Raw genomic sequence first — 53,912 nt, forward strand, 5'->3', positions numbered from 1 at the left:
GTCAATGGGTTCAGTTTCACTAGACCCAATCCGTACCAAACCTTATAGGATCAGGGTTTGGTGATAAATGAGAAAGTTCAATTAAAATCTAGGTCAGACCCAAAGGTCCCATTAATATATGGATCCAAGTATGGTTTGCGAAATTTCATACCAGACCCGGTCTGACCAAGTTCTGATTAAGATCCATGATTTTTCAATGTAAACGAGATAAAAAAATCTTTTCAGGTATAGAATGGGTCTGGTTCATGTAATCATGATAAGACCTAGGTACCGTTTTCCTTATGATGGACCGGATCAGACTCATGTTCGGACCCAATATCCACACCTCAAAGTCAGATCTGGGTTCAAACTCACTTGGGCTCAAACCAAATCCGACCGGTTGAGGCCAACGGGCTGGGCTGGCATACACCTCTCTCTCTCCTTTGTTTGGTGCAGCGCACCAGAACATTTTAGTTAGGGAGAAAGAAAAGACGACGACAAGGTCGTCAATCTTACCGGCGGCGTACTGCAGTTGTGTGGAGGAGGGATGACCGACCACAACCAAGACTTGGTAGCGTCGACCCTCGGCCGAATCGCTCTAGCCGGCGACGGTGCCGTCCTCGGCTTGACTTTCGCCGTCATCGCTGTCCGTACGTGGATCAAGTTCCGATCACACTCCTCCGCCCTCAAGGCCATCCGTCAAGCCCCGGACGTTCCCATCTCGGACCTTCGCTCCCTCCTTTCCGAGGAAGACTCGCCGGACCCGACTGTCGGGAAACTGGTGGTCGTGAGGGGTCTCGTGCAGGCCAAGTCGTCGGTGGAGGGAGACTGGAAGGGTTTCAAGGAGAGCCTTCTCGTCTCTCCGGATTCCGGCGAAAAGGGAGTTATCGTTCAGAAAACCCAGACGGTAATAAAACCCTTGCCCCTTTGAATTTTGATTTATGCGTTTTTTTTTTGTTTTGTTGTTTGTTTCCGAACTTGGAAATATAATTAGGGCATCGAACGAAACGAATTTCATTTTGTGTTCGCTGGAAAACGGTGACGTAGTGCCGAAGGCCTCGTTTACTCTCTCATTTATTGTGTATCAGTAATTAAAGTATATTATTCATTGATCTTTTTATTCTTGCTGCCTATCATGAAACCACGCTCACCCCAATATGATTCAACGTCCTAAAGAACCAAAAGTATCACCATTGCTCATTAATGTTTCAAAAAATTCTATTAATCCAACCATCCAAACAAGAGTAAAATGAATTCATTATCAAGATACCATGAATTTGTTCAAAACCGATCATATCATGGACAAGTGAAGAGGTTGGGATTTTTTCTAGAGGCGCTGCATCTCTTTTTTATCAGAAACTACAACAGGCCCCAACTTTCCCTCCCATTTGTGACAGTTGGTAGTTGATATGTGTTTTGTGAACCTTTTATTGATCACATATCGACAAAAGAAGGGGGGAGGGCCCTTTTCTGAGCCATAAAAGTGCTCTCCTCCTTTGTAGTGGTAAGTCTAAAAACGAATATAAAAATGGAAAAAAGGATATGAAGATATTACTTTATCATTTAAAATTTTCACTTTCAATTTTGACAAATTTTCATTTTTTACAAGACCAGAATAAAACCTTGGTAAATTAGGTATGAGTGATTCGTGCTTTAGCCATACAAATTTCCGCTAATGAATTAATCATGAAATGACCACGATAAGTTCAAAATATTGCCGATATGTGTGTCTATGGTTTACACTGGAGCCCTTTACTTAGCATAAGTTGATTGCCTTTTTTTATTTTTTCATTCTAATGCATTTTTTACTCTCTCTCTCTCTCTTCCTATACGACTATAGCTGAGAAGCATTCTAATTTTAAATATCTCTAATTTTGTTATAAAGTGCTTATACAATGAGTGGAGGGGCTTATTTGGGTGGAGTTCTGATTGGCACGCTCTTTTTTGGCGACCCTTGAATAAGGAAGTTGTAACGTCATTTAAAACGGTAATATGTTATTTTATTTTACTTTCTAATTGATCATATATGCTCTTTTTTTTAATGTTTTGTTATCATCATGCCTTGCGCTATATGATATGCTTGTTACAATTCATATTGGTTTGTTGCTAATAGTAGAATGATTTCTTTGTGACTATGTTTCTTATTTGCTTTCCCTATCCCTTTTTTGTTTTTATCATTTTCCTTGGGGCCTTGCATATATTTGTTAGATCTTTTTTCCCTGCAGAAGAATCTCCCATTTTACCTTCTAAAAATTTATGGTTACATCCAGTCTTGAAATTCTTTGTCTGATGGATCTTCCATATATGCATGGTTCTCAATATCATGGGAAAAACTTCAATTTAAATTTCTGAATGAGTCTTTTCTCAGGTTCCTTTTGTTCTCATAGAAGATGGTCATTGGCCGCAGTCTGGTTATGTCAATGTTAACTTGGATGAATCGAGACACCCACTTCCTCTTACAACAGTTTATCATCAGTTGCGTCCTGTTTCTGCTTCTCCATACACAGTTCTCCAGGCTTTCTTTGGACATGGATATCCTGTAAGTTTTTGGACTTAAATTTTCAAGTCGTTGGGATCTAACTTTTACATGTTCCATAGCATTGCTTATTTGTTTAATTTGGACTAAAGAGATGCCTTTGTGAAAGGTTGGGCTATTAGATGAAGAAAAGATTCTTCCACCTGGAAAGGAGATTACTGCAGTTGGCTTGTGCAGCTTACATGATGGGGTTCCTGAAATCAGATCGTGCAAACAGCTCCCTTGTTTCCTGTATGCTGTTTCTTGAAACCTAGAATGTTTAAATTATGCTTTTCCTTTAGTCATTCAATTTTTGTGTATAACGTAACCATTATCATGAAAATATTTATCATTATAATTGGTCAGAATGGTACCTAATTTAGGTCATTGAATGTTAAATTCAAAGGGCCTTTCATTACATTTTATGATTATTTGATATATCATGCAGATCTGACCACACAAAGGATCAATTGGTAATAAAGCTTGCCACGGGCACTAAAATTCTATTCTGGGGTGGCATGTTTTTGAGCATCTTATCAGTTGGTATCTTAACTTATGCAGTTATCAGGTATGTGATATGCTGGTTTGATAAAAGTGGTTCATGCAAGCTGGACAAATTTAGTGTGATAAAAATGTGCACTCAGGCATGGATTAGATCTTTGTACATACTGTTATATGTACCCTATTCGCAAAGTTTTCTTGTCATATTGTCTTACAGCCTCTATACATTACATCTACAGTAATATTTTGCATACTAAGAAACAAGCATTTTGATATTGCTTTTACATTGAAAATCTTGATTGCGGGATTATATCACAAGTTTACAGTTAAGTCATGTTTTATGATTACTACTTTTGGAATTGGGTGCTTTATGCATGGTTTCTGTTAGTCAATTATGGATGCTTGATATACTAGTTTGATCACTTGCAAATGTTATGGATCTATGCTTTATAATTCATATTTTTAGATTTCTATATCAGTTAAATCATTAAATATTGCATGATTTTACTCCGATGTTATTTTTTGATATATTTTTCCCACATTTTTATTTTAAAGTTAAGAGAGCCCATCTAGGTCATTGGGTTGGTCAGGCCAACGCTTGGGTCAAGTATGAATTAATCATCACACGTCACTAGGCTTTCAAACAATGGTCATAACAAATGATCTGTAACTGTATGAAGGCTTTTGCTTTGAACATGTTTACAGTTGTTATCTGGTGCAGTTTTTTCTTTAAAGACAGAGAATGTGTTGTGTTTGCTTGATCATGTTGCAAGAAGGGGTTCTGCCGTTCTGGTGCAACGTGACAAATCTTGGAATCAAGATTTTCTTAGCAATGAAAAATCTCATGATAAACAAAACTTTTTGTTTTGGGGGGGAAATCTTAGAAAAGTATCAACAAATATAAAATATAGCTATATAGGTATATGAAATGAAAATATAAAATTTCAAAATTTTAAAAGGTTTAGTGGAAAAATCTGTCACACAAGCACTTCACTTAGCATGTGTATTCCGTGTCAATAAGACACAACAGTTGGACACTTCATGGGCACTCCAGGATGCTTCATGAACAGTTTCACACACAATCAACATTGTGTCATTAATTTTATTTACTTTCTTTTACGATCTTGTTTACTTATTTTGTATTCACTTAAGTTCTTTGTCTTTTAAAATTTGTCATTAATTACATTTCAATTTCAGCTTAGTTTCATTATTTGATGTTCTTAATTATAGTGATTTTTAATTGTTGTTTTATACACACACATACATACATATATCTATATGTTTTTATGGTTGTGTTCCTGTTTAAAAAAGTTTTTCAAATGGGGAAAGATGGGACTTACTTGGATTCACTAAAATCCTTTTTAGAAATGTGGGGATGCCGCATACGAGCCTCGATCGTCCTTTGCCTGATGGGAAGGTAGGATCTAGACAAGTTCTCCGATCTCCGTAGCCCGAATTGCACTATCGAGAGGCTCAAATATGCAATGAAGATCAAAGTGTATAAATATCCATTCTTTAAGATAATACAAATCAAAATGAAAGAATGAATGATCTGAAAATCACCTTTTTCATGCTCGAGGATCCGTTCGACTTTTAGGTTCTTCCTTGATCTTGACAACGCTCTTGCTTAGGGATGAAAATAATCACAACTTTGACAACAACTCAGCACGGGTTGGGAAGCTTGAGAGAGGAGGGTATGAGATGGCTAGGGTTCGATCAGGAAAATTCCAAATGATCAGGTCCCAGGAGCAAGCCCCTATTTATTAGAGTTTTTAGACGGGATATGGATCACTAGGTTCTCAGATCCAGGTCCGGCCCAAGTGGGTTCATGCCTATCCTTAAACGGGGATAAGGCCTATCAGGAATAGTCTCCCGTTTATGAGAAACACGCAAAAGAGGGTGGGACGGTTAGGGATGAGATATGGATAAGCCAAATGGCTTATCAGCACATTTAGTGCAGTGGACGACAAAGAAGTTGTGTCGTCCCATAGCGAAGGACACTCCCCCCTTGCCTTCCCCAATAGCGGACGACGATCCATTTTGCCGTCCCCTATAGCGGATGGCGATACAATGGGCCGTCGTCTGGATGGATGACAAAATCACCTTTGTCGTTTGAGTTTCGAAAATGTTTTAGGGGTACCTAATTCTCTCTTTACTCCTGAAAGCACTGTTTCAAAAATGTATTAACATTCAAGCATCATAAAATTTTGGTGTCTACAAATGCCCCTCTTTGTCATTAATCGAATGTGATTCGATTTATGACAAAGAAATAAACACCCTCAAAATTTGAAACATTGGGTTGCCGAGATTAAGCTTAGTCTTACTTAGCGAGGTTGGGCCAGTTTGAAAACCACTGGGTTATGGGGACCGTGCTTGGTCTCGACGAACGAGGTCGGGCCAGTTTGAAAACTACTGGGTTGTGGAGACCGTTTAAGTCCCGCCGAACGAGGTTGCGTGCCAGTTTGAAAATCATTGGATTGTGGGGACCGTTTAGGTCCCGCCAAACGAAGTCGGGCCATTGTTGAAAATCACTGGATTGTGGAAACCGTTTAGGTCCTGCCGGACGAGGTCGGGCCAATTTGAAAATCACTGGGTTGTGGAGACCGTTTAGGTCCCGCCAAATGAAGTTGGGCCAGTGTTGAAAATCACTGGGTTGTGTGAACTATTTAAGTACCGTCGAACGAGGTCGAGCCAATTTGAAAATCACTGGTTTGTGGGGATCATTTAGGTCTCGCCGAACGAAGTCGGGCCAGTATTGGAAATCACTTGGTTGTGGGGACCATTTAGGTCCCGCCGAACGAAGTCGGGCCAGTGTGAAAACTAGGAAAACAATGCACCTGGGATGACAAGGGATATGCTGCCTTCCAAACATCGGAGGGAAAGAATTGAGTGAAGGGCAACCTAGACATGCCGTCCATTAGCTGGTTGGGAGTTGAAAGTGCCACCCGCAGATAGACGACAGTTTGGGTTGTCGTCCCCAAATTGGACGGCAATCCTGGAATGCCCTCCCCAAACAGGGACGACGATCCTAGAATGCTTTCCCCAAATTGGACGACAGTCCTGGAATGTCATTCGATAGGAAACCGTTTTTTGCAGTGCAGGGCCCTCCGGGGCATTCGACTTTCAGTATAATTAAATCTCTTACCGTATATATTTGCTTTGTGCATCCGGTTTTTGTCAAGTAGTGCACCCAAATTTCTAACTTTTGCCATGGACTCGCCTACGGGCATTTCATCCTCAAGAAGAATGATGTTTTCCCAGTTAATACTCGCCAGGTCCATATGGGCTCACCATCACATCTGTCATGGGAGACTGGTAAAGAAAGATTTTTTCTTCTCTTTTTGAATTTTCTTTTATGTTGGTCTCTTGTTTGCTAGCCCTTTTATGCTTTATTTCTGCAGTTTGACCGCAGATACGATGGGGAGATCACAACTCCTTGCTGGTTTGATGAATGGTATACTGAATTATGAATAGCTCACCGACAGTTCTTGAAAGATTTCAAAATTTATCATATCTGCCAGTTGCGAAAGATGCCTATCAACGATGACCTTCTTTTTGCCCTTATGGAACAATGAAACACTCACACGAACACTTTTTGGCTCCTTTTTAGAGAGATGACCATCACTCTTGATGAGACGATTCATCTTCTGGGATTGGTTTATTCTCCCTTCGTGCATCCCCTGGATGGATTTATGATAAGTTGCGGTACTATGAATCCCACAAAGCTCGTGTCTTTCCTATTCGGTTATTTATACTGTGATCTGGTTCATCTTTCGTGGGATACACAAAATCGATATCCTCACATCATGCTTGAAGATCTCATTTTGGCCTTCAAACCTCGCACCCTTACATCTAATGGCGCATGTGCAAAGAAACATTTGTTGGGGGCCTTTTACTTTTGTGTCGTGGGGCTCCTGCTTTTTTTTTATGGTGATCATCTCATGGACCTCAAATACATGCATATGCTGAAGAGCTGGTATGTTAACAAGCAACACTTGTCTCTAGGCATGATCGTTCTAGCAGCAACTTACAAGGGGATGAGTAAGTTTTCTGTTTTTGGTACCCCAAAGTTTCTTGGCTGTAAAGTTCTTCTTCAAGTATGGTTTTTTGAGCACTTTTAGTTTGAGTGACCTTTAAATACCTTTCGCTTGGATTCGATAGAGACTCGATATCACCTAATTCGTGATCATGAAGGCTTCAACTCACTTTGCTTTTACCGAGGTCTTTTAGAGTGCTTGTCCCTTGATTCAGTGACATGGGACATACTGGGTCGCCATCGCTACTTCATTTCAAGGGTTATTCACCGTCCTTTAGTGCTTCTGGGTCCCTTCTTCAAAGAGATCTATTCTCCAACTTGCTCCGTCTGCCAATTCTCTTCCCGACAAGAAGTCCCATATAATGTTGTGATTGAGCAACCATTCATCGAATTTTCCTTTGGTAATCAATGAGATTTCCATTTGGGATTCATTCACGGCTTATGGGATGAGATGATGCCTCTTGTTCGTTGGACCTGTCATTTTACCACTGCGGCCTATGATGCGTGGTGGTCAGATATATGCCCTTTGTTCATGCCAAATGCACCATCGGAGGAACACTAGTTTTTTGCCTTTTCTCTGTTCTTTCTTCAAATTTGTCATTTTGTATAAACTCCACCTGAGTATTCAATGATATATTCTTGAATTTCTACGTATTCCTCATTCTTTTTTCTTTTTGTTTTTCTTTTCAGAGGGGAAGATCTTTATTCTTGGGCAGATTCGGTCAAAACTGTCTCATATAGGGGACACAAAATGGATGGCCGTTCGCCGCATTGGACGGCTAAACCCATAACGTCATCCCGTATGGGACAACATTACAACTTTTGTCGTCTGCTATAGGGACAATGGAAACCGAACACCGTTCGCATGATGCCCCATGTGTCTGTCCCATTGAAAAATGGGATAGAAGAAGAGGACAAGGAAGAGGAGAGGAGAAACAAAGGAGGAAGAAGAAAAGGGAAAGAGGGGAGGGGAGAAAAAGAGGAAAGAAGGAGGAAGAAAAGGAGGGATGAGGGGGATCTTGTATCGGATGACTCAGTTTATGAGCTCATGCCGCCGACCGGGCGATGAAGAGACATCCAATCAATAAGTACCCTACTCCTGTCTCGAGAAAATGAGAATACGTGATGCCGTTAATTTTCTCATGAGATGGCGTATTCGACACGCCATTCGTGGGTACATGGAAAGAAACATCGGGTGACATTGAAAAACGCGTCGTCTAGTGTTTCTGGTTATGGGATAGCTGTCAAACAACAGTTTAGGAGCATCGTCTGATAGTCATGGAAAAAGGAACGACAACGACAAACTACTCTACAACACCGTTTGCCGTTGTCAGGCACGACATGACCATCAGACAACAGTTCAGGAACGTCGTCTGGTAGCCGTGGAAGAAGGAATGGCAGCGACAGATGACGACTCTTCATTGCCGTCCACCATTGTTGGGCATGGCGTGGTTGTTGGACGACTGTTTAGGACCGTATGTGGTCAAGAAGGTTCTCCCCGGGAACTCCTATTGGCTACTCAGTGCTGACAGGGTTGAATTCTCAGATCTGATCAATGCATCACATCTAAAAAAGTATTATCCTTGATCAGGTCATCTTTCCCTCAGGACTATCTCTGCCCATGCGATCCTACCGCATAGGATGTCTAATTCTTAGGGGAAGAGAAAAAAGTAACACAGTGAAGCCAAGGTACTCTAATCCAACGATTCTGACTTATACATAGATAAAGACGAATAATAGGGGCATGAGATCGATGTCAATGTACAAGTGTCCAGCCGATGAGAACCAACCTAGGCGACCAACTCTCCAGGATATGAGTTAGGGGTAGAATACCTTCAATGTCCATTTGCCTTATAGGTCAATCCTCCTAAAGGTCTTTTATCTCGATAGGAGAAAAGAGTTGGAAAAAGCGAAAAAGAAAAAGAAAAGAAAAGAAAAGAAAAGAGAGCTAAAAGTGACCGACCCTCACCTCTGGATCTATAGCGTGGTGGCATGCTTCGGTCATACTATCGCCTCAGGGGCAAAGTTTAGAACAAGAGAATGAGAGCTAAGAGAAAGGAAATACTTATCCCTAGTCCTATGGTGTGGTAGCAGGCTCCGGTCATATGATCCTTAGGGGCAGAGGTTGGATAGATAATGGCATCCCTCTTGGACTCGTTGTTCATGAAACCCATGGTTGTCAGGTCCCAAGTCAAAGGATGGCAAAAGAAAGGAGCGAACCCTTTCGAGTTAAAACAAAACCTCAAAGAACCTACCTAAGGGCAGAAAATGCACCTTGAATTCACTCTCACCTAACTCTAGTCCTTTAGAATTCAAGCCTTGGTAAGGATCAAGGGACTAGACAGGAGTGCATTGCATGCCACTATTGTTAGTTGCTTGAACCCAAGGCAGAATTAAAGGAGAAAAGTCCCGATGAAGCCAAGTGTTGCTATCTTAAACCGACCTAAGAAAAGGAGAGTCTAACACGTAGAGGACTCAAAGGGCAGGCGTCTACTGGGAAAGAATAAAAATCCTCGACTTTTAAATGGTCAATCATTCGCTGCCAGCATAAGTCAATCATTTTAGGATAGCTATATTTCCCAAAGAAAAACGTAAGTTTCATTACATATCATAGAAGCATACATCATGCATCATATTAAAGTCTAGGACCCTAGGACTGAGGTGTGTGTGGAGAGCCCTGTTCCTCCTCATCTATGTCACAGGGATTCAGCCAGACAGGTGCCGCACACGCATCGACGCGATGCGACGCAGTTGCGGTTGCGGGTGCGGCACCCAGTGTAGTCAACCCAACCCTGGGTGCGGTCAACGCACTTAGGGTCATTTTGGTTCATTTTTTCCCATTTTTTGAAAAATGAGCAAAGAAATTCAAAACCCTAAATTGCGGAACCAAATCGCAGAAAAACCCTCAATCGCATAAACCCGAGTAAAGGAAAATCTCAAAAGGCGAAACGAAATAGGAATGGGGTTGGACGAAAACACGCCAAAGAAAAGGAGAAGGATCGAAAACAAAAAAATACCTCGAGTAAGCCTATCGATGCTCATAGACAGCTGATCCTGGCTCCGCTCCACCCTCTCCGACCGATCTTCGAAAACCCTATTTAGGGTTTCCAGCATCGACGAGATCCCTCTCCCCAACACCTTGGCACTTTCTCCGACCGCCTCCGTACCCGGGACGCTGCCGGGGATGACCGTATTTTCGGATTCTGTCGACGATTTTTCGGCATTGTCGGCGTGTAGGGTTTATGAGGAAGGATTTGCGTCCATGGTGGGCAGAGTTTTCCATGGCAGAATCCCTTGGAATATTTGAATTTGCAAGGAAATAAAAAAAAAAAGTGAAAACACCATTTTTTTCGGAAGCACATCAGGTCATGCTGAACATGAGCGTTTTTGCTCATGCTGGCCATCCGATTTGCATTTTAAAAAGCTCAAAAGTCAACAAAACCACATGCTAAAATGCAAACAGACGGCCACGATGTCAACATGAGCAAAAACGCTCATGTTCAGCATGACCTGATCTGCTTCCTATTTTTTCTACTATCAGGGTGAAAATGGGTCGGGTCAGACAAGACAAAAAACCCAAATGATAAAAACGGCTTCAGTTTTCGGTTCTGGATATGAAAATAATTTCAGACTCGTATTGTGTGTCAGGTTGGGGTGGGTTGGGTCTTTACCGGTTCCTGTATGAATTGAGTTAGGAAATAAATGCTCAGGTCCGTATCGGTTGGGTAGAAATTGGTTAAGATCTACACTAGTTTCGAATTTAGGTTGGGGTTCATATCTTGGCCTCCACCAACCCATGGGTCTATAACAATCAGGTAAGATCTAACCAGTTCAATCCGTCGCTTCAGATTGGATATACTTGAGTTTTGAGTCCAAACTTCAAAGTGATGTCTGGACCATAAGATTGGGTCTCAGTTCTTGAATTCGAATTTGGCTTGAGGATATCTGGTTGTCTCCAAGGCTTTGGGGATATAAGTGGATCGGAATCAGTTATGCGTGGTGATTACCAAACATAAATTGGATACAATATAACCAAAAATTCAGAACCAGTTAGGGAGAGACTCAAATCCAGATCCAGTTAACTTTTTAGAGGGGACGTGAACATGTCAGATCAGATTAGGGGCGCAAACAGATTGGCTTTGATTGGAACTCCAATCCGAATCACACTTTATTTCCAGAGACGGGTTTTTAAAATAAGATCCGAAGGGGTGTCCCGGGACCCGCACCGGGGGGAACCCCCGGACCCCCCTTATATATATATATATATATATATATATATATATATATATATATATATATATATTTTTTTTTTTTTGCCGCACCCCTGCACCCATGTGACATAGACGGGGACCCACGTGACCCTCTTGTTCACCCACGCAGGGGGAACCCCCGGACCCCCCCCCCCCCCTCTCTCTCTCTATATATATATATATATTTACATTTTTGCCCCTGCCGCACCCGGGTTTTTTGGAAGTGCCGCATCCCCACACCCACACCCACACCCATGTGACATAGCTCCTCATCCTGGTCCACCTGGTGTAAGTGCCCCTGACTTCCTTCGCTAGGATGGGACGCTTTGCGGTGGACTGGTCCTCCTGAGTAAGAGCGCCTGCGGCTGGTATCACCTTCATGTGATGCGCCTCACTCCATTAGCCCAGTCATGGGCTCGCGGGGAGGGCGAGAGCCCTTGATTGTGCCAAAAACACCAGAGATGACTCTTTCATGACTAGGTAGCAATTGGTTGGTCAATACGGCTACTGTCCACTCTATTGTCTGTGACTGTTCATGGGAAGATACATAATAATCCTTGTATTTGTCCCCACGAGTTCTCTGCAAAATTTCAATTATAATAAAGGCATCAAAAATTAAAATGAGCTTAAAGGGCATAAAAGGAGTTACATACCTCTTGTTCTACCCTTGCCTTAAGCCCAACAACTTCACCCTGAAGTCTAACAACTGCATTTTGAAGTCCAACAATTTCTCCCTGGAGCCCAACATTTTCCATCTCCTATACAAAGAAAGTGGTCAACAAAGACAAAAAGAGAGAAAAGGAAAGTACAAAGTGTATACCATGGTAGCCATGCGAGTGGAGGATGCTTCCCTCTCCATCTCCTGAGAGAAGTCAAGATCAAATCCTAGCAAAACAGAAAAAGAGTCAAAGGGAAACAACGAGATATGAGCAAACTTACCAAAGTTGCATTATGCTCCTTAAGGCCTTGCAGCCGTGTTCTTAGCATGGCCATCTAATTATCTTGGTATAAGCAAGAGAGTAAGGAAACAATGACAACTCAAGGGAAAGGCAAATGGAAAATGCAATCACTCGGAATCGGGGGATCAAGAAAGTACCTTAGAGGGTCGCTCAAAACCTAGAGTCTCCAAGAGAGAATAATCCTCTGCAGTAACAAGAAGTCCCTCCAGGTCAAACAAAAGATCTTGTAAAGGAGTGTTGGGTGGATCCTGGGCGATCAGGGACAGGCTGAGAATGATCACCCCCTGTACCTGACCTCTGAGGAGTGGCCTGTCTTCTTTCGGGAACTCGAGGTACTAGAGCGCCCAAGTATACCCTCAGGAATCAATCCAAATAAGTCGGAGTAGCACTCATACCATGGGGTCTTCTAATAAGAGTCTGCTCCAACAACTGCATCATTTGGGCAGAAAAATTCTCAACACCTATCAACCTGTAGTCCATCAGCAAAGGCCCATGTTCAATAGGGGCAGGCACATCCTGGATCCTTCTCAGCTGCCAACTAAAGCAAGTCGGATGGTATCAGTCCAACCATCAATCACATAAAAGAGAAGACAGCGTGCCAACGCATGTTGGTCTCCAGCCTTGGCATCATCATCTTGTGTATATGGACACCAATGCACCTGCAAAGGCGGAAAGAGGGTATTGACATTGTTCAAACAAAAGGATGAGGAAAGCAAAGGTGTTTCATTACATACCGCGTAAGGGTCCATGGAATCAATCTGACCCCTGTATGCCTCACGAGATGCCATCGATGGAAGCATTGGCTATTATCGGATGTACAAATACAAGTGACAGGAACACAACTATGGAATGCCACTCAAGGGAAGATATAAAGGACTCCAGATCTTCCCAGAAAAAATCAAAATAAAGAAGAAGAAAAATAACGTGGAAAAGGAGCGTCAAAAACAAAGAAAAAGCATACCTCCAAAATCAAAGCACAACCCGCAAGTCTGGTGTAAGTCTCCCTGATCTCATATTGTGTCAAGGAACGGTTGAGATGCGCTGCGACAACGGAGCACAAGTTGTAATCCCTGATACACACAATTGTCCATCCACTCGGGTCACGTAAGCAATGGGAAAAAGAACCCTGCCCAGCAAGAAAAGAACGTAAGCTAAAGCCCTGTGATGAGGGTCTCGAGGTGTCCCATCAGGATTTGTAGGATCCGCATGTTAAAATATTATGTCTCTTTTAACTGTAAACTGAAATACCCATCAGGGGTATTTCAGTCCTTTTACTCAATAGGTGTCAGCCACCCTAATGGGCTAACATTTTTACCTTTTCTTTTTTTATTTACTTTTGCTTTTTACACTTTTTTTTCTTTTTGACTGTTGTGAAAGGGACAGCTCCATATAGCTGTTGGAGCTGCCCCAACAGTCACAAATATGACCGTTGGGTGCAGCTCCAACAGTCATATTGAGCTGCACCTGTGGCTTCTTTTTGCATTATAAATAGGCCTTAGTGGCCCTTGTAAACATATTCTTTTTTGTGAGTGCATATGCAATATTGTAAAGCCCCTCTTGGGAACTTATGAATTGAAGTTCATTTTGTTTCATGCTGTTGTGCATGTGTATCCGTGCCTTCGTGCACTTGTGAGTGTTCTCCTTTGTGCCTTTGTGCACTCTTTGTATTTCTTGTATTGTGGTGTTACACACAATCTCTTTTTGTAGAGATTTTCACATGGTATCAGAGCAAGGTTGTTTGGAGAAAGAAATTGGTTTGATTCTTCTCAATATCAAGTGCCTCGAAAAATGTGCCTTCAACTTTTTGGTGATTGGAGTGGAGGCTCTTCTTCATTCATTAGAAGATTACTACAACAAGAAATATTTAAAATCTTATTGTGGTACGTATTCTTTTCTTTCTTGTTTCTTCTTTCCTCTCTAATGGGTGAGAAAGACTCCCATTTTTCTCTTGGTTTCAAGCTAAATGGCTCAAATTATCATGTGTGGGCCGGAAATATGGAAGCTCACATCAAAGGGAAAGGGCTTTGGGGTTACATTCAAGGCTCGATTCTGGAACCCGAGCCTAAAATTACTTTGGTTAAAGAAGGAGAAATCAAAATCCTTGAGGGAGATGAAAGAACTAATGCTCTTGAGGAATATAATAGGAAACATGAGCAATGGGAAATGAAGAATTTTAAGATCTTGTCTTGGATTTTCTCTTCCGTTGAGACAAGGATTAATGCCAACATTATAAAGTTTAAAAAGGCTTCTCAAGCGTGGGAGTATCTTGAGAAGATGTATACTTCTAGGGACTTGTCCCATAAGTATTATCTTCAAAAGAGAGCGTTAACTCTTGTTCAAGGTGATATGTCTATAAGAGAGTATTTTGCGGAACTCTCTTCAATTTGGGATGAGCTTGCCATGCTTGAACCCAAGTGGAGTGGAGAAGCCATAGAGCTTCGTCATAAGCAATTAGAAGAAGACCGATTCTTCAAATTTTTGAATGGGCTAAGGCCCGAGTTTGAGCAAATAAGATCTTCTCTCCTATCCTCTTTTACCTCTCCTTCTCTTGAAGATGTCTTAACTAAATTAAGTGGAGAGGAAACCCGTATGGGCATTAGCAAGCAAAATCCTAGTGTGCTTGCAATGTCCACAAATCAAGAAGAATGTGATGGTGTTAATGCCGTTTCTAGACCCGGTAACAATTTAAGAACATATAGACCTCCTCATTTTAAGAATCAAAATCAAGGAGGAAGAAGAGATTATAGCAAAATCTCGTGTCACTTTTGCAAAGAACCGGGTCATATCAAACCGGTTTGCCCAAAATGGAAGAAACTTCTAGCAATGGCAACTACATCTCAACCATCCAAAGAGGAATCTTCAAAAGAAACTCTATCTCTCAATCAAATTGTGGAGGCTCTTCAACCTCTTCTAAAGGGAGCTATTTCCGGTGCCGCCGTATCCACCTCTTCTCCTCCAGGTAAAAATGTTAGCCCATTAGGGTGGCTGACACCTAATGGGCTAACATTTTTACCTTTTCTTTTTTTATTTACTTTTGCTTTTTACACTTTTTTTTCTTTTTGACTGTTGTGAAAGGGACAACTCCATATAACTGTTGGAGCTGCCCCAACAGTCACAAATATGACCGTTGGGTGCAGCTCCAACAGTCATATTGAGCTGCACCTGTGGCTTCTTTTTGCATTATAAATAGGCCTTAGTGTCCCTTGTAAACATATTCTTTTTTGTGAGTGCATATGCAATATTGTAAAGCCCCTCTTGGGAACTTATGAATTGAAGTTCATTTTGTTTCATGCTGTTGTGCATGTGTATCCGTGCCTTCGTGCACTTGTGAGTGTTCTCCTTTGTGCCTTTGTGCACTCTTTGTATTTCTTGTATTGTGGTGTTACACACAATCTCTTTTTGTAGAGATTTTCACACCGCATATGTGTTGCGAAGCCACCCAAGATAACTTTTTTCACCTGAGCCAACAGGGTGCCTCCCAAACAACCTTAGAAATATAGTGCGAGGATGTTCATTTGTCTTAGTCACCATAGGCTCACACTATAAGGCAAGCCAGTGATATCGAAAACATCTAGGGGCATAACAACCATCTCTCCTCATGAGAAGTGGAAAGTCCACATTTCCAGACGAAATCTCTCTGCCAATGCCGCTGCAAACTAGACATGAAGGTTATGTGACTCACAACAGGCTATGTGTCCAAAGCCCAGGTCATCCAAAATCGGCAGCAAGTCACCCACTACTGCTTCGCACCAAATGCACATGGAATCAATGCGTACAATACCTCACACATTTGCCATTGGCTGTACCAAAAAGACATGAATGTCATTTCTCAGATGGGTCCAAAGAAGCAAGAAGCATGGTTTGGAAATTTACCTGGTCTGTCAGTATCATCCCGGATATGTGACGATCTTGATGGGTCAAAAACTCACTAATTGAGCTGTAAGTGACCCTTTTTAGCGGCCCATAGGGGTCGAAACCATTGTAGTCCTCCTGCCTCCTTGAGAATGATGAATCATAGCTTCATGGCGACGACACCCACCAAAGTGAGCAGGCTCCTTCTCAATGGCATCAGAAATATCTCCCTCATTGAGGTTAGCATCAAGATCTAATGAATTGTCATCTTTAGAACTCTCCTCATCAGCATAGGCCATGTCAGGATCACCTGGGGTTCATTTGCCTGACGAAGCCTCAGCTCGTGCACCAGATTCACATTGAGATTCCTCTCTGAAAAAAAGGCGGGGGACATCATTCATTCTGTGGACGGCAAAATCTTCTTTTTGGTCGTTCGACCTTTCTCCTGGATGGACGATGAAGGGTGATTGCCATTTGGATCGAGTCCGCGATGCCCGTTGCTTTCCAAGTCAGCCCTTGTCATCCCCCACACCTTTCCTCAATCGGAGGATGAGACGACAAGTTAGAACTCGTCGTCCCACCTCCCACTGAAGGTGAGACCTTCCTGACTACCGAAGGACGGTCCTGAACCGCTGTCCGACAGCCGCGCCATGCCCGACAGCGGTAGACGGTGATGCAGAGTCGCCGTCCGTTGCTGCCATTCCTTCTTCCATGGCTACTGGACGACGTTCCTGAACCACCATCCGGCAGCCGTGCCATGCCCGACAGCGGTGGAAGACGTTGTAGAGCCGTCCATCGTTGTCATTCCTTCTTCCCTGACTATCAGACGACGTTCCTAAACTACCGTCCGACAGTTGTCCCATAACTATAAACATTAGACAATGTGTTAGCATCATCCGATGCTTCTTCCCATGTACTTGCAAACGGCATGTCAGATACATTGTCTCATGAGAATGTTAACAACATCACGAATTCTCGTTTTCTCGAGGTAGAAGCAAGGTACTTATCGGTTGGACGTCTTCTCATCATTTGTCCAGCGGCGTGAGCTCATAGACCAAGTCATCCGGTGCAAGATCCCCCTCGTCCCTCCTTTTCTTCCTCCTTTCCTCTATTTCTCCCCTCCTCTCTTTCCCTTTTCTTCTTCCTCTATTTCTCCTCTCCTCTTCCCTGTCCTCTTTTTCTATCCCATTTCCTAATGGGACAGACACATGGGGTGCCATGCAAATGACGTTCGGTTTCCACCGTCCCTATAGCAGACGACAAAAGTTGTAATGTCATCCCATACAGGACAGCGTTACGGGTTTATGTAATGAAATAAGAACAAAAGCACACATGAGAGCTTCTTGTGGGCTTACAAGAACACAACGAACCCACAAAGAAGCACTTATGGATCAATCTACACCGCCCACACAAGGGCCAAGAGAGTAAAATATAAATGCTTTTGTATTACCAAATGCATAAGAAAGCATTGAAGGATACAAGGGGAGAACCCTTATTTATAACCAGTGAGGGAGAGTGGGGGCAGCCCAACTAGCTATTGGGCTGACCGTTGGGGCAGCATCGACATCTATTTCCAAGACAAATAAAATACAAAAAGAACAAAAATAAAAAGGACAAAATCAGCCTCTAATGGGATGACTATTGTTACAATATGAAAAAACCGAAATACCCCTAAAAAGGACCAAGTTTACATACATTTAAGTACACACACACACACACACACACACATATATATATATATATATATATATATATATATATATATATATATATATATATATATATATATATATTTGGTACACATTCTTAACACACCCCTCAAACTCACGGCGTAACAACCGAGAGTTTGTCAAGTAAGAAGTGAAATCTAGGTGACAAGAATGCTTTAGTGAAGAAGTCCGTCAGTTGATACTCATATGGAACATATGACAACATGATGGTCTTTTTCAAAAATTCCTCACAAATATAGTGGCAATCCATTTCAATGTTTTTGGTCATTTCATGGAATGTATGATTGCTTGCAATGTATATCGCGCTCTTATTGTCACAACATAATCTCGAGGGTTCTGCAATGTGAACTCCCAAATCTTTTAACAATGATCTCAACCACACTAATTCAGAAGTAGTTGTTGTCATGTCCTGATACTCTGCTTTAGTGGAAGAGAGGGACACCTTCTGCTGCTTTTTGCATCTCCATGAAATTAGAGAATCACCTATAAAAATACATGAACTAGTGTTTGAGCGTCTATCATTCATCTCTCTCCCCCAATCAGAATCAGAATATGCAATAACTTATAACTGAAAAGAGGATGAAAAAAATAATTCATGATTAATAGAATTTCTAATATATCTAATAATTCTCATTACAATACTTATATATGTTGTAACGAGAGCATGCTAAAATTGACTAACTGAATGAATAACATAAGAGATAGCAGGACGAGTAATAGAGAGATAAGATAAGGCCCTAATCATTTATCTATATGAAGTTGGATCCTTCAGAGGTTCTCTATTATCTTTCTTCATCTCTGCATTGATAACCTCTGGAGTATCAACTCGTTTTTCATCTGAGAGTCCTGACCGTTCAATGATCTCTATTGTATACTTAGTCTGCGATAACAAGTAACCACGATGTAAGTAAGCCACTTCTATTCTAAAAAAGTTGGTTTTGAGCACATCTTTGACATGACTATCTTCCTGTTTATCACCTCTTGTGATGATCATAATATCAACGTAGAGAAATAATATCACCATTCCTGCATTAGAAGACACAAGGCAGTGTCAGTATAACAAGATTTAAAACCAAGTTGTGTCATCACACTATTGAATTGATCATACCAAGCCTTGCAGGCTTGTTTTAGGCCATACAACACTTTCCGTAATCGAAGATTTTTTTCATGTGCCAAACTTAATCGTGGTGGGAGATCCATGTAAACTTTCTCATTGAGATTACCATTCAAAAAGGCATTCTTCATGTCCATTTGAAAAATGAGTCATTTTTTAATTGATGCTATAGAAATAAAAGTTCTAACAGTAGTCTTTCGAGCGACTGGAGCAAATGGCTCATCATAGCCTATTCTATATTATTAACTATATCCTGTGGTAATGTCCCATTACTTTTAGTTTTAATCTTATAGACCCATATGCATTCCATAGTTTTTTTCCTTTTAGGTAATGTTTGATTTTCTGAAGTTTTTGCCTTTTCTAAAGCTTCTAATTCATCATTCATTGTCATAATCTACTCTTGATGATTTTTAGCATCATGGTAAGACTATGGTTCTATGTATGAGTGGATAGCCATTAGACATGCTCTATATTTAGGTTCAAAGGAATCATAGGATACAAATCTACTAGGAGCCTTTGAAATTCTCATGGATCTTCTAACACTAGAGAAATCTATATCTTGATTTTGAGAATATCTTTCTAAAGCACATGGAGGATGGTCTTCGGTACACTGAGTATAGATTTGAACTTCACTATAAGGTTGGTCTATATTATTAAGACCCTCATTCACATTCTCATGTACATCATGAGTGTCTTCGTAACTCACATGCTTGTTGGCATGGTAAAAAAGAAATGAATAGTCACAATGCTCTTGATTTTATTTTTACCAAATCCATTTTTTTTCAAGAAAAGTGACATTTTTTGAGACATAGAACTTGTTGCTTTTAATTTCATAACATCTATACCCTTTTTTATTTTCGGCATAGCCTAGGAAAACACAAAGAATAGCTTTTGAGAAAAGTTTGTCATTTTTGTCGGTAAACACAAAACATTTACAACCAAGGCTCAACCTTTTTTAATTGGGAGATGTTTTAAATAATTTTTCAATAGAAGAAATATTTTTGATAGTTTTTTAAGTCATCTTATTTATCAAATAAACCGTCGTAAGATTGGCTTCAGCCCAAAATAATTTTGGAACATTTCTTGATATAAGAAGTATTCTAACAGTTTCAACAATATGTCTATGCTTCCTTTCAGCTAATCTATTTTGTTAAGGAGTATAAGGACATGATTTTTGGTGAATAATCCCATGTAAGTCAAGATAGTTTTTGAAATCCTTTGATACAAATTTTTTTTCCGAAATCGGTTCTAAAGATTTTAATATTGGTTTTAAATTGAGTCTTTGTATAATAATGAAATTTGTATAAACAATCACAGACTTCAGATTTGTGCTTAATAAAATATATCCAAGAGTGACTATTATAATCATCCACAAAAATAACATAATATGACACTCCTCCTTTGGATATAACCGGAGTCGGTCCTCATACATTCGAATGTACCAACTCAAATGTTTTTTTTGATATAAAATGACTAGGCCCAAAAGGTAAAGATTTTATTTTACCAAGGATGCAATCTTCATAAACAAAATCTCTCTCTATAACTTGTAAGAAATGGAAACAAATATAATTTTGACACGCTAGGATGTCCTAGTCTCTTATGCCAATTTTTTATATCTTTTTTTCTCATGAAATTACAAAAAATATGTTTTGATAATTCAAAATTGTCCATAACATAGAGATCTCTTCTTCTATGGCAATGCCCAATCGGCTTTCCGGACTAGTGATCATGTATCAAACAATCATTAGTTGAAAACAAGATTTTGCATCCATGATCCGAAATTTGGGAAACGGCTAAGTGGTTTAAATTTAATTTTGGTACTACTTTAATATTTAGTACAAAAAAAGTTTGATGTTTTTGTAAATAGCCAAAATATTTTTAAAGAAATTTAATCGACGGTTAAAACATAAGAATCATTTGGGTTAGCATGGCATTCGGATAGCGTGAACTCATTTGGGGGTCATATGAAAAGAAGCACCAGAATCAAGAATCCAAGAAGTCTTATAAGGGTTGATCCCTGTAGATACGACCGCGCCCGAGAAGGAAGAAACTTGACTTTTGAACATTGGTTGTAGTGTCTCCATGAATTGTGCCAAAGATAATGAGCCAATGCATTTGGAGTCATCTACACCATTTCTAGAGATGGTCCCACCGAAATCACCTTCTTATCATTTTTTTGTTCTTCTTTCTTTCTTTTAGGATAAAAAGGCTTGATATGACCGACTCATAGCAATGATAGCATATTAGTGGACCACTCTTTTTGTATTCATGATCGACTCTTTTATCGTTTTGGCTCCTTTCGTAATCATTGAAATTTCTTCCATTCTCATTATTTCTTCCAAAGTGAGGGGGCTTATAAACTCTCGTGTGATTTTTGGGCCTTGATATAGAGAGCACAAATTCTTCTTCGTTTGAAGATGTTTTTTTCAACCAATTTTCCTCTATAGTTAATTCTTCAAGTGTTTCAATTATGGTAGGTACACCTCCTCTATGAAGAAGGGCCGATTTGGTCCCTTCAAATTCGGGTCTAAGCCCATTAATAAATTGATAGAAATGCTCCGTTCTAATTGCACATTGCATATGTAAGCAATATCGTTGAGACTATACATATCCTTAAGATACTTTCATGCATTGGCAAAATCAAATTTTGGGCTAGAGCATTTTTTGATGTCAACATTATTGATGAGTCATCCAATTATCATGGAATGACCCATCCTCTATTTTTTCATTTTTTTCTCGTATTCGGTGACGGCCTTAGACATCTCGTCTCCTCGAAAAGCCAATTCCTTTCCTTCTTCCATCTTGGCAAGTATAAGTTTAAGCTCTTTTTCGGTGCTATCAACCAAACCTCATAGACCTTTTTCCCATATTTTATGTTTTACTATGGATGTCCACATCACATAGTTAGTATCATTGAGTTTCACGGGAACGAAAACGTCTACTTCTCTTTCATCCTCCTTTTTTTACAATAACGAGAGAGGGAGATAGAGAGAGAAGAGAAGAGAAGAGAAAAGAAGATAATAAGAATTTTGTTGAAGAGAACTTTGATGGTGCACTCTCAATGCAACAATCTTACGAACCGATGCTCCACCAATCTCACGATCCTGATCTTGGCCTTTCCGAATGAGTCACAACTCAAGAACACCAAAGCTATGATACCATGTAATGAAATAAGAACAAAAGCAAATGAGAGCCTCTTACGTGATCGTTGGGGGGCAGTTCCAACAACTAGTTGGTGTTGTCTCATCGACTTCTACTTTCAAAACAAAAATAAAATAAAAAAAGAACAAAAATGAAAAGGACAAAGTCAGCTCCTAATGGGCTGACTATTGTTACAATGTGAAAAGACTGAAATACCCTCTATGGGTATTTCAATTTACATACATTTAAATAAACACATATATATATATATATTAATACATATAAATACATATATATTCAGTACACATTCTTAACAGTTTAGTCGTCCGATATGGCAGACGATCGTCCATTTTGTTGTCTCCTATTTGGGACGGTTTTGACCGAATCCGCCCAGGAATAAATATCGTCCCCTCTTTGAAAAAAAAAGAAAAAGAAAAAAGAATTAGGAATTCGTAGAAATTCAAGAATATGTCATTGAATACTTAGGTGAAGTTTATATAAAATGATAAATTTGAAGAAAGAACATATAAAAGGCAAAAAACTAGTCTTCCTTCCATGGTGCTTTTGGCATGAACAAGGGGCATATATCTGACCATCACACATCATAGTCCGCAGTGGTAAAATGATAGGACCGACGAGCAAGAGGCATCATCTCATCCCATAAGCCGCGAATGAATCCCAAGTGGAAATCCCATTGATTACCAAAGGAAAATTCATGATCTTGAACCAGGCGATATCGAGTCTCTATCGAATCCAAGCGAAGGATATTTAAAGGTCGTTCAAACTAAAAGTGCTAAAAAAACCATACTTGAAGAAGAACTTTACAGCCAAGAAACTTCGAGGTACCAAGAACAGAAAACTTACTCATCCCCCTGTAAGTTGCTGCTAGAACGATCATGTCTAAAGACAAGCATTGCCTGTTAACATACCAGCTCTTAAGCATATGCATGTATCTGAGGTCCATGAGGTGATCACCATAAGAAAAAAGCAGGAGCTCCATGGCACAAAAGCAAAAGGCCCCCACCAAATGTTCTTTTGCACATACACCATTAGATGTAAGGTGCGAGGTTGGAAGGCTGATTTGAGATCTTCAAGCATGATGTGAGGATGCCGATTTTGTGTATCCCACGAAAGATGAACTAGATCCCAGTATGAATGACCAAACATTATAGTGATTTGTAATTGCTATTTTATATACACAGACAGACATACATCTATCTGTGTTTGCAGCCGTGTCCCCATGTCTTAATTTTTGAGACTTGTCTTACATACCAAGCGTATTCACATCGTGTCCCCTTCCTGCATCTGTATCCATGTGACATAGGGGAAAATATCAAGTTAATATCACAATATTTTTAAATGGTTATTATTTTAAAAAATATTGCAATATTCTCTGGATTAAATATCACAAAAAAACGTGCAAAATTTTGGGGCATAGTTCTGGTGCAATTGCTCTTTCTTCTGACAATATGCTTTTCTTCTCCTTTTCTTTTTTGCCTTTCTTTTGTACACCTGAAACTTGAGCAAGACATTTGTTAGCATTTTTTAAATAGTTAGTCCCAATTTTGTTAAAATCAATCTGAGTCGGCCTGAATCAGCCCAAAGACGATTCAAAAGGGGCCAACTCAATTCAAATTTTTAAATATTTTTTAAGGGGTTTAAAAATGACTATTTTTTATTTTCTAATGGTGTGTTATCTGATGGTAAAAAGTTGATCAATTCAGCTTGATTTTATTCAATTCGATTTTTTTGTGTTTTAAGAAGCCGATTCACCTAGTGAACTGATTTTAACATTGGTTGGTTCATTGGGCTCCACAAGGAAAAAGGGTCTGTCAACAGAACAGATCCAGTTGAGCAACGTTCTTTGCCAAGGTTGATCTCGTGTGTGTGGGTGGTGGGTGGTTTTGTTGTGGTACTGAACCATGGTAGTACACACTTGATTTACAAAGATGGTAGTCTTCAAATGCAAAAGTTACCCTTTGTAATGTTCAACATGTTTTATTTACTATTTTCATGTGTTTAAGTTGACTGCAGCTTGATGTTTTGAGCCAAGTTTAAACCATCCTTCCTTTTCACGAATTGTGGGCCATCAATTTTTCACCTATTCTTAGAAGTTGAATCTTATGATATAATGGATATGATAAAGCCTCGTGATGTAGTAAAGAAACCATGTTAAACATATTTGTACGGTTGGATCTGACACTTGGTGATTAGATCTATGCAAACACGAGTCTGCACCATTTTATGGTATTATAGTTCAGAATCACTATATATATATATATATATATATATATATATATATATATATATCACATGGGTGCGGGGATTCGGCACTTCCAAAAAACCCGGGTGCGGGGGTGCGGCAGGGGCAAAAATGTAAAATATATATATATATATATATCATGTATAGTGTATATGTATGAATGTATGGTAGGCTGGTAGCTGTTAAGGTCCATGACATTTATGCATGTTAGCACATTCACCACAATTTTATGCCCCTAACAAATTTAAAAATTGATATGGTGATTAGGTGTATTAATTGTCACAATTATGGACATTTTAGTAATTTTTATTAGGAAAACATATTAATAATTGTGCATTTTGAATGCACAGCTAATAAGTGTGTAACTTATTTTTACACAAAATTGCAAAAATAGCTACTGGTGTCCATTAATGCATGGAACCGCCAAGTCATTTTTAAACTTCAAGGGTGTATTTTATGGTCATTGTTTTTGCCCTTGCAGGAAGGGGGGTCCGGGGGCTCCCCCCGGCGCGGGTCCCAGGGACGGGTTGACCGCACCCGCACCCGCGTCGACGCGGGTGCGGCACCCTTCTAGCCGAATCCCTGTGACATATATATATATATATATATATATATATATATATATATATATATATATATATATATATATATATAAGGTCACTATAATGTGTTAACTGGAAATATGTGAACTAGGACCTTTCTGACACTTTTTTGCAAATCCAATGGTTCAGATGCATTCAGCGTGGTCCATTTGCTAGGAATCAACTGTTGGATCATGTATTTTTCGATGAAAAATGCGATTTTTAGGTGCTTGAATATTTACGACAATTCTGAGCCATTAATTTTCAAGCCTTAAAAGATCCTTATGCATCGTAATCGGATGATCCAAGAGTCTGTTTTTATAAAACCAAGCATCTAGATCACACCCGTACGGTAAAATTTGAGAAAAAAATAAAATAACCCATTGAAATCTCGGTTCATACTTCGGTTCACATATTTTCAGTTAACATATTCTAGTCACCATATATATATATATATCAACTCATAAAAGATTCATAATACTATTATTTTACAAAATCTTCTACATATGAAGTTGAAGTTGTCAATTACGAACTAATAGTCCAAAAAATGTCAAAGATTTATAATTAACTAACACTTAATAATAATAAAGTATACAGTTATACAGTCTATGTTGGATGCTTTTGATCACAAGTGTTAACCACACATGGATTGAATCATGTCTGAAACTCAGTTGACCCACATGCAAGGTAACCAAGTACCAGTGCAGGTATGACACAGGTAGGGGGGGGGGGGGGAGGAGTGCCCACAACTGTTGGATCATGTTGCAAAGATTAGAGGATGCTTATTGTCCAAAAAATGTGTGGCACATTTGAATCTGAAATAGTTAAACAGAATCATGTCTTGAAATTTTCAATATAGCACCCCCAGCACAATTAAAGAAAATGTGGTGACTTTAGATATTCAGCCATATCAAACATAGAATGTTTATCCTTGTGCTTGCGCATGTGCAAGCCCACAAATCCAAAAAGGGATACATTGATGCTTTTCTACATGTACAATGAAGCCTATAAAAATTGCTTGTATTGTACTTCACCTTTTGGACCAGATTCTGCTTGCGTTCTTTATAACCTGTTGATCTTCATTTGCTTTTGACATTAATTACTGAGAACATTATGTCCAATGGTTCTGTTTTTATGATATCTTTGTATTGTAATATGCTATGGGAACATATACTGCCAATATCAGAATAATCTATAGGCATGCAAACTTTTTCATCCTGGGCTTCTGTCGTGCTAGGGGGGGCCTATAACTTGTTCCAATTGGCATTTATGCAGTTTAAATTTCATTAGGCCATTTTCTCCTGTTCTCGTAATGGCAATGCGGAACATTTTCTTATTCAGTCAGCTTGATGAAAGTATAGAAGAAAATAAATCTTGATTTTGTAGGCCGTAATGTGGTCTTTTTATAAGATCACATATAACCTAGTACCTAAATTTGTTTGTTTCCATCTTATGTTTGCATTGTAGAGCCAAGAGATCCAATTTTGCCTGACATCAACATGCTGTATTTGGATGTCTTGCAATATTGTAGTTTATTGTTGATTTCAGGAACTGGAATAGGTTGAAAGGGTGGAGGTTTCGAAGGCATCCCAGTCAAGAACAAAGAGATCCTCCTGCTGGAAGCAGTGCAGATGACGAGTCTGGAGATATACCCGATGGTGAATTGTGTGTAATCTGTCTTATGAGGCGAAGGAGGTCTGCTTTCATTCCGTGTGGACATCTGGTTTGTTGCCCACATTGTGCTTTTTTGGTAGAGCGTGATATGAATCCGACATGCCCGGTTTGCAGACAGTCTATTAGAAACTCACTTAGGATATATGATTCTTGAATTTTTATGATTGCTTACATGTTTGATATGTTGGTCATTGTGAAGGCTTCATCGCTATACATAATCCTGTTACCGATCCCATCACTTCACAAGAAAGGAGGCTTTTTGGCCTAACATTTTGGTTTGTATGATATGTATAAAGCTTTATAATGCATGTTTAAACCATAAGACAGCAGTGTGGAAACCATCACTTCTGGCCACCAAAGCTGAACAGTCACACTGGTTCATGAAAACCATTATACTCCCCGCCCCTCTATGATGTCTATATTTTAATGGATAGCAACAAAAAGCAGCCTTGCTGGTCTTTCCAATAGACGAGGAGGGTGATGTCTGATTGCTGGACGCTAAACAGTTTTTGACATGGTGCGATTCTACCCTGTCCAGCCATCTTATTTGATCCTCTATAATGAAAACCGATAGGCACCAATTGGATCCAAGAGCATTGGGAACCATTATAAAAATGTCGAGATTGCATTTAGATTTACCACTGCAGGGGTTGCCCGCTTGGTCAGCCGGGTGGTTGTGAAGGTGTCGAGATGAAGTTACTGGATCAAACCCTGCTGTTGCATGGGTTTGTCCGTACTTTCAGAGGTGGGCTAGGTAAGGCAGGGTGGTCATGGGGTTTCACCCAAGGTTTTCCTCACTTTGGCAAGGGTTCATCGTCATAAAAAATCCATTTGGTGATTTAGGAAATCCAGTAAAATTGGAGTTCAATTTCACCAAAGTACGATTTGTTGGGGAAAAGTGGCCAAAATATTAGTGAAACTAGATTCCAAACACCCTAAGTTCTGTGAATCCAAATACTCTACTGTAGGTTTGAATAGAGCTCTTCAAACCCTTCTCTCGTCAATGAATCAAATTTTATTGATTCAGTTTAGGCTCCGTTGGGAGTGGTGATGATGGAGATTTAGCAACATCCGGATGAGGATGTTTTTGAAATCTACCCATTTACCACACCATTTTCCCTCCCAACACCGCTCCCATTTCCGTCTTTCCTCTCAAAAGGGTGACTCCAGTCAGGCTCTGTTTGTGTTTGAGAGCTGATGTTGGTGAGGAGATGAGAGTCCAGGTGAAATCTGCCCATTTTCAACTACATCTTCAAAAACATCCTTGTGAAGATGTGGTTGAAAATAACCCATATCTACTCTCAACACCAGCTGCATCTCACAACATGGGGTTAGCAAACACCTGTGGAGGTTGGTGGTATTAACTACACCCTCATTAAGTACCATCTTCATTCCCAACTCCGGCTCCCAAATAGAGAGCTTCAATGGAGACAGCTTAGGATTTTGTGAATCCCTCATCACCCCTATCAACTATATGCCTCCCAACCAGATCCTTATTTGCATTTGGTAATCCAAAACCATATCCGATTATAATTGAATGCAGATATGGTTCTGACTTTTTGCTGCACAATCCGACAAACATCCGAATTTTACGGGTATCCCGAATTCTTTTACATGTAAAAAGCCAGACCTGGTACATGCTTTTCACCGTCTGAATCTGAATCCGAATTTTATCCAGCATCCGATTAGTCGAAATCCGATCCGAATCCGAACCGTTTAATCATCGTAACTTCGCGGCCGACATCGAACGGAAGAAGCTCAATCCCGGAGGAATAGCGGAGGGGAAGTTGAAAAGAAAAATTCTCACATCGACTTTCCACGTTGGCGTCGCTAGCATTTTTGCTATGCTCTGAGCAATCGATGGCTTTGATACTGAGGATTGCCGTCTCATGCCAACTTCGTCCTCCGATGGTTAAGACAACGCCCATCTCCCTCCCTCGTCTTCCAACGCTCTCAATTTTGCTTTGCGGTTTTTCTATGGCCGAATTGATTCGAATTTCTTCCTTCTCTGTTTTTTTTTTCCTTCTTCTGACTTCAAGGGAAGAAAAAACACCATGTGGAGGGAAGCTATGGTTGCGAGAACCGTCCTCCTCCGAGAAGGCAGAACTTTCTCCAAATCTCATCGTCTGCGCGCCACAACCGAGAGCGGCGAGGTGATTAGATCCTTTCTTCTTTTTGCCTTTGATTTTGCTGCAGGCGATGTGATCCTCTGTTTCTTCTTAACGATTTAAAAGTGCTCGTCTTTGGGAATTTAGCGGTTTAAAGAAGGAAAACGCCCAAAGGCTGAGGGCGTTATAATAAATTTAGTTATAAAAATTCAACCGTTTGCTTCATTTATACTCATAAGATAGGATAGGATAGGAGTTCAGCCATTTTCTGTTATCGAGGATGATGGGTTCTCTTTAGCACTAGGTACGCTCAAAATTGGCAATGCTGATGTCACACACCATGACTTGATGCTGGAGCTACCCTTCGTATTCATTTTTTGTGCAAGTCCTGGAAAAGGTTATTGCTTGATAACATCAAGTTGAGAATTTCTGAAGGGTAAGTTACGGTTGACTTGGTTGCAGTATGATATTTTTTCCTTTTCTTTATTATGATCTACTAAAATGGGTGTATAGAAGATGTACAGGAATAAGGATTGGGATGGATGGATATTCTTGCGTCTGGTTTAATAAGGTGTTGGAAATGCATGTACATAAGTGGAGATTGTTCCAATATCTTGGAGAGGTATAGAGGTAATCATAGAAAAGAGTATCCTGATTTGTATGTAATCTGTTTTTGTTTTCACTGGGCTAAAAGTGTTGTTTATCTCCTTCCAATATTAACAATGAGGATGATTCCTGTGGTGGTAATAAGCGTAGAAGCCACAGGTCTTAAGGATTTGCTATCAACTGTTTAGCATCATGAATCCATTCTACTGAGGTGCATGCATCATGATTGCCAGTAGCCGCTATGTAATGCTAGAAGTGTGATTTGAAATGGAACCAACACTAGCACTCTTGAAAAAAAACGAGATTAGGTTCAAGGAGAAATAAATGTAGCAGTATTAGATCATCTAAAACACTAAACAGCAAATGGGCCATTGGTTGACAACTTGGAGAATCAACCTAGTGACTTGCCTGAGTCGACCAGGATCAACACCTAACCTAAGATACTCATTCAAGGCTCACTTGACTTAGTGTAGATCCACACTCGCATGGACGCACACAGTAAAATTAACATGACCTGGCCAAGTCCTCAGTCAAGCATGGCTAGGTTAAGTCCTGATTCCCTTGGTTTTTTAACCCTGAAATGGATGAAAGAGTTATTCCCATTTGATCATCCATGGATTAGTGCATCAGAAAGAAGGTTAATTGACAATTCCTAATAAGCGTATGGGTATACATTGTTAAGAATTAATATGTACAGTTATAGGTTGTCTTTGGTAGACCCACGCACAATAATAGTCCATTGTGATAGTCTTCATCCTTTCAATGTGTTATGATTATTATTTTTCTTGGGAAAATTTCAACTGTCTTTTATATAGAATTATTTTAATGGAGAACTTCTTTTCCCTTTTGCAAGTTTCTTTTTAAGGCAAATCAGGCTACTTGCATAACTTGGAACGAAGATGGTTGTATATGCCAGAATTTCAGTCATGGTGTGAGGTTATGCTTGTCATATCTTGAAGGTAGACCACTGTAGATTCTGTTTGAATCATAGCATAGGACGAAATCTATCTTAAAGATAATAATGTTGTAGTAGGTTTCAGCCTGGTTATATTCGTTTCTCTTTAGACCCCTAAATCCCCAATTGAATTCAAGCATTGAACTATTGTTGCACTGGATTCCCTTTGTTCTTTTATTTTTTACCCTCTAAAGGAGTGAAAGTTATCCTTTAAATTCAACTCTATCTCTAAGGTAATTGGTGCTTATTCTCTATGTGACATTGTTTTTTCATTCGTATAGAATAAATTCCACTTATAATGACTTTTATACTGCTGCCTTTCTGTTAAGATCAGCCTATAGAGGTTTCAACTCCAAATGGATGCCATGGACACAAAGACCATGATGGTGAGTGTTTATCATGTTTTTTTTTTAATTCTGTAAGAAAACTGAACAAACTCAATTTATTTTGTCCATTTCATTCACTGCAAATGGGTGCTGTTTTTTCTTTTTCTGTCTAGAGCGTAAGAAGTTTTTCCCCTTTTTCTTTTGATAGTCAAGCTGGGATCAACCCCATGGAATTCGAACCTAAGGCCGCTCAGTTATGATAGTGCAGCATTCGACCACCTTTGGCTATTTTTAGTTGGCGTTGAGCTAGAAAGCATATAACGTCATGAAAATGTTCAGTTTTTATTTAATTGCATTGGTTAAGACAATGCTCACTTTGAGACCATAGTAGAAAATCTAACGATGCTAGTATGCTTTTGTACTTATCGAGGGATGTATCTTTTCAGGATTGGTGCAAAATAATGTTAATCAACCGAGGAAGCCATCCAAATTGAATGAGTAATTACTGCTTTCTGTATCATCTTTGATCATGGTTTTTGTCTCTGCCTTTAAGCATATTGTGTCCAGTTCTATATGCTGTCAGAACTTCTCATGGTGTGCTAATTTTAGACTAAATTTTCTTTCAAGAGCTTGGTCTTGCCTCTTGGCAAAGTTCTCTCTTTTCGAAAACCTTATTTCAGGAAATTCTTTCCAAGCTTCTAAGCCAGTAAATATTCATTTTCCTCTGGCCCTATATCCTATGTATTTTAGTTGCTGTTAGAGAATGTACCTGACAATTATCAAGAATCTCACTAAAAAACTTGTACTAGAGTGATGCAGAAGCTGAAGAGGTACGGTGTTTCTGGGGTATTATCCTATGGGCTACTGAATACAGTTTATTATCTCGTGACATTTCTCTTGGTGTGGTAAGTTCATCAATTTTTGCATATTGGTAATAAATAATATGGTTCATAGTAGTTCCATTGTTTACTATCTGTTGCATGCACTTCTATGCCTGAACAAGTTCGATACCCTTATAATCATGTAACCTTCCTTTCTGGATGCAAAAGCCTCTATTTTCTGTGTATGTTTCAAATGAGGCACTGAAGTTTATGTGAACTTAAGTCATGCAATAAAATAAAATTTGTGAGTATGCTAATGCTCTAGGCCTTTCATATTTCATATATGAAGTACATATTAAATTTGTGCATATGCTAATGTTCTAGGTCTTTCATATGAAGTACATATTGTGGTATCCCTTTTTCTGTGTAAACTGTAAAGTGAAAAAGGGTTTTATTTATTTATTAGGGGAACACTAGATAGTGATGAGGTGTTCATAATTCTTTTGAGGGCCTTAGTGTGTTGCCTTTTGTTTGGTTTGAAACTTGATTTCTTCTTTTGATACTTGGACAAACATGTCCAATGTAACAAAAGAATGTCCAAGGGGAGCCAGATCCTAATCATGAATGGCCATATACTAGTGTTTGTCACCATGTCCTAATTATGGATGACCATATACTAGTGTTTGACTTCTGCAAAGCAAGAACAAAAAGACTGGTGGAAATGTGAAAAATAAAAGTAAAGGTGATGGGCCTGCAATCATATGCCAAAAAGTGTAGAGACACAATGAAAAGTTGACTTGGTATAGCAAGTTGTAGGCTAGGTTCAATGGGTGAAATACTTATCCCTTTTGTGCCCTATGTATAAGAACAGTAGACCTATGCTCGGTTGGTTTTGTCGGATGGATCCAGACTTGAACCTCATTCCAGTGTAGTTGGATTTGAGCCTTAACATAGGTCTAATGATCTTATTGGGTTGTCAGCTCCCGTGTCCATGCACATGCACACACACATACACACAAGTTGATTTGGTGTCTCCTTCCAGATTGGATCTGTTTTGAGTCAGGCTGATCCATCCTATCATCCTGTTGCAAGTACAGATTATTGCAATAGCAAGGCCTAATAAGATGGAGTTTTAGGTTATGCTTATGATTCGAAAAAAAACAACAACTTTAGATTTGCATATATGTCCTGGAGGAAGTTCAAGAGACAAGGAAGGGGTAGAAGTTTGTGTGGGTTGTAAGTGCATTTGTGGATGATGGGAGTATAAGATATATTTCCCAGAAACAAACTTCTAAAGAAGTTGTAATACATGCTTCACCCTGATGAACTGAAAGGGATTGGGGGGATATGGAATAAGTCTATTCATTGTGACATATTGCAAGTATCCCTTAAGCCCAAAAACACTATTGTAAAGTCTTTTATTATTGGATGTGCAATAAATGTGAGTGCACCTTGATGATTACTCCTATCATTATGACATAGTGCAAGTATCCAGTATGCCTACACCACTTGTAATAAGTCTTATATTGTCTGTCCTAGTGAAGTGAACGATGACTAGTGTTTGCATGTGGCTTCTCTTATAACCATCTTCTCCTTTCCCCCCTTTTTCTATTAGCATGTGCAAAAACAGCAACTTTATTATTAATGGATGCTGCTGCCACTGGCTGTTTTTATTTAGACACGAGATGCTGTTTCAGGTTCTACATTGCCCCAGCCCCAGGAAGAATGGGTTATGGTGCTGCTGTTGAAAGGTATCTGCCATAGTCCATCTCTTTCAGTTTTCTTTCATATCCTTGTAACAAGCTAACCATGCCACAATCTGTCAAAATTTGCAGATTTTTTAAAGTCATGGCAATGGTGTGGGCAGGCAGCCAGGTTACCAAGCTTGCTAGAGCTGGAGGGTTTGTTTCTTGTAATATTGCCATTGGATACATAGTTAACCATTGATTGAATGCCTGCTGGCTCATCTTTTCTTTTCATATTAACTTCTTTTTATCACTAAGACATCTATAAGATCCGAACTTTTGACAACCGAAAATTAGTAATTTGATATGAGTTCTTAATATCTCAACATAATGAAAGAAAATTTTTTCTGGGCATATGCAGGGCACTTGCTCTAGCTCCTTTTGTTGATAAAAGGTTGTCATGGTTCACACACAAATTTAAGTTTGAGTCGAGGGGGAAGGTAATCCACTACAAGTTTAAAAAATCTTGTTTATGATATTGTTTGATGTCTCTTTTCTCATTTAGCATTTGTGGTTTATCTTGATGGTACTTACTTTTTTCCCCATATTCTAGGCATTTATGGTGATTGCAGGGAGCTGCTTTTCCTTGGCATTTTTGTTATTCATGGTCATAACTGTTCTTTGGGCATAGAAGGTAACCTTTTTCCAATTGTTCATATTCTCTGAGTGCTGCCTCATATCATCCTTAGTTCCTCTCTCTCTCTCTTGCGTTTGATTGTATGTGTCCGTCTGTGCACATAAGAGTACATTATTCTTTGGGTATCAAGTGATGGGCCTCGGCATCATCTGCTTTGAGTTAAATAAATTAGTTGAGCTTTTCTGGAGTTTGTATCCTCCCACTAATCGCAATAGTGGCTTTGCATTTTGTCTTTTATATTATTTATCGCCAACTTTTACTATCCCAATCATGTTCTTGCAATCCCCATGGCTGCAGAAGTCTGTTTATTACTATGTGCAACCATATCCTATCAATATTTCAAATTTCCAAATTTGTTGCTTATAGCCAATGGGAGACGTTTCCGGTTTTTCTTCAGGGAAGAAAAGACATCGATGGTGAAACTAAATTTTGACCTTTACTTCCTTTTTTACGTTAGGGCGTCTTTACTTGTATTCTATGGTCCAACGTCCACTTGTTTTAGACCAGAGTGCTGCTGGCTGCAGCACTATATGATCTTTGGTGCAAGTTCACTGGGTTGCCCTAGGTTTCCTTGTGTTTTTAAGGGATGATTGACCTTCATCACTGCTTCACCTGTTTTTACATTTCTACGCTTTGTAAATCGACTTGTGCATGCTACTTGTTCAGACACTGAACTTGCATTTGCAACTAAGGTTGCCTCCGGTGGCGTTTGGCCTCTAAATGTCCAGACAATGTGCAACAGTTAGGACCAAAAAACGGGGTTTGAGAGCTGGATCATCTGTGGTACCCATTCACAATGAACTTGTACCGATTAGTTTATCACCGGATTAATTCTTCAACTTCTTGCCTTTTGGTTGCATGGAGTGTCATGGAAACGACCAGTTGAAACTAAATCGAGCTTGCTTTTGCTAAGTAGTTGCTTAAATAAGTGTAAAGATAACATCGTAAGACGATTGGAAGAATCAATAAGGGTGCATTTGAATCCCTCTTTGAGATTCACATATTACTTACTGGTACGCGGATCCCTGGCCTGACCATACCACGCGTATTGCCTGACTGAACCCTGCACTGCATCTGGATTATATGGAGTATCTCCGGAAGACCATCCATGAAAAATCCATTGACTGCATATGACCTTGCATAGGCAGCCTCGGAGTTTTACGCCTTTGGAATGATGACCGTAGGTATGGCAGGCTGAGTTACCGCAACCAGGTCTTCAATCCCAATCACGGTTTCTTTGAGTAATAAGTCAAAAATAAATTATTCTTTTGGATACATAGGCACAAAACTTTTCCATAATACCCAAAACCTTGTAAAGTCAATTTGTCCTACCCTGAGATGGCACACCTAAGACCTTAGGTCTTAGCTTGGGAAGTTGCACCCAGCGTCGTTCTCTTGTTCAGACCCCTTGTCCCTCGGGGCTCCAGGGACGGGATGTCCTTCCTTGAGACAGACATCTCTTGCTTTGTCCCGGGTATGGGCTCGGATGACACAACTCTTGTGCTGTCCTGCCTGTCCCATGTGTCCCTCTCTCAGTTTCGGGTTGGGACGAAACATGGTGTGTCGTCCTGACCAAGGGAAGACACTGTCTGTGCCCCCCCCCCCCAAGCCCTTTGGTCCTTGTTTTGGGCTGTGATGGCACAGCTTGTGCTGTCCTGACTTGGGATGGCACAGACAATGTCGGCCCGACCTTTCTGTCCATATCTATTACAGGGATGACACAACTGTTGTGCCGTCCATGGATGGGATGACACAGTCTGTGCTGTCTCGCCCCTGTTCATTGTGTCTGGCCTTGTTTCCTCCTTGTCTCTCCTGTCTTGGATGGCAAGACTGTTTTTGCCATCCCCTGGCCTCCCCGGTCTGTCCTCCCCATCCAACCTGTTCCCTTTTTGTCATTGGGATGACCTCACAGTTTGGTCGTCCCACCTTGGGATGACCCCCCCCCCCCCCCCCCCCTTTTTTCGCCGTCCCACCTTGAGACAACCCCCTTTTAGGATTGTCCTAACCTCGTTATCCTTGGGATGAGCCCCTGCTGTTTGGCCGTCCCTAGGTTTGGTCACCCCCTGTCTTAGTCTGTTCATAAGACATCCAATTTGTCTTTCTCATCCTATCATGCCCCCACTTGATCCCAAGGTTGGGGACGGCACAACCGGTGCTGTCCAAGGATGGGACGACCACCTGGGTGGGCTGTCCAGGTTGGGACGGCCAAAACATTTGGTCGTCCGGTGAGCCAATTGCGTCCTTATTCGTTCTTATCCCTATCCTCCTTTTATGTGTGCTTTTTCTGGATGAGTCTTATCCCCTTTAAGAGATAGACTCAGATCCATTTGGGATGGATATAGATCCAAAAAATTTGGTGATCTGTATCTTATTTAAAATTTTATAAATACAAGCTTACCCCTATAGTTTGATCATCTAGAAATTCTTTGACCGAGCATTGACCTTAGAGAGAACGAGCTCTAGCCTTGCAATATCCTTCTCTCTCAAATTGTCATACCCACGTGGAAGTGTTGAAGTCATTGAAGAACCCTCGTGCCTACGCAGAGGTGTTGTCGGACTAAAAAGAACAAAATAGACCCTTGAGTCTGAAAAAGGTATTTTCCAAATCCTTAGTTTGTTTATTTCAATTTTATTTAATCTTTCAATTGGTGTGTATACACGTTTGATTCTTATTTGCATACCTGAATTCGCGGTAGTGCGATTCGAGCTACAAAAATTGAGAAACCTGTTTGGGCTTTACCTTTTCCTCAGGTAAAGAACGACCAATTCTTGCACATGACATCCCCACATATTTCAAAAAGGATTTTGTGAATCCGAGTAAGTCAATTTTTTCTAACATACAAAATTCTTTTATCAAAAGTTTTTGGCGATCACGATGTGACATGGTATTTTTTTTTTCATAGTTAGAATTGCATTTTTGAGAAAATTTGGGTCCTAACGAACCCAAAATTCTTAAATTTCTATTTTTTTTTCAGTTTGAACGACAAAAACCTCTTTTGTCGCTTACTTGGCCATTCGGCCCCATTTTGGTCGTTTGGTCCCTCAACCGCCCGGTACAGGGTCTATAGTGTTTTGGCTGTTTGGTCCCTCTGCACCCTGCACTTTGGCCATCTGCAAACCCTGGTCTACAGGGTTTGGCCGTCTAACCCCATTGTGGTCTTTCGGTCTCTAAGCTGCCCAGTACATGGTCTATAGGGATTGGTCGTTCGGTCCCTCTGCGCCCTGCAGTTTGGACGTCTGCAGACCCTGGTCTATAGGGTTTCATTGTCTGATCCCATTTTAGTTGTTCGAACCCTCTGTCACACAGTACAGGGTTTGCAGGGTTTGGTCGTCTGAACCCTATGTGGCTTGGCAGTTTGGCTATCTACAAACCTAGGTCTATAGGGATTTATCGTATGCAAACCCCTAATTTATGGTGTGTCATCCATAGGATCTTGCCTTCTCGAACTTTGTCATCCCAGGCAGGACCATCCAGAGCTCTGTCCTCCGGTAGCATTGCCATCATTTTTCTGTGCAGCCGTTTAGCTTCATTTTCATAGATTGTATTTGTTTTAGTGTTTTTTTTTACCCTGAATATAGGTCTTTTTTTCATTAGTTGCATGCATGAACATTAAATTTAGGCATGTCACATTTTAGAAACCATTGTTGGAGATTTTTATGCCACATAGAAGATAAAAAAAATACAACCTCTAACAAGTTAGAGTTTGTTTGGAGACCTTATTTAGAACTCTTTTGTGTGCTCTTCATTTTTATCCCTCTCCTACGATAAGAGCCTTTTCTTTTATCAAGTATTTAAAAAAAATTATTATCCTATCGTATAGATCTTTTGATCCCCTATTAGTACTTTTAAGCTTTGAGTTTGGGTATATCGATGGTGGTACCTTCAAGCCGGATAATTCATTCATTAGTACCTTTAAGCGGTTGACTTAGGTATATCGGTGGTGGATTCGGAAGGGAGCCTTGATCCATAGAACCCGAAGAAGCTTCGTAGATTCATGGAGTTGATTTCGAGGAGAACTAGGGTACCTGTTGGTTTTGAAAATCCTGCATTACTTGTTTGAGTCTTTGCTTGAATCATTGTTTGGGGTATAATGAATACCCGATCGAAAATCCCAAAACTACAAATCTAGTCAATCCCAGAGGAACCACATCTAGAAAATTCCATATACAAAATGTCACCCCATATAATGTCAAACATCATATTCGATAAGGATCTAGAAAAAAGGACCCATACCAACATTCCTGATGAGTCTATGAACGATTGAAAAAAAGAAAAACCTTCGATGTTCCCCGAACCCAACTCATATTGATACCCTCATGGGTCTCATTAAGGTACCTATGTGGGTTACGAGATAGGTAGTTTCAGTACAGGTGAGTCTACTAAAAGATGAACCTACATGACCTCACATTTTAAAGCCCAGTCCAAAGAGAGAAAAGTGCTAGAACATTGATATCGTCATCGATCTCGTAAAAGTCCCCAGGCGAGTTACGAGATGGACAACTCTAGCACAGGTGAGCCCACTAGAAGACAAACTCCTAGGACTTCACATTTCAAAACCCAATCCAGGAAAGGAGATATGCAAGTATAGGCCAAAAAAAATGGAGAGGATGGAGGAGAAAATAAGGGAGATTCAATAGAAGTTGGAAAAAGAGATTGCACGAGCCAATAGAAGGGCCAGAAGAGCCCAAGAGTCAGAATATAAAAAGGCACAGACCGACAGAAGAGCCAGGAGAGCCCAAGAGTAAGATTTTGAGAAGGGCTACAACCAATGGGGTGAATCCCAAGTGTCTGACTAAGAGAAAGGAGCTCACAGACCCCAGTTAACTCGTCTGGTCCAAACCATATTGTCTGCATTGAATCGAAATATAAAATATTTAGAGGATATGGTCCAAAATCTCAGTATCAGAATGAAATATATGGATATGGATAAAAAAAAGTACTCATTGGAGGATTTTTTGCCTAATGGGTATGATGAAGACACTCCCCTCAAGTTTTTTGCCCGAAGGAAAACCTAAGAACACACATGACCTTGTTCATGGGAGCATAGTCATATATCAAAACAATGATAGGAGGTTGATCAATTGGTTTTTCCGGAGTCTAGAGGGAGAGGCTCTGGAATGATTTGTCACCCTAAACCTTTAACCGGTTAAAAAATTTAAGCAAGCTATAAATCTATTCATGGGTAGTCGCTTCAATCTGGAGGCCCTTTCCACCACAAGTCAATTATATGACATAAAGCAAAAGAAAGAGGAAAGCACCCACAAGTTTGTCAATATATGACGGTCCATGGCTATTAGAATGTTGGAGCCAATCTCAAACTCCCATACCCTGATCATCATTATGAACAACTTCTCACAACCTTTAAGAAGCTTAATGAGCATGGCTCAGGTCAAAACCTATATTGAACTCATTAAGAAAGCTATTTCCTTTGAGGTAGGCATCAAAAGGAGAGTGTATGATGGGTTTTGGAAACACAAGAGAGACAACAATGTCTATAAGAAGTCAAACTTATCCAAGGTTCAGATCAATATTATTCAAACCACGAGATAGACCTTCCAGAAGAATGACAATCTGGGTCAGAAGGCGAGCAACCAGATAACCACTCCAAAGAAGGCAAACTTCAATAGAAATGAGTATGATGGAAACCCAAAGTGGATCAAGGAGCGGAGGTTCACAAAGTTCAAACAATGTCGATTATATATACTAGATCTTTTATTGCAAGATGGCCCGGTGAAGCTACTCGAGGTGTCAGATCCACCACCGATGAAGGGTAAAGATCCATTCAAATATTGTCGATATCATCGGGCAATAGGCCATGACACTGAAGAATATGTCATCCTCAGACATATGATACATGATAACATTGAATGTGGAGAGTTGCTTGTTGATGAAGAGCAACCGAATCAAGGCAATAATGATATGGGTATCTTTAAAGAGCCATTTCCCGATCACAACGCAGAAGAAGGGGTTCAAGCCTGCAAATTGTAGTAGTGACTTCCAAAGAAGGCCATTAAGCAAAGATCACCTAGCAACACGGTGATCTGTATTCCCTAAGTTCTCACTGGCAACACCAGTCCTCATCATATGCCTATGGACCCCCAAATATGTTACCAAGGAGGGATAAGGGTACAAGGAAGGCAAGTTATAAAGAAAAGCCAAGAAATTCCAAGAGTCTCCTTAGATATGTGCAATTCGTCTGGACCCTCCAGACAATAATTATACCAAAGTTTCTCTCCTTGTGTCCCAACACAAAAGGTTCATCACAGAAAAGGACAACCTTCTTATACAGTCTATATTGTTCAAATCAGAGGAGTAAGCTAACATACCGACTGTTCGGCCGAAGTAAGAAACGACCCCATCATCTAGCTCAATCGTGAACGTGACATCATCCAGTTCAGGTCAAGTGTTAGTCATAGACCTCTAAAAATGGCTCAAGGTCTTCAAGCTCAAAGGATAGATGATTTTCACCTCAAGAGCTAGCTAGCCCTTATATCAACATGTATAAAAATGTATCAATAAATGAAAAATTGCCTTGCACATAAGATACCAACATTTTGAGGATCTGGAAAAAAGCCAACAGGGCATAAGAGAGTCTCTCCCAGCAATGTCCAAAGTGAGAACCCAAGGTCTAGGGTTCAAGGGACCTAAATAGAAAAAGGACAAAAATGAAAGACTCACATGGGTCCTAGTAGATTACTTAAGAAAGGGGTCTACCATCATTAACTCAGTAGAAAGTTCGATTGCATCAGAGGATACACACTTGTTACTTCTCATGCATCAACTCACCCTTGAACCATAGAAGCCAAACAACAATATGAGCTCCTTCATTTCTCTTTCTGAAGAAGATCATCACAGGGCAACAAGTTAGAACATTACCATAACAACATGGAGGAGAAAAGACCTCCTACATGGGTCATCATCCCACGACCCCAACTAAGCCTTTAAAACTTGGATTCTGTAAAATAGCTTTTTAAAAAACCAAAAAGTAAAAAAAAATGAAAAATCCCCAAAAATAAATAAAAAATTAAAATTTAAAAAATTAAAATATTTTAAAAATCCAAAAAACTGAGAAAGGCCAAGAAAATCCAAAAATACTTTCTTCTCTCAGGGTTTGAGTTATCCTCATTGTTGCAAGAACATGTTATTTCTGTTGACAAGACTAAGGAAGTTTTTGTCAAAAATCATTTCTTTGTTGTTTTTTATTATTCTCTATGATGTCTTTTTGTTATCAAAATCATGTGGGGGTATGTCAAATGAGTCTAAACCTATAAAAAAAACCATAGATAAGGTATTGTAAAGTCATCCAAAGTCCAAATCTCTTAGACGAGAAGAGACCTCTAGTAGCCAATCATGCAAACATCTGCTTTCAAATTGGATTGACCTCGTTCGATGAGACTCAAATGGTCTTGACAGCCTGATTTTCCTCTAGACACTGGCTCAACCTCGTTCGACGAGACCACAAAACGGTCTCCACACCCCAGTTGTTTTATTCCACCAAAATGATTTTTCATGCATATGAAATTCCACTTAATTCTTTCATTTTCATATACCTTTTGTTTCACTTCTAGTTACTATGTTAATAGGATTGAGACTCCTGCTTATTCTGATAGCAACAACAAATATTCATTGTATATGGGATTTTTCCATTGTTTTATTGTTTAGTTATGGTCTTTTCTACCAAGCAGGTCTAACCTTATTCGGCAAAACTCATAACGGTCTTAACAATCCAGTTTATATTGACTCCAATAGTCATAGGAGGAGGATAAAGATTCATCATGATGCAAGGCATATCATTGAAAGATCATTAAAGGTCAGAGATCTTGTCCCAAAATGGATCCAACTCTCTTTAAAATTATCATTCTCTTAAGTATGTTCATGCATTTGAGAGTCTACCACATAAGACATCAAAGTCTTATAGAGAGAGGCTAAGGTACTTTAATCCAATGATTCTAGTCCATGATCATATAATGATGAATTATAGGGATATAAAATCATTATTAATGGATAAGTATACAACATGTGGAACCCACCTAGGCAACAACTCTCCAGAAAAAAGGGTTGGGTGTTGAATACCTTTGATGCTAATCTGCCTCATTGTTTGTCTCCCCCTTGAGGAACCTTTTTCTTTTTATCTTGATAGGAAAAAACATTGAAACAACATGAAAAGAAAAGAAAAAATGCCAAAAAAAGGACACAAAAGTCATTTCTATATTTAGGCTAACACCTACTTCGAGTCCATGGCCAGGTGATAGGATCCGATCATGAAACTTCTTTAGGGGTAGAGGTTGGAATAAAAAAGCGTGTGATAAGAGAAAGTCAATACTTATCTCTAGACCTATGCCGAGATGGTAGGCTCTGATCATATGACATTTTAGAATATGATGTTGGATAGATAACAACATCCCTCTTGGATCGAGAATCCATGAGACTCATGGTTGCTAGACTTCAAGTCAAAGGATGACAAAAGTGAAGTATAAGCCCCCTTCGAGTTAAATACAAATACTCTAAGAAACTTACCTAGGGACAAGAGGTGTACTTGAATGCATTCCTTTAGAGTTTAAGCCTTAGTGAAGACCATTAGACCCAACAGGAATGTCTTTGAGACCTAATTGCATGCCCCTATAACTAGTTGCTTGAAACCAAAGTGGTGTTAGAGAAGAAAAATCCTAGTAAAGTTGAGTGCCACTACCTTATACTAGCTTGTAAAAATGAAAGTTCAAAGGTAGAAATCTCAATTACAATAATCAACTTGTGATAAAGGATCTAATCTTTGAAAAAAGAGAGAAATGAGAAAAAAATCTTTGACCTTAAATGATCAATTATTTATGACTATCATAGGATATCCACACTCCTACAAATGCATGAGTCTCACTGCATATCATAAAAGTTTATTGCATGCATCATAATGTACCAAAGAGTCTAGCCATAGCGATCATGAGTCTCAAGAGTACACAAAAAGCTTTGTCCTTTTTCCCGATGCCACTTGGCCGAAGTACACCTGATTACTCTCAGTGAGGCAGGAAGTCTCATGTCTAAATTGATTGTCCTGAGAAGAGCACCTTTGCCCTAAGACCTTACTAAAACAACTTTGCCCTATCTATGAACCCACAAGAGGTGTATGACTCTTGATGTTTTCCCCTACAAAATTCTTAAAAAGAAAATCATCACAAAGGCATCAAAGATCAAAATGAGCCTAAAAGACATGAAAGGGAGTTGCATTCCTCTTGTGCAATCCTCGCCTGAAGCCCAATATTTTCTCTCTCTACTACAAATATAGTGGTTTCTTAACTGGTTCGACCTTGTTCAGTGAGACACATAATGATCTCCACATCCCAATTCTTGCCCTTTTTTACACTGACACTGACCTCGTTCAGTGGGATCACCAAATGCTCTTGGCAATCAAGTTGTCCCTGCACTGACACCGACCTCTCTCGGTAAGACCACCAAATGATCTTGGCAATCTAGTTATCTTTGGACTGATCCAACCTCGCTTGATGAGACCTATAACAGTCTCGACAATCCAACTCCTTCCTTCGGATGTTGGCACTGACCTCGCTTGGCGAGACCAATCATGGTCTCGACAACCTATTTTTTCTCTAAAATATTGGCCCAACCTCGTTCGGTAGAACCCAAATGGTCCCCACAACTTAGTGGTTTTTAAACTGGCCCATCCTCGTTTGGTGAGACCAAACAAGGTCTCAGCAACCCAGTTTTCCTCTAAAAATATTGGCTCAGCTTCGTTCGGCAAGACTCAAACGGTCTCTACAACCAGTGATTTTTTAAGCTGGCTCAACCTCGTTTGGTGGGACCCAAATGTTTTTCACAACCCAGTAGTTTTTAAGCTAGCCCGACCTCGTTCGGTGAAATTAAACACGGTTTCGAAAACCCAGTTTCAAAATTTGGGTGTGTCTATTTCTTTGTCATAAATCAAATCATATCGATTAATGACAACAAGGGGCATCTATAGACACCCAATTTTTTTTAAATGCCCAAAACCCCAGGAAGTCCATTTGTCTTACCCTCATACGACACACCTAAGATGTTAACCAGACCCTAGGTCCTAGCCTTGGAGGATGCACTTAGCGTCATCCTCTTGTTCAGACATTGTTGACGCCCTGGGATAAGCCATTGCCCCCGAGGATGGGATGTCCTGCCCCGAGATGGATATCTCTCACTATGTCTCAGGTATGGGCTGGGACGACACCACTGTTGTGCCATCCTGCCTGTCCCATGTCTCCCTCTCTCAGTTTCGGGTTGGGATGAAACATGGTGTGTTGTGCTCACCATGGGACGACACTGTTTGTGTCGTCTCCTCCCGCATTGGTTCTAGTTTTGGGTTAGGATGACATAACTTGTTTTGTCATCTTGACCTGGGATGGCACAGACAATGTTGTCACAACCTTTCTATCCCTATCTATTAGGGGAACACCATAACTGTTGTGTCATCCACGAATGGGACAATACAGTCTGTGCCATCCATGGATGGGATGACACCGTCTGTGTCGTCCCACCCCGATTCATTATGTCTGGCCCTATCTCCCGTTGTTTTCTCCTTGTCTCGCTTGTCTTGGACGACAAGACTGGTATGTCATCCCCATCTAGCCTATCCCCTTTTTGTCATTGGGATGACCTCATAGTTTGGCTATCCTACATTGGGTCCCTTAATTTGGTCATCCCATCTTTGGTTGTCCCACCTTGGGATGACTCCCTTTTACGATTGTCCCAACTTGAACCCGTTGTGCTTAAGATGGCTCCCCATTGTTCGACCCTACCTTGTGACGACCCTAGCTTTGGTCGTCTTGCTTGTCTTAGTCTATCCCCATGACATCCAACCTGTCTTTCTCGTCCTATCTTGTCCCCACTTGATCCCAAGGTTGAGGATGGCACAATCGGTGCCGTTCAAGGATGGGACAACCACGTGGGTGGGTCATCCAGTTGGGACAACCATCTATGGGGGTCGTCTAGCTAGGTTGGGATGACCAAAACATTTGACCATCCGGTGAGCCGATTGTGAGGTCTATTTTTATCTTTATCCTTCCCTTTCTATGTGCTTTTCATATATGACTCTTCTGGATGAGTCTTATCCCCTTTTAAGGGATAGACTCAAATCCATTTGAGATATATATATTCGAAAAATTTGATGTCGTTCAAAATTCTATAAATAGGGGCTCACCATCTTAAAATTCTCTAGTTGAGCAGTGGCCTTAGAGAAAACGAGTACTAGCCTTGTCATATCCTTTTTCTCTGAGACTGTCATACCCACGCGGAGGTGCTGAAGTCATTGAAGAACCCTTGTGCCTACATGGAGGTGTTGTCAGACTAAAAAGAGCTAAAAAGAACAAAACAGACAATCGAGTCTAAAACATATACTTTTCAGGTCCTTAGTTCATTTATTTCTATTTTATTTAATCTTTCGATTAGTGCCTATACACATTTGATTCTTATTTGCATACCTGAATCTGCGACAATGCCACTGCAAAAATCGAGAAATGATTTAAATGATTAGATTTTCATCTATCTATTTTTTATGTTGATTATTTTCCATGTTTGATATAGATAGAGTTTCTCTGTATAAATATGTTGGTTGAGAAGTTGAATAAAATAAAAAAGAAAAAGGAGTGAGACTTTTTTCATGAATGCAGAATCACCACGTATATCAATGTTTTTTCTCCTTTTTTTCTTCCTAAATTCTGATTATCGATGTTTTTCCTTTATTTTTCTTCCTAAATTCTGATTTTGTTTTTGTTCAATCCATTATTCATTTTTCACAACCCAGGTTTGAGTTAGATTTAACATAAACGAGATCGGAACTAATCAGATCTAAATCCAAACTGGATAAGCTCACTTGGTTATATGTTTGTTTGCATCTCATGTGATTTCAAGGTAGAATATGTGATTTAAAATCAATAGATATAATTTTACTTCCTCTAAAAAAAAATGACATGAGATATGAGTAAATTCACCTCAAATATGATTTCAAATCACTTTCTGTTTGTCATGCTTATTTTGTATGTTTGGTTAGCTGTGCAAATGAGATTTGTTCTCTCGCTTGGATGAGAGAATGACTCACATCAGACGTTAGGAAACATAGTCCATTTTAACTTTTTTTTGAAAAAAGAAGAAGAAAAGAAAGGCACTCGTTTTGCCCAAATGCCACAGGTTCAGTTTTCAGATCCGTACTCGCCTCATATCCGACCCGCTTGCATCTCTATGTGTACCAAGAACCAACGGTCCAGATCTTTTGCGTGTTTCAGCAGACCCAACAAAAGGGCAAGGGCAGACTTGCTGAGGGCCTTCGTGCCTTCGATCAACAGTCGCTCCCTGACTGCGTCTTCCTCACTGCAACGTTAACGTAACGCCTCTCTCTCTCTCTCTCTCTCTCTCGATCGAGGAATCCTTCTTCTCTCCGATTCGGAGATGAAATAAGTGGTTGTCATCCACTTCCTGTTGGCTCTTTCGGGAACAGTAGCAAGGTGGGTTGCGTCAAAATAGGCAACCCTCCTATGTGGAGATACGCACATTTCTAGATGGCATCTGGCTACGAAGAAGAAGAACCGGCCTCTTGGGGTGATCTCTATTCCATAAACCTGGTACCTTCAGAGATCTTCCTGAAGTTCAGGAAGGAAGTTGAGGGCTTCCGTTTCGGCTTGAACCTTGGGGTACGTAATATCTCTTGATGATCGTTTCATGCCCTCTCCATGCTTCATCGAGCTCCCCCTTTAATAGAAGCACTGGAAATTCTTGCTTTTTCTCGTTGGATTTATAGATTTCTATCATTCTGCATATGTCCATAGAGTCATTCAATATAATCATCTGTCCAATATGTCCATAGAAATAGATTTCTCTGTTTCTCTGTTTAAGTTGTAGTTCTTTGGCTTCTTATTTAGTGGTTTTGGGGTCTAGTTTGGGAGGGGTTTGCATCATCATCAATCATCATGTCGAGCATGCCCAGGGCCGAGCGCTACCTCCTGAAGCAATGGAGAGGCGTGGTATTCCACGGGAGAGGTTCCCCCGCTTTTGTTTGTTGCACTAAATAAAAGCGGGGGGTCGTGGCGCACTTGTTTCTGTGCGGTGGGCTTACATTGATTCTCTCTCTTTCTCTCTTCCTCCCTTGTTCTCTTCCTCTTTCTATACCCTTTCACCCCTTTTTCTCCTTCCTGTCTCTTCCGAAGGAAGAGCATGGAGGAAAGGGAGGCGTAAAGGTGAGGGAAAGGGAAGGGAAAGGGAAGGAGAGGGGAGGGAAGTGAAGGGGCTCCTTTGGCCGCGCTGATGCTTTAGTATTTGCATATCAGGCGCGAAGGATAGCCCTACAGTGCACATTTCTTTCTTTCTTCTTTTTTTTCCTTCTTTTTTTCCGTCTTCCAAGTCTCAACTCTTCTTTCATTGAAAGCTGAAAATTGGGACTTTTTTGGTTAATTTCTCCTTTTCTCTTTTGCTCTATTATGTAAAAGAGACGTACAGTTTCAGCACAAAAGTTCACGCGATATTTGGTTTGAGGTTTTCCTTTTCTTCTTATTTTTCTCCTCTACTGCAATAAGACGAAGCCAACATTCTTATGCTTGAGAACATTGACTATTATATTCATTGGCATAAGAAGGCCTAAGCTTTTTAGGGCTTTATCGCCTCTCCGGCCATGGCGAAAATGGCTGTTTCATACGATTGTCTAAAACTTAACTTTTTCCAGTGTGGGCGATGCTCTTTATCTCTTTGTTACAAATTTCTTTTTGTGGCGTTCCTCGTTTTTTCTTTTCTCATTAAACAAATGAGGCTCAACCAGAAGGCTTTACGTAGGGTTTGCAAACGTCTGATTTATTTGACAAGTGTGAAAGTTTTCCTCCCCATTCCTCTAGAAACATTTCTGAGCTATTTTATAGAGTGGGTAAACTCTCAGGGGTTTGCAAAAGTGCCCTAATTCTCTTAAGTGTGAGCATAACTGTCGACCAAAAGAAGAAGATTTTGATTAATGTGTATACTAAATAAACATGTAGATGTAAGGAGGGAGTTCCCCCTTTTATGGGACATTATTTTGCATTTCTAGGCAATTCGTATTTTTAATGTATTTTGGAGTAAGGGTTGATGGTTATACCTTTCCACTAGAAACTTTACTACATCTTAGTGTTCGCCCTTTGTACCTTACTAATTATCAGTTCTCCCGTCCATATTATTGCTAGGCTCTATTAAGAAGGTGGGAGTAGAAACTATTTGGATGGACTTATTTGTTGTAATTATGTGCCGTCACTGCCGTGTGAAACTTGAAAGGTTATCCTCAGTAATGTGCGGAATGGGTGTATATGCACCATTTTATAGTGTAACATTTTTCATGCAATAATGGCAGGGGTAAAATAATATTTAGATTCTAATAAGTATCTTTGAATTGTTGTATCAGTTTTAAAAAGTTTTTAAAGAGATGATATTTTTCATGATTACCCCTGCTGTTGCTTTTATAATATTTAGGATTAGGATTACTTTCTGTCATGCTCTTAGATTTGGTCCGGCTTGCTACTATTAGAGACTAGAGAGAGAGAATAGATAAGATAGAAGATGCAGGGTTCTGCAATTGTTATTGTCTACTTTCTTTCTTTCTATCTAATCTCTCTTTTTTTCTTTTTCTTTTTGATAGGCAAGCTGGGGTTAGGCAGACCCCTACCAGTTATACAACAATACCATTGGGATTCGAACTTGCAACGTCCCAACACAAGGTGACGTGCACTAGCTGCAACTACCAGACAAGCAGAGCCCTTTGGCTCTTATTTAAAGGTTTTAGGGCTTACTGAGAGGAATTTGCATCATCATTAATTATCATGTTGGGCATGCCCAGGGCCGAGCGCTACCTCCTGAAGTAATGGAGAGGCGTGGTATTCCACGGGAGAGGTTCCCTCACTTTTGTTTGTTGAACTAAATAAAAGTGGGGGTCGTGGCGCACTTGTTTCTGTGCGATGGGCTCACATTCATTCTCTGTCTTTCTCTCTTCTCCCTTACTCTCTTTCTTTCCTTGTATCCGGTCTCCCCTCTTTCTCCTTCCTCTTCTTCCCAAGGAAGGGCATGGAGGAAAGGGAGGCATAATGGGGAGGGAAAGTAAAGGGAAGTGAAAGGGAGGGAAGGGAAGGGGCTCCCTTTGGCCATGCCGTTGCTTTAGTATTTGCAGATCGGATGTGAAGGATGGCCCTACATTGTACATATCTTTCTTTTTGAAGTTCTCAGAAAAAAGAAAAAAGCCACAAGGGCTCCACTCATCTGGTAGGGACTACTTGTGAATGTCACAAGTTAGAAACCCACGGGCGGCGTCCCTTGCCCCAAGGTCAAAGCTGGGTGTACTCCCTGGTGGGCAGGGGAGACCTCAAGGGTTTTACCAACCGGAGGCCAGCCAATTTGCGGTCGGTGATTGGTGGTGGGGGTGGGGGGGGGGGGGGCGGGGGTTGAGACAGGAAAGACTTTGTATTATATTCTTTTATTGCAATGAGGGAAAATAGAATGTAAAAAGACAAGCTAATGCAATTGTGGTATTGTTATCATCACAATCAACAACTACCAAGTTAAGGAAGTAAAATATCCTAGTTATCAAATATATGATGTACCTAATTGCCAATTATGCACTCCAACTTTGTCACACTCCATTCTTGATTTTCATTTGCACTTTTGAATATGCTTATCTTCTTTTGATATGGAGTCAGTGATTTGTGTGTGTGTGGGTGGGGGGGGGGGGGGGGGTGGAGAGGTTCCTTTAGAATATAAAAAAAAACAAATACAAAAAATAAAGAGATATTTGTGAGCGATGCTCTGATCTGATGATGGTAGACATGAAAGTCTTTGTCTGTGTATTCTTTTATTGCAATGAGGGAAAATAGAATGTAAAAAAGCAAACTAATGCAATTGTTATCATCACAATCAACTAGTAAGTAAATGAAGTAAAATATCCCTAGTTATCAATTATATGATGTACCTAATTGCCAGTTATGCACTCCAACTGTCACACTCCATTCTTGATTTTCATGTGCACTTTTGAATATGCTTATCTTCTATTGATATGGAGTCAATGCATCTTAATTTTAACTTTCCCTATAACTCATGTCTTTGGTTTCAGTTTTATAACTTTCAGGATAATGAGAACCATGTGAAGTTGGTACTAAAGCCAGCAAGACCTGAGAGACAATGGAAGCTGATGTATGAGCCTAAGTATGGTGATATACGATTTTTTACAAGAAAAATTCCAATAACTCAATATTTTTCTCTTCAGGCATGCTCTCTCTCTCTCTCCTAAATTATCTATAAACAACACCTCTCCAGAAAGAACAGCATCCATGTTTGCTAGGAAGATGCTTTACAAATCATTTAATTTCAATGATCTAATTATTTAACTCTATAATCATAATGGTTTGTATTTTTGTTTTCATGGTTTAACTTAATCTAAATGCTCCCCAGATTGGTATAGGTCACAATTTTAGTTGTCATACAACTGGCTGGAAATGGAAACTTTCAACATGCTTGGGAGGAGATGGTGTCTCACAAATCCGAAATAAAACCTCTACATGTGTTTTCCCTGGTATGGATATTCGATTTCGTTGGAGAGCTGAATACATCCTTCCAGAGATTCATGGGTGAGCATATGAGCTGTTTCTTCATTTTCTTTCTGATAATTCATTCTTTCTTTGTTAAATAGTTTACAGAGAAGCACATGTTTAGGACAATCAAATGGATCAAACCCAATTAGTTTGGAATCTCCTTAAGTTTTAATAGCGATTGTTGATTCCAGGGCCATTGGCACCGGGGAGCCAGTCATCGATTTGAACTATGGCCGTCTTTATGCATCACTTGATAGAGTGGAGGCAATACTGACCCATACCACATGATTTTACTTTGTACTAGAATTGGGTTCAATCTCTTGTGACACTGCGCAGTGTCTTCAAGTGCCATGTCATTTTTTATTGTTGCGTTATCATTTTTACTTGTACAGTTCTACCTGGATGAGGTTGTCACATATTAAGGATACTTTCATTACTGTTGAAAGCAGAATGCCATGGTTTGCATTTCCATTGTTCTGTTTCCGTGATGAATGGTAAAATGCGTGTCAGATCTCCATGTAGAATGGGTTGGGGAAATGAAACCTGGAAAGCGACTGATTACTCTGGTTTCCAAGATGGCCAACACGCACTAATTGTAATGCCTCCTATTCTCAAAGCAGAATGATGAAATTGGTTTCCAAGATAACCAACAAGCACTAATGGTGTAAGACCTATTCTCAAAGCAGAATAGTTACTCTGGTTTCCAAGATAACCAATCACGCTTAAATGTCTTTTTTATGAGTGACAGCACGCACTATATGTAAGGCCGTGCCTTGTAGTTAAGGGGATTAAGAATAGAATGTTTTTTTTCTTGTCTGATTTTCCTGTTTCACTTTTGCATTTTCTGATTTACATTCAATGAGGTTATATTTTTAATCAATAGTTAAATTATGTTTTTACAATAGTCATATACATTGTATCTGGAATATCTCACTGTAGCTTTCCCTTTTGACATCCACAGCAGTGCTCATGCACGTCTGAGGCTTCGTCTTAGGGCATCCGCAGGGGTGCTACATATTGCCATCTATCTATTATACTTCTTTTTTTTTTCCTCTTTTCCTTTCTAGCCTCTATTTTTCTTTTTGAAGGAGAAAATAAAAGACAGAAAAGAAGAGAAAAGAGAAAAGAAAGGAAAAAAGAGGAATTTTTTTGCGAAGGTCTCACTTGACCTAAATTTTGATAAGATTTAAAAGATTTACTTGCTTTCATTTTGAAATATTTGCGGGAAAATTGAGAGACGAGGCTCGCTCGTCGGTACGAGGTTCGATCGTTCCTGGCTTCTTTATCAGGGGTAATTGAATCAATGATCGAATTTATGTCTTTTGCTTTGCTTAAATATTATCAAAAAATTTATTCTAAGTCTAGAATGCATAAAGAATCATGTTTGTGTAAATGCAAAAGATGTATGCTCTTTCGAGAAGAATTTGAAAATTTTATCAAGTGATTTTGAAATTATGAAAAATATGACAAGTTTTTTCCTGAACCGCTGACCGCGCTGTATAATTATTTGATATTATAGAAGTTTTAATTATATGGTTCCATCTCATAAACGATACTGTTTCTCTTGATTCAGTTGCCATATGAACATTATATGCCTTTTAAATTAGATTTTGAAGGGAAAGGGACCTGTTGGGGTGTTTGGATGCACCATTTTGTCCATAATATCGGGATGAGTTGGAATATGGGGCTACTAACCGGTCTAGCATATGTTGGAGTGCCAGTAAAAGTGATTTCTCATGATTGATCATGCTACTCTGACTCTGTTGCTGTTAACAACCCATCTCGTGTTTAAATCAAGAGATGGTTGCCTGACGACGCATTGAAAATTAGCAGAACTGTTAATCCGCCATATGGGATCAGCGTATGGACAATAATTTATGATCTCTTTTGAAATGGCAAATAAGAGGAAAACAAAAACAATAAGGGCATATTTGGAAGCAAAAAACTCTCGCAATAAAAGAAAGTTTTGCCTACGAGAGTTTTTGATATGAGAGGTTTTTTAAAAGAAAGTTATGTGGTTGTTTGTGTAGCATTAAACAAATGAGATGGAAATAAAAGAGAATTTCTTTGCTTGTTTGTTTGTATATGGAAAAACTCCAATAAATTATCAACACTAATCAGATCATAAAACCACATGAAGGATCTCCCAAAATTCTTATTTGAAGATAACTAAAACAAATGGCATTTAGTTTTCAGCGGCCAAGAATATGGGCAGCTACCTAATATGAGTTGAACTTCTGAAAAAACCGATAGATCATCATCAAATGATGTGTCGGAATCAGAGGATGGAAAACAGAAACATCACAGAGTAAGTTAAATGTTTGATGATCCCTCAAGTATATAAGGATCTTTGGTTGGCTGTTATTTTATTTAATGCAGCCATCCAAACCAAACACAAACCATCGGTATGAAGGATGCATTAACATTCTATATTGCTTGTTTATCCAAAAAAAAAAAAACATTCTACATGGGTTAGATTAATCTAACATGTAAGAACGTATCTAACTTTCTCTGTTGGAGGTTAAAAAGTGATATATTAAAGAGGGAAACTAATTAAAAAAAGGAACACCATTATTACAAAAAAAAAAAAAAATCTGCAATTCAGTGGATTGAATTATGTCAATGAGAAATGCTGTTTCAAGGACACGTACCTGAGGGATGCATCTACGAGGCTTAATGGGCCTAGTACACTATGGTGGACATGAGCTATTAGAAAAGACCTCATGCAGAACCTTGTCCAGAGGTTTAGGAGGTTTGCTCCTGAAAGCAAGGATTCGAGTCCGGTTCTTCACCCACACCTTTGCTAGGAGCTTTAGATACGCTTCTTGACGTGGAGACATAGTGTCTGTTGGTTTCTCTTTCCCAGAAAGCATCATCAAAGACTGAGCAATGCCAAGGTCCATGGCTACCCTATTCGGGATAAACCTATCATACTGAAACTAAGAAAACCGCAATATTTTCAGAGTTGGGTCTCTTAAATTGATGGAGCATACAATTCTGGAGAAAGAAAAGAACCATGAAGAAATCCAATAAAACAAGCAAATTCTATAGAAATCTGAAAAATTGAATGCAGTTTCAATTATCAAAAGAATCCATCGGAATATTCAGGCAAAAAAAGAGTACGTGCTGAGAACTCGTCGCTAACCGAGTCAACCACATCATTTGTTGCTCACCTTCCTGCTCGTCTCTACCCTCACCACCAGCATTGCCGCCTTGATGTTCAACTACAGCATCAGCACTACCACCATCAAAAATTGCCAAGCTGTGCGTTACGCCACAAAGAACAGAACATAAAGAGGAGAGGAAGAGCAAAAGGCGGTGACAGTGAGGCTAAAGAGGAGGGGCCAGAAAGTTTTCCTATCAAAAGTTGTCTTTTTTTTTCAAAATGTTTCTCAGCAGAACATTTTTGCTCGTTTGGAAAGGTCAGAAAAACACATCGATTCACTTTTCGTTCGTCTTTCTCGCTTCCAGACGTGCACTAAGTAAAAAGCATAACAGCTAAGACACAACTAATGTGGTATTTGCTGTGCTATAAAACAAATTTACAATTGCCTTTCCC

General features: G+C 39.8%; 3 protein-coding genes across 5 annotated transcripts; all 3 read left to right on the forward strand.

Annotated features, from left to right (window-relative positions):
- Positions 1-395: 395 nt before the first annotated feature.
- Positions 396-26,914, forward strand: LOC149812550 (E3 ubiquitin-protein ligase SPL2-like). Of its 2 annotated transcripts, XM_089992809.1 has the most exons (6): positions 396-886; positions 1,865-1,966; positions 2,348-2,518; positions 2,625-2,746; positions 2,943-3,062; positions 26,470-26,914. In XM_089992809.1, exons 1-6 carry the CDS (start codon positions 527-529, stop codon positions 26,747-26,749), a joined length of 1,155 nt encoding a protein of 384 aa, XP_089848935.1. In that variant the 5' UTR covers positions 396-526; the 3' UTR covers positions 26,750-26,914. The 2 variants fall into 2 exon arrangements, with proteins under 2 accessions (XP_089848935.1, XP_089848936.1); XM_089992810.1 differs by lacking the exon at positions 1,865-1,966 and having other exon boundaries at positions 416-886.
- A 1,440-nt stretch (positions 26,915-28,354) lies between these two features.
- On the forward strand, positions 28,355-34,792 carry LOC149812551 (uncharacterized). 2 transcript variants are annotated; one of them, XR_016428540.1, is made up of 10 exons: positions 28,355-28,506; positions 28,635-28,748; positions 30,599-30,650; positions 31,037-31,088; positions 31,400-31,495; positions 33,109-33,162; positions 33,247-33,323; positions 33,518-33,596; positions 33,710-33,790; positions 34,460-34,792. XR_016428540.1 is itself a non-coding variant. In XM_089993247.1 (10 exons), the coding sequence occupies exons 1-9, from the start codon at positions 28,456-28,458 to the stop codon at positions 33,785-33,787; spliced, it is 642 nt and encodes a 213-aa protein (XP_089849373.1). In that variant the 5' UTR covers positions 28,355-28,455; the 3' UTR covers positions 33,788-33,790; positions 34,460-34,792. The 2 variants fall into 2 exon arrangements, 1 of the variants encoding a protein (XP_089849373.1); XM_089993247.1 differs by having other exon boundaries at positions 33,247-33,312.
- Positions 34,793-45,441: 10,649 nt separating this feature from the next.
- Positions 45,442-50,793, forward strand: ORG4 (OBP3-responsive protein 4 (ORG4)). Its single transcript, XM_089992770.1, has 4 exons — positions 45,442-46,453; positions 49,876-50,028; positions 50,214-50,389; positions 50,545-50,793. The coding sequence occupies exons 1-4, from the start codon at positions 46,322-46,324 to the stop codon at positions 50,639-50,641; spliced, it is 558 nt and encodes a 185-aa protein (XP_089848896.1). The 5' UTR covers positions 45,442-46,321; the 3' UTR covers positions 50,642-50,793.
- The last annotated feature ends 3,119 nt before the right edge of the window (positions 50,794-53,912 follow it).

Source organism: Nuphar pumila, chromosome 17 (assembly GCF_984573655.1).
Source record: "Nuphar pumila chromosome 17, dmNupPumi1.hap1.1, whole genome shotgun sequence".
Classification (NCBI taxonomy): Eukaryota; Viridiplantae; Streptophyta; class Magnoliopsida; order Nymphaeales; family Nymphaeaceae; genus Nuphar; species Nuphar pumila.

Excerpts from the sequence above, each read along its gene's own strand:
- LOC149812550 (XM_089992809.1), top strand. The coding sequence starts at position 527 with ATGACCGACCACAACCAAGACTTGGTAGCGTCGACCCTCGGCCGAATC. Across the intron at positions 887-1,864 it reads TCGTTCAGAAAACCCAGACG|TGCTTATACAATGAGTGGAG; the intron begins GTAATAAAACCC and ends TTTGTTATAAAG. Across the intron at positions 1,967-2,347 it reads TTGTAACGTCATTTAAAACG|GTTCCTTTTGTTCTCATAGA; the intron begins GTAATATGTTAT and ends GTCTTTTCTCAG.
- LOC149812551 (XM_089993247.1), top strand. The coding sequence starts at position 28,456 with ATGGCTTTGATACTGAGGATTGCCGTCTCATGCCAACTTCGTCCTCCG. Across the intron at positions 28,507-28,634 it reads GCCAACTTCGTCCTCCGATG|GGAAGAAAAAACACCATGTG; the intron begins GTTAAGACAACG and ends TCTGACTTCAAG. Across the intron at positions 31,089-31,399 it reads AAGCCATCCAAATTGAATGA|AGTGATGCAGAAGCTGAAGA; the intron begins GTAATTACTGCT and ends AACTTGTACTAG.
- ORG4 (XM_089992770.1), top strand. The coding sequence starts at position 46,322 with ATGGCATCTGGCTACGAAGAAGAAGAACCGGCCTCTTGGGGTGATCTC. Across the intron at positions 46,454-49,875 it reads GTTTCGGCTTGAACCTTGGG|TTTTATAACTTTCAGGATAA; the intron begins GTACGTAATATC and ends CTTTGGTTTCAG. Across the intron at positions 50,029-50,213 it reads CTCAATATTTTTCTCTTCAG|ATTGGTATAGGTCACAATTT; the intron begins GCATGCTCTCTC and ends AATGCTCCCCAG.